We start from the raw sequence: 72,089 nt of genomic DNA on the forward strand, positions 1-72,089 counted from the left end.
GTTTCCAACAAAAAGGCAACTACACACTACTACAAAATGAGTGTTTTTCGACGCTGGTGCCTCGACGCTAGGTAAGGGACGTCAACAGATAATTTAAGTATCCGCGTTTTTTTTACGCTTTTAGGCGTCGAAAGCAATTTTTTTCAGTGGAAAGCGTCGAGAAGACAAGCACACGTCAAACACGTGAATGGTTAGTATAACAATACAACTAAGCCCACGTTTCAATTGTAAGGGGAAAAATAAACAAAAAAAAATCAGACTACTCATCAGTTCTCTCGTTATCTCAACTCTAACTTTTCCGCCCTCCTTCGTGAGATTCATGGATTCTAAATCCATATCTAAACTCTCCCTACAATTCTTCTATTTATGCTTGGTGAAATTTCTCTACTTACTTTCGAACTATAATCAATTTATTCACTCTCGCTCTATGCCGCCGTTAATTCTAAGGTACATCTTTGATTTTAGATCGAATTAGAATTTCGCTTTTGATTGAAGCCTATTAAATTGTTTTTTTTTTTTGAACATTATCACCAATTATGATTAGATATTGTTTGATTTATGAATAGCAGAGATTTTAGGGTTTTATTATATATTGTTATGCTTCATTTTGCGATTTACTTTGTATCTGGGTAAATATTTGGTTATAAGAAATAATATAGTCAGATTTCATGTGTGAATTTAAAAGAAGTTTATACTCAATCGATTGAATTGGAAATTTTGAAGTAAATTCCTACAGAAAAGTTGAGATTTTGAGAAGGGTTCCTTTTTACTGTATTTAATTGGTTGTTTACTAGATTTTTGTTTATTTTTTTAGTTACTTTTAATCAAATTCAATTCATATTTGGTTGTTGCTTTTACCTAGCAAATGTTATAATTTTGTCAAATTTGATATGAGTTTTCAATTTATTAATTAGTTCCTCCTCTAGATCTATGTATAAAATACAGTGTTAAATTTCTTTTGGTTTGCTTTCTTCCATTATTTTTTATTCAGGGTGTATTGGGGGACTGTGATTAAGAGGTTTTAAAGAAGTTTATTCTCCACTTGATTCTTTTGTGCTAAATTGGTGCCTACTTGATCTTCTTGTTGCTCTTGAATTGCTGACATAGCCACGTTGGCAGCCTTATGCCAGGTGGCTTGGAAACGAACAGGTTGGGTGTTGTAGGAATGTATGTGTTGTTGCTTTTGTTATTAATTGTTGCTTTGTTTGGTTCTGGTTTGATGTTGCTGCTGTTATTGTTTGGTGTTGCGTCTGCATGCATTGAGGTGTTGTTACAAACTTGCTACTGCCTTCCTTTGTTGAGTGAGCTACTCCAGCTATCTTCATGGCTGTGTTTGTGTCCTATCTTGTGTGTGTTAGTGGTTGTGATTGTGTCCATCTTGTGTTACTAGACTTGAATCAATAAAAGAAACCTTTTTTGTGAATTTATAAATTACCTATACAGCTAGGATTTTACTTTGACAAAGCAAAGCTTACCTATGGCCCAACCTCACTTATATGTAGGACCTTTTTTAGTCCCATCTTGTAATAAAATTTGACTTAAATCAATAAATGAAACACTATTTGTATACTAATAGCTTACCTATATATAGGAATCTAGGACTCGTGTTTAATAAATCTAAGCTTAGATTTTTTTTCCAAGAAGGTCAGCAATTGCTTCAAAGACTACTGGGAACGAAATTCATGAGCTTGCCTAGAGATATGTCTATTTATTTAAGAACTTTTTCAAACTTATTTATAGGTAAGAGCCATTTTATGTCCTAGGTTTTTGTATACATCTTTAGACCTTTTTTTGGTAAACTTTTGTTCATGTTTCAATATTTTATAAATATAAGAGAGAAATCATTTTATTAAAGAAATTATACTCTGAAATTACGAGTTAGCAAAAGATGAACTTTAATTAAAATCTTCTCTCTTCAACTAAATTGAAACATGTTTTGTTTGAGTTGTATGCTAAAACAATTTTGGTGTGGGCCTTGTCTTGGAGTGCCTCTATATATATGGAATGTCAAAGTTGTAAGTCCTGCTTTTTATGCCTCAGAGTCCGATTTCACGGAAAAGCATAAGAGTTCATTAGAATTATACTTGGAGAAACTTCATAGCCAAGCCAAATAGGATTAACAGGATTATATATGCAAATGATGAATCTGATGCGAATGATCAAGCCAGTCAACTGTTAGCAAGGAAGGAACTCTGATTATTACTAGAGAAGTTTTTCGAGTCTGTTAAAGAAGGTAATTAGATGCATAGGCATGTTTGTTATAGTATAGTTGTGACTTGTTTGTTTGTGACTTTTCTAAATAAGATTTCAGAAGGGCTTTTGATCAAAATTTGTCTTTAGTAAAAGTTTGCTTGTTATAAATGTGAGTTTTTAGTATATTTGTATTTTGCATGATGTTACAATTTATTTCAGCAACACTATGCAATCTTAATGTCTTCTCCTTCTTGTAGATGGAAAGTCTGAAGATTGTTAGTCATCTTTTCCTAATAGAAATGCATTAGGCAAGTCTGATGACTCCATTAACATGAATTAAATTAAAGGCATGGCAATAATACAAGAATTCGAGACGGCAGTAATATTTCTAGGAAGGTTGCATCATTTCCTATGCACGATGAGAAAGTGAGTGGCAATCTATACCTAATGTAATTATCTACTAATATTCTTATGTAATTTTCTGTTAGTTTGATATTTGCCTTTTGTTGATTTAACAATTTTTCTATACTTTCTTAAATTATATGCAGAAGTATACGTTGTTGCCGATGAATATATATAGCTGTGTTTCTGTTTGAGATAGCTAGTCCAGTCAAAGGTTCAGACTACAACCTCTATTCGCTGCCCCTGATGTATGGTGCCAACAAGGTTAATGATCATGGTTGGCCAACGGTGGAGGCTTGTCTCACCAATGTTTCTGGTACAAGATTAGTGATACATAAAATGTATTTGTACTTTTCTTTTATCATTCTAGCTTAGATGAAAAAAATGTGAGAATATTTTGGTTTTTGGCACTGTATTGTACATACATATACCAAGTTGTACTCTTCATTAATTATGAATAAAATTGAATTTGAGTAAATATTTCTTTTAATTTTTTTAAACTCTGATATGAAGTATCTTTGCTAGCTATATTAATCTCCAATGATTGAATTAAATTTAATTTTTACATTTACAAGGAGTAAGGACTACAAAAAGCGTCGCTAAATTTAGAAATATGGACAGAAAAAAGCGTCAATAAAATAGAGGACATCTATTATATGAATCTAAGGACACAAAAAAGCGTCGCAATTTTGTGATTATTATAGACAAGAAAAAGCGTCGCCAAGCCTAAGAAATTGGGGCGAACTGACACATGTTTCGACGCTTCGTATAAAAATTTGGACAATAAAAAGCGTCGAGAATGGCGACGCTTTTTGGCGTCCAACAAATTTCTCGACTCACGTTTTTCCGACGCTTTTTAGAAGCGTCGAGAAAAAAAATTTCGCCGTTTTTTTGTGTCGAAAATAAGCCTTAAAAGCGTCCAAAAACAACGGAATTTCTAGTAGTGACAGCTTCCTTCCGGTTCATGGGTGAACGTCAAAATTTAAACTCAAGTTGGGTTCCCCTAAATTCAGGACCAATGGGATGTCCCAAGTACGACAGTAAACAAACATAAACTGGCCCCGCCAGTTTTTAACATTTGACTGTTGGTCGAGCACCACTTTGTAGCCAGTGCGGCTGCGAAAGGCCCACCAGCCGGGACCAAAATTTGAATCTTTGGAGGGAGTCAATCTGAACAAGTTTCTCCAAAGCGTTAAAGTTGGAGTTTGCCTTATCATGGTACAAACCACCAAAAAAGAGTACACTTTTAGCCAAGAGTTAGGCGTCAAATTGCAAATGGCTAAGTTGTACTCCCGTAACAAAAGCCTGACAAAAGGGTGAAGGGGAAAGCGCATTCCCTGCCTCAGTAAACACCCATATACGGCGGTACACATCGGAGGTGGAGTCGTGGGAGATTCCCCATCTTCAGGAGCATACCTCACGTATTGGCCGGTTACACCATACTGCTCAATCATTGACCGTGAGATTTGGCCTAGGCGGATTCTTTCTTGAAACACCGCCCTCAACCCATAGGCCTCTAAACCTTTCCCAAGTGGCTGCACGTTGCCCTGGTAATTGTGTTCTTCGTTGCCCTGGTCTTCAGCAGCCTCCATCACTCTAACTACACCATTCACAAGGTGCCTTTTAAATAAACCATCCCCCTCTGAGAAGGCCACAGTCACCTCACCCGGACCATAGTCCTCCTCGTAAGACGAGTACGGAGACCCGCCAGGGAAATCTGGCAACACATCGGCATAGGGGATACTGGAGATAGCAGAACAATCTTGTGCTACTTCCACGGCAGGTTCACCTTGTTCAACCCACCATGGTTGTCTAATGCTAGAGGAACTTGACGATGATGCCATTAAAGAAAGAAAGCGTAAAAGAACAAAGGTGTACCTTAAAGTGTAGTGTCTTACAATTAAATGAAGCTCCTGCTGATGCTAAATCACGATCACCGCCTCGACTACCTCCGAACGAGAGCGCACAAGCTTTCCTTCCACCAAATAGCGTTGCAAACGCTTTCTCTCACTAACTTTCTCTCACTACTTTCCTCACTACTTTCTCTCACTACTTTCCTCACTACTTTCTGTCAGTACTTTCTCTCACTAGAATTCCTTTTGAGAATGAAATTGTGAATGAGAAATGTGTGTTTATATGGCTATATAAAGAGAAACATTTGCCTCGAAAAATGAGCCAAAGGACACTTGTTACTCATGCAAGGGAATGGTGTCACAGACACTTGTTACTCATGCAAGGGAATGGTGCCACACACACTTGGTACCCATGCAGAAGAGTATGTATACTTATCATCGCCCACTCAAGGGGCTCTTGGTAAGCATCAAATATATCATCGCCCATCATAGGGGCTCGTAATAGGGTGGTCCAAGCCCATACCGTTCCAAGGTAGGCCTAAAAATGAGACCGTAATCAGAAAAATGGCATTTTCACCATGCTAGAGGCCTTTTTTCGCAATTCCGGTGGGCCATTTTCACCACGTAGAGCTCGAAAAAATACACAAGTTGAAAAAAAAATATTTCGATTCGGACACCCGGGGACCAAGTTATGGCCTCCCGAAGTATTCGTCAAAATTTACTAAGTAACGGACATCATTGCTTTCCGTGGGTGATGAAATGGGTCATTTTTAAGCATTCTTAAAAATAATATATGGTTCCCAAGTCACTCCATCACCCACATGGCACCCGAGCGCCAAAACGACCTCTATTTATGAGTCGGAAATACGTGCAAACGCAATCAAAAAATTCCGAAGCCATAAAGTGAGAGTTGAATCATCGCCCACAAAGATACCGGGCTACAATGCACGGGAATATTATCGCCCACCATGGTTTATCCTAGGTCAAATCATCGCCCCTCGTGTGTTGGTGCGTGTTGGTGCCCAACAAGCATGCTAGGCATCAGCGCCCAGCAAGCATGCTAGGCCTCAGTGCCCAGCTGCTGGAGCGTGCTGGTGCCCAGCTACGCTCCCAGGCATCAGCGCCTAGCAAGCATGCTAGGCAGCAACGCCCAGCAGCAGGCTTGCCAGGCATCAGCGCCTAGCAAGCATGCTAGGCAGCAACGCCCAGCAGCTAGTTGCCTGCCAGGCAGCATCAGCGCCCAGCAGCAGCTAGCTGCCTGCCAGGCAGCATCAGCTCCCAGCAGCAGCTAGCTGCGTGCCAGACAGCATCAGCGCCCAGCAGCATCAAGCTGCCTGCCACGCAGCATCAGCGCCCAGCAGCAGCAAGCTGCCTGCCACGCAGCATCAGCGCCCAGCAGCAGCAAGCTGCCTGCCAGGCAGCATCAGCGCCCAGCAGGTGTGCTCGACTATAAAAAAAAATTTTTTTTACGAAGACGCGACTCGAACACAGTCCATGTCACCAAACCGGTTGATTTCATCGATTTTTTCCGACAAACTCCCAAACCGCAGGGTGCACTTTACGACTTTGTCGCGGGGATAATGTTTGGACCCCCTGTGGGCCCACGGTCATTTAATACAGAAATTACCAGAATACCCTTAGTCAAACCCTAAACAGGAAAATTCAATCATCATGCACATCACGCATCCCGAGAAACCCTAATATAGCCCAACAGGGCCTGACACGACCCAGAACGGCCAGAAACCCTAATCCTAACCCTAATCAAATTAGCTAATCTTCTCCTATAAATACTAATCTTCACAGATTAGCGAGGTAATTAATTTCTTCCACACATACTCTCTCTCTTTCTAAGAATTCTCTCTCTGAAAACAGTTTACTGACTTGACCGTCGGAGGGGCTTTCTCGGGAACACCCCCTGAGGCAGTTGACTTCCGTTGTTTTGCAGGACTCGGTTGGACCAGACGAACGAGCTCCCCTACAACTCAGATCCGAAATTCTTTTGCAGAAACAAATATAAACAGTGCATCGCACGGGTCCTAACATATTTATATGATAGATAAATAATGCAAAAGTCAAACCGTTGAGATGAATCTAAAAACAAGTAATCCATATCCATATTATTAGAAGACTAGAATCTAACCCCCCGATCCAAATCCAGATTAGCTCAAAAAGTGAACCGGGTAGGAGAAAAAAAACATATCTATACTATATATACAAGCTAAGAGACGCACACAATGCGTGGGTGCGTGTGCAATATAAATAATTTATCAAGCTTGATTCTTTAATTTTTTTTTACCACAATAGTATCTCTTTAATAATCCTATTAAAAAAAATATTAGTAGGTTTAAGAATTGTTGATAAAAAAATAATAAAATAAAAATATGTGATGATGTCATGTAAGCTAAATAATAAAACTTGACTTCCCTTATAAAAAAATTAAAAAAGAAAAGATAGAAGCTTTTTTTTTTTTTTTTAACTAAGATGGTAGTTACAAAATTTTATTATTGAAAAGATAGTTATTTGTTTTTTTTTAAAAAAAATAAAAATAAAAGATGAGAGGGGTTCCCAAAACCCCCTTTCACTTTACATATACAAGTTGTGAGACACACGCAAATTGCGTGTGCAACATAAGAAATTAATATGCATGGCTTGATTCTCTTTTTTTTTTTCCTAAAATATTATCTACCTTATTCTAATAAAAAAAAAATATTAGTGGGTTCATAAATTGATGAAATCATAGAGGTTAAAAGGTAAGATATGAGTACATTATAATGTTCATGCAAAATATGATTTCCCTTAAAAAAAAAATTAAAAGTAAAATAAATTCAAGGGTGGTAGTTTTTTTGTGTTTTTTTTTTTATAAAAAAAAATGGTAGTTATATTTTTTAAATTATGGTAGTTTTCTTTTAAAAATTATAAAAGATGAAAGGGGTATTTTGGGAAAGTGAAATTTATCACCCAAAACCCCCTTTCACTTTATATATTACTACATATATATATATATATATATATATATATATATATATATATATATATATATATATATATATATATATATATATATATATATATATATATATATATATATATATAAACGTGCCAAGTCATCAATATATGCCACCTCCGTCTATAGCAAGACTAAAACTTGAGACCAACAAGTATTACTATGCAAGTCTTACCGCCTTAGCTATCCAACAAAATTATAATTAACTTGGATAAGATGATTAGTTCTTAATTGTACAATTCGTTATATATCATAGGATAATTTAACAACTTTATTAAATTTTGTTACAAATATTAAATATGGTTCTTCTAAGACAAATCTTTTTTCAAAATATTAAATTTTAAAGATGATTTCTAATATATTAAGCAAATATTAATCGAATGTTAATTACAAACTAGCAACTCGGGGCATCGCCCGAGCCAATGCCCCGAGACACACACTAGTATATATATATTAAAAGACGTTACTTTCCTTAACAAAAAACCATAGCACACACATGTACGTAACTTGGATGGGTATAAATAAGAAACCGCAAAATCTCCAACATCAAAACCCCCTCTTTTTCTCCCTCTAAACATCTACACTCACTCAGTCGCACGCTCTCCAAACGGCGGGAAAACGGAAGTTTTTAGGCCGAAAATCTCAAATCTTCATCCCTCCAAAACACCCCCAAAGCCCCAATTTCGAACCCTAAATTAAGATTCTCACTCACAATTTCATCCTCCTTTTCTCTCTCCTCTTCTTCAATGGCGTTTCCTGCGTCGCAAAATTTGATGCAGGAAAACTGCCATGAACAAACTCACGAACAACAGCAGCAGCAGCAGGAACAGGAACAGGAACAGTTGCCAGATTCGCAGAAATTGAGGTGTGCTGAAGATATTGATAATCATTACGCCGGTACTCCCATTAGGTTTCTTCCTCTTCGCCATGTTTACTCCGCTACTTCGCCTTGTGTTAGTGCTAGTGGTTCCTCCAATGTTGTTTCGAAGAAAGTTCGAGCTCGAAAGCTAACCCTAATTGACGACTGCTTGGGCGATCATATTTGTCATCAGTTAGAGGAAGGGGAGGAGAAGGAGGGGATGAAGGAAGGGGTTAGTAAGGAAGTTAAGGGTGAATTGTTATCGGATTCGTCGCAGGTGATCCGGGTTTATTCTCGCCGGGGAAAGAAGAATTCGTCGTTGCGGCGTTGTGATTCCAAGGTGGAGAAATTGGACGGTGAGGGAGAGGGAATTGTGGTCAAAGAGGAGCCGGTTGAGGATGAGGGTTTTGTTGGGGATGTGTTTGTGGGGTTTCCGAATAAGAAAAGGCGGGTCGGGAATGCGGAGCTTGTGAAATTAGGGGTGGATTCGAGTGTTTTGTGTAGGTTGAATGGTCCCAGATTAAGGGAATCGCGGTTTCAATACAATGTAAATTCTAATAAATCTGCTGTAAAGAAAGGGAAGCAAAATTCTTCAGCTAATCAAAAGAATAACAATGATTCTCGGGCGAAAAAATGGTTCCTGTAAGTTGTTTCTTCTCTAATTTGAGACTTTTGAGACCATAATCTATTTGTGTGTTTGTTTATGAGGATTTTTACATTAGTTTGATTTGAACTGTATTATGCACCAGGTTAACTTTTGATGGTGTTGATCCTATGGTATTTGATGGCTTGAAATGCCAGGCAAGTTGATTGTTTTATTCCTTTTGTGATTTGATGAATTAGTAGGGTTGAATGAAAATGGAAAAGAATCTTAATTTTGTGCTCAATGTAGGTGTATTGGCCATTGGATGATGTTTGGTATAAAGGGTCTGTATCTGGCTATGATGCTGTATCGAAAAAGCACAATGTATGTTCTTTTCACTGTTATTTGTTTGTTTTTCGGTTGAGGTGTTTTTCATATTGGTTGTAGCTTTCTGTAATGCATGTATACAAATTTAATTGCAGATTAAGTATGAGGATGGTGATGAAGAAGAGCTGATTTTATCACAAGAACAGATAAAATTTTATATGTCAAGAGAGGAAATGCAGAACAAAAACCTTAAAGGGAAAGAATATACCGCTGACGATGATCCTGATTACAGTCAGTTGATGGGTTTGGCTGCTAGTGTTGATGAGAGTCGAGATCTTGAGCCTGGGGATATAATTTGGGCAAAGCTTACTGGTGAGTCAGCTACTAAGTTATGTATGAAATGGTATGAGCTAACTGGAAAGTAAGGAGCTGTATTGACTTATGTTATGTCCTTCTGGACTTCGTAGCTTTGATGGGTCTGTTTTCAACGACTAAAAGGTAGTACCTTGTGTTGAAGTTACAGAGAAGAAGCTTGCATTTGAATTGCACTGTCACCATTTTGTATTATGTTGCTGTAGATCATCTCGTGTATACAGTTTTATACTTACAGTATTATAGAAAACACAAGTTTGCACAGCGTTACAGCTGCTGCTGACCCTTCATGTGCAAATTTGCATTCTTGTTATTCGATTCTATCTTGTTGCTAATTTATCTTCTTTCAGGTCATGCAATGTGGCCTGCTGTCATTAGTGATGAATCACTTGTTCGTGACCGCAAAGGATTGAACAACAGCTCTGGAAAAAGATCAATTCCTGTGCAATTCTTTGGAACTCATGATTTTGCAAGGTTGGCTTTTGCTCTTTTTCTAATGATTACTTCCTTCGTTTTTAAAAAATTGTAACACTTTGACTAATTATGTGAGAGATTTTGGGCAATATGTTGCAATTTTTTTTTCACAGAGGAACTAGAATTTAGTTTGCAGGAATTTTTGTTGTTACTGAGTTAATATTTTCTTGTTGACAATCAGAATACAGGTGAAACAGATAGTATCATTTGTAAAAGGACTGCTTTCTTGTTTTCATTTGAAGTGCAAGTCCACACGCTTTCTTCGAAGCTTGAAAGAAGCAAAATCGTAAGTTCTTGCTAGATCTCTCCTCTCTCTCTCTCTCTCTCTCTCTCTCTCTCTCTCTCTCTCTCTCTCTCTCTCCAAGGGCAGTGATTAAATTCTCTTCTCTCTATCTGCTACTGTACCTTTAGAGCCACAATATTTTTTCTTAGTAACATAGTTCATCATCATTTACTGCCTATGTCTCGCTAACATGGCCTCTTTTTTTATTTATTTATTTATTTTTTTTAGTACAAATGTATTAGGCTGTTGCACAATTTATGTTCGATTACGTTATGCCTATCTGTATTGTAGCTTGATTACTTGGTGTTTTGATGGTAAATTCATGGAATCCAGAAACAATTGGTTTTAAAATAAATACACGATGAGATAAAATTGTCTAAAAGAAAACATGACAAGATAAATTTGTCCAAAAGAAAAAGAGAGTTGGTTTTAAAATAAATTTCTTGCCAATGTCTACGGTGTTGGATGCACCAAAATTAATTGGTAACTGTTGATTTATATAAGCTAAATAAACTGGTTTGGTTAAATTACCATATAAAATGTAGTCTGGCTTTGCAATAAATGAGTGACTAGAACTTTTAAGGTAACAATTTATCTTTTTTCTATGTATAGCTAGAAATTGTATATATAATAATTAAAAATTTAATGTACATAACTCTAAAGTGTATGTCAACTAGGTCAATTGGTTAATATTTTGGAGGATGCTACCCAAGACTTGTGATTAAAGAAAGTGCTAGAATAACTTAAACCCCAAAATTAATTTATAAAGTTATAATGAGTCTTTAGAGGATTAAGCATCTAAATAATTTCATGAAATGTTTTTTTTTTTTCCTTCCCAAAGATTAAGTCAATTGGGAAACTGAAATAGTGTTTGTGAAGGAAAAAAAAATCTACAAAAAGAGAAGGTTGACTAAAAGTACCACACCAAAAGAGGGAAATGAGGTAAAGTAGTAAAACGCTGCTAGAAAATTCCACCAGATAATTTAGAGATTATATGATACACAAAGTATTTATAAAGTAGTGGGTTCCTAATTATAAGGGGCAATCTGGCAGAGAATATTGAAAATGGAGCTAAAAAGGTTTGAGCAACAAACCTTGGATGCTGTCACGGAGCTCATGCATTGATGTTCGATTCTCTTACCAGCATGGAAACTGAAAAATGCCTAGTGATTAAAATCATATGATTGTTCTTTCTGAAAATTTATAGGGGTACAGCTGTACCTTTGCATATCCCTTGGATCTGTGGTGTATTGTTTTTTTTTTTTTTATTTATTTTTAATTTTTTTAATTTTTAATTTTTATTATTTATTTATTTATGTTTTTGTGAGGTGCGGTTTATTGATTTAGAAAGTATTAAGGGACCTTGCAATTTGAGTAACAAGTCAATTTAATTTAAATTTATACGTTCTATATGGAAGTTTATGTATCATTCCTTTTCTTTTTCATCCTATTAATTTATTTGGAGTAGGATATGTGTTTCTGGCATATATAATTATTACTTTTGTTGGTTTGCAAAGCCTTTATTGTTCGTTCTTGGGTAAGGTGGATAATGGGTGGGGTGAGTGCCGGGGAAAAGAAACCTTCAGTTACTCTAGCTATAATAATTTTGTTTTCTCCTGAGTAGCTTTGTAAATTGTTTAATTGTGCTTCATGATCTCATTAGGTGGCTTTATTTTTAGAAGTTCTAATTCCACAGTTGTAATGTTTTAACTAAGTTTATACATTCTGGGATTAATGTATCTGTAGATATGGCATTCATCTGCTTGGAATGTGTGTTTATTGTGTTGTGAAGCTGTCTGTGTCTCTTAGCATAGGTCGTTTCTGGTAGATTCTTGTAATCTTAAGATTTAGTTAGTTGATTTGAATTTCGCTTTCTCCATTATGTGTTTTAACCTCCGGTTATTTGGTCAATTTTGTTGTCAAAATGTTTTGCAATAGTTGCTTTATTTATTTGTTTTGCTTGCATTTGCTGGTTCACTTAGCTATCCTATTCTCGTGGGTGTGACTTTATGTTAATTCATACTCCTGTTTATCGATTTGTTGTCCACCCTTTTAGATATAGACTCATGTTTTTCCTATTTTTCCTAGTCTTGAGAATCACCTATGATGAGAAATCTCCGTTTATGATAAATAATTATACAGCTGTAATTACATATATTTTCTTTGCTGTTATTGGAGATTCATTTGTAGGACTACTAAGAAAACTGGTCCTGTCTTTTGACAATGAGAGTGGGGAAATGCATATCCATGCAATCCTCTTTTAATTTTGTTTAGATAGGCGTATCTGGAGCATCTTTCTTGTCTATTTAATTGGGAACCCTTAATTGAGTTTAGAAGCATTTAAAAAGTCTAGTGTAGAAGGAAGACATTTGCATCATTGCTTATTATCTCTTGCTGGGAGTGGATGTATTCCTTAAAAATAATGCAATATCATTACCTTGCTGCTGCATATTCTTCATGCCAAATTCCCATGGTCTAATTTTTGACCTTTTGTTGTGCTACATCTGAATCATATGGCAAACCTTCAATGTAATTATATTTTCTTAAAAAAGTAACTGATTGCATTATTGTTTCTTGTATCACTATGTAGAAGCCTTCTTGGGCTGTATAATGTTGCAGTTCTCTCTGTATTCTGCATCTTTACCTAGCTTACTCATTGATTTTCTTGATCCTATTAGGGGTAATAGCTGTATTTTAACTGCATTTTTGATGGTTTGAACTGTGAAACCTGTTTGGTACTATGTGTTATGTTTCAAATTCTGTAAATCATATCGTTTTGGATACTGTCTGATTATACGGAGTAACTCTGGCTGTGTGATTTAATGTTGTTCACTTGTATTTTATTGTACTTTTTTTTTTTTTTTTTTTGAATTTCCTCGTTTAAGGTATAGCTCAAGTATGATTTAGCTAAATAAATGTCCTGTCTTAGACTAAACCTAAATTTTATGCTGAAAATACTGGCTTGTGATCGTTCCCTCTGTCTTGTTTAGATCTTCTCATAGCACCAAAGTACCGATACTTAAGATCTCCTTGTCTACTGATGATCCTTTTGCTTTTTATCATTAGTTAGTTTCCATATATAGTCTTTTGGTCCTAGTTAATGAGACATTTAGTATTCATACTAAGCTTGCAGACATACTGTTCTATCAGGTACTTGAATGTGCAGAAACTTCCTAAAGGCATGTTGAACATGCGTGTATCCATGGATGTTCAAACTGTTGATTCAGATGAAGCTTCAATGAAGGATGAGGTAACTACTGATCCTTATAAATTAATTCTGTTGGTTTACTTGGCATCATGTCAGTTGGTTTATTTCTTTTTTAAAGCTTTTGAAATTTGGAATTGTTAATCTTAATTTTGATGATGAAAAGTATCGTATAGTATAGGTGATGTATTATTGAGAATACACTCTGCAGAAGTTGTACACAGCAAAACAATATGTGAATGTCTTGCGTCACACTTATCTTTTATGGTTTTTGTTATAAGGTTTTTGAAGAAATCAGTTGTATTTAAATGTTAATTTTTGGTTTTGTCTTCTTTAATATCTAAATGCAACATGTGAATGACTTAAGATTGATGTATGGTATTGGCAGGTTTTTTCATTTTCAAAAGGGCCAATCAAACTCCCTTCACGTAAACTATTGCCTGAAAGATATCAGAACATGCCCAGTGGTTATTGTCCTATTCGTATTAATTGGAAAGATCTTGATAGATGCAATGTGTGCCACATGGATGAGGTGAGGAACTAAATCAGTAAATTTTTAATCTATCCTCCCTCTTTTATTATCTTCCTCAATGTGGTAATACGCTGTTCTATTCTATATAGGAGTACGAGAACAACTTGTTCCTGCAGTGTGATAAATGCAGAATGATGGTGAGCATCCATTAGATTATCGCTTATGCCTTTGACCATCTTTATTTCTGGCCTGATACTACTAATATGCATGTAATTTGCACATATTCATTGGCATATGTCCATTTGCTTGTTCCGTTTGATGGTATGCCTGAACTATTTTGTAAGATTAAGAAGCTTGTTTGACTCATGGGGAGCGAGGTTGAAGGTGGTGTTGATAGGAGCATAGTGGATAGGGGAGGTAGAAATTTTTATGTTTGAAGTGTTTTTTTTTTTTTTTTTTTTTTTTTTTTGGGGGGGGGGGGGGGGGGTTTGGCGTATAGGTCCCCTGTTACGGGGGTATGTATTAACCCTTACAGAATATTAATATTAATTCTAATCCCAAAAAGCTACATGATATACCCCCAAATTTGTTGTATCAATTATATCTCATTCCAAGCATACCTTGAGGCCTGAACGTCTCTAGTTGTCATGGAAACTCTTTTGAATTGAAAAATTTATGATAGCATGCTTCTTTCTCAGGTTCATGCCAGGTGCTATGGGGAGGAGTCTGTTGATGGTAGACTGTGGTTGTGTAATCTGTGTCGAGTTGGTGCACCTGAGTCTACTCCACCTTGTCGTCTCTGCCCTGTTGTAGGTACATATAGCTGCTTTGAAGATTGTTAAATAAACACATGACTGTCACATATTAATTTCGTAATTGATATTCTATGTAGGTGGAGCTATGAAGCCCACAACTGATGGTCATTGGGCTCATCTAGCTTGTGCTATCTGGATTCCTGGTTCGTTTGTGCACTATGTGCCTTGCTCTTTCAGCTTCTCCCTTTTTTTTTTAATTTATTTTTTATTTTTTATTTTATTACTCTTATTTGACCATATTATGCCTTACAGAAACGTGCTTATCTGATATCAAGAAGATGGAGCCCATCGATGGCGTTAGTAGGATTAATAAGGTAGTTAGCGTTTGTATGTATTTGCTCTATAGTATTGATGCTCATGCATGGATGCAATTATGCTTTTCTATTGCTAACTTTCTTTGAGGCCTTTTCCTTTTAGGACCGCTGGAAGCTCATTTGTAGTATTTGTCATATCCCTTATGGAGCTTGCATCCAGGTAAAGGTGGTTTATGCTGTATTTTACAATTATTATTGGTCATATAAGTATGGCTTCAACTTTTTTATCATTTCTAAGTACTGAGTAGGATGTATTTCATGATGCTGAAAAGGAGTTGGGATTATATTATATTACTCCCTTATTACTTCCTTCATTTTTCATTTTGGGCTGTCACAATTTGCTTGCCTCATTTCCTCTTTAGAAATTTTTTCTCTACTTTTCTCTTGGGTTGGGTTCCATGCTCAAGCTATTTGTTTTCCTCTCTTTTTCTCACCTGAATGAACTCTGCAAATGGCTATAGGCAAGTAAATTGGGATGGAAGGAGCATTCCTTTTTTTTTTTTTTTAAATACACTATCTGAGAATGTGAGAATTGAGTCAGCTTCAAGACAGCAGGCTCATGTGTTAAGTTGTTATGCGTTTTTAAGGAATCAATAGGGGTGTTTTGTTTTTTTATTCTTTCTGATTTTGACCTTGGAAACTTAAAATTTTTGTGCAACCTTCAAAATAAGTATGGGTAATATATTGGTAAAGTATCAGCTATAGCTATAATCTTGTGTGGATCCTGCATTAATTGGATCTGTGGAGTGCTGACTTCCCGTAGGAAGCCATTATGCTAACAGGGTAGTTGATCACTTATCTTTCATTTGATTTTCTTATGGATTGGTGTAAACTACTAATTAGTAGTAGAAGAACGAGTGGCAGAGATAGGAATAATGGCTCAGTTAGGTGCTTTGTTACTCGAACATGGGTATGGGTGCTGGGATAATAGTATATATCCTATTGTCTGACCCAACAAATCTAGAAATTTACTTAACCCTGTCGGCCTGCCCTTATCTAAGACACAGGCACTGAGATATGGTGATTGTTTAATATAAAAAAGGTGCCATTGAATTGTTAAAAAAAAGGTGGACGATTCAGGAAATTTTGACTGTTGTACTATTTGCAAGGTTGATAGAGAATTGGTGGCAGATGCTCATAACCAGGCTTAGCTAGCAATCCGTCTTGCGTTTACTTTTGAGAATGATTTGTACTCCCTCCGTTTTCTAAGGGCCCCATTGGAAGTTTTGGCACTATTCATTGGAACTACTTTGACCAATGTTTGTGAATTATAGATAGGGAAAAATATAGTCTTGTGGGTACTTGTTGGAATTTTCTTAATGAGTAGATTATTAATATTCAATTGTTATAATTTATGATTATTCATAATTAAAGATATTATTGGTCAAATTATTGCTTCGGCATCTGTGTCATGTTATCGGCATGTATCTCATGTCACTATGGGGAACATATTAAGAAAACAGAGCGAGTAGTTAGTTTATTTTGTTTGTTTTTCCAAATGTCATAATTAAATAGTATTAGAAATTTAAAAACAATTATCATGATTACATGAGACCTTTTCTCTTCGAATAGGTTACCAATGACTTGAATAGTTTATTTAAATAAGAAAAGAAAGGGAAAGTGCAGGTGTAAATACTAAATATTATGAAAACAGAAGAAAAAAGTATAACAGTAGAAGTTTCATTTGGGTTTCTAGTCTTTGCACTTTCACAGACTTTATCTCTATTCTACTAGAAAGAGAAAGTTAAACAGACTTATTGTGGAGTCTGCAATAAGTGTGTCAGTTCCTATGGTTCACCTAGCCTTATGACTCTGAAAAGACCATTGGTGTAATTTATCCCTACTTTATAAAAATGTATAACTAGAATGAATAGTGTGTTTCCAATTATACCCCTATAAATGTTATTTTACATATTTGCCCCCATAAAAAATTTTGAAACCTCTTCCCTCTCAACTTGTCTTAATCACTTATCTTCAATTTGTTTTCTCTTCCTCCAACTCCTCCATGGCACACCCTCTCATCTTTCATCATCTAATTCATCTTCTCCTTGATGGTCACTCTCTAGATGGTTTCTATAACAGCCTACAACCATAATAGGTAGCTTTTCTCCCTCTTATTGTTTTAAATCTTCCTGATTTATACAGAAGCGTTAATTTTGAATGGAGAAGCATCATTGTTGTTCGTTGTTGAAATTAATTGGGATTTAATTTTTAGGGTTTGTGGGAGGGGGTTGTGAAGGTGAGTAGTGGGGTGGGGCGTTGTCAACAATCCCTAACAACCTGAAAAAGACGATTACTGGAAATCAGTGTGATGATGAGATTTATGTAATGCGTAAGGAATGTTATATGGATCCCAAGTCCTAACCACTCAAACACCCACTATTGGCTATCTCCTTTAGTCCTGTAAATCAGTGTGATGAAGATAATTATGCAATGCGTCGTCAACTCGTCACTACCTCTTTGTTTTTCTAGTAAGTGCCCAATTTTCCCTTTTACTCCGATTCCTCTCCCTTATACGCTCTAATTCTTCAATATCATCAGTATTTGTTAAGCTAGATGACTACGAATCACACGCGATATCAGTGATAAAAATTTTAAGGTGTCTTTTGAGTGCATATATAAACTCTCCACCAAGATTAATTTAAATTTAAGGGAGATGTGAAGAGACGGGCCGATATCAAAACAATAGAAAGGAAACTATATCCTAATGTTGGCTTAGTGAAAGATAAGTAGTCACCAATGTTGCAAGAAATGATAAGTAGGAGGAAAGTTTGATTTATTGTGAGATATCAGGTAAAGTTGAGCACAATTTTCTTATATACGGATATATATTTTGTTAATGTGTTAATTTCTTTTCTAGCTTTGTTCAATACATTCCATTTGCCAGGACTTAGCAAAAAGGTTGGATAACAATACAAATTATGAGGGAATGACAATTGTTGGCTTGAGTTTGCCTTAGACATCATTTGGTGATTGGAAGAATAATTGTATACTTAAAGTCTCAAAACATCATCTTATGGAAAATGATAAAGATATGTTTGAGTAACATCAATTTTGTATTTAATTTGTGTTAGTGGCTACATGTATTCCATATTCCTTCCAAGTTGTGTTTAAAAAAGTGCGCCTAGGCGCAAGGCGATAGGGGTTAAGCGCTTTTTTTAGCCTGGCGAGGTGATTTGAGGCACCCTAGGTGCACATGAGGCGCATCTGAAGCAAATTTCTGCCAATTTTTTTTCAACTGTTTATATTTTGCGCCTCACTTTAAAGAGGCGCACTAGGCGGTGCATAACCCTTATCGCTTTAGCGCACCTTGAGCTTTTTTATACATTGCTTCCAAGGAAGTTTCATTTTTACCTTTGGTATTTCTCACCTTTTAAATTTTGTTTTTGAGTAGTTTATGGTATATACGTACAAGCACTCAACATTAGTACGAGTCCTATATAAAATGCAAATGTTTGTAAAATTTCCTATATATCAATTATGGTATGTGTACAACGAGCAATGCATAGCAAACAAGAATCAACATTACAGTCTAGCTATATAAATAGTTACAACAAAATACCATGCAAAGGGCCATATAACATAACGCCAACTACGTAAACTCTTCTAAAAGATCTAGCTGTATTGCGTGCATCGTGCGCGTTGGAACCCCTAGTATTGTAAAAATCACATTGGTCTGTTTGGATTATACGCCCCAAAATATGCAGACCTAGGGCTAATAAACTAAATCAAAGTACTTGAATTGAGTCCTTCCTCTTGCAATCTCTCTTTCTTTTGTTATACCGTGTCTGATTGATCTTTGGATCCGGATGGATTCCATACTTAAAATAGGTGTTGGGTCATGCCTACTTGTGTGTGAATCCTAACTTGTGTCGAAGCAACCTAACATAAGTTAGGTGAGAAAATAAATATTGAGAGGAAGGAGGGGGGGGGGTGGGAGGGGGATGTTCATTGCCTGTATCCATGTTTGAAATACGGAGTATAATGTAAGGAATGGTGAAATACCCAATTTTTTTGTAAGACTGTTCCAAAGTGTCCACCTTATAGGGTTTAACTGGGACGAGACAATTTTCCTTCTGATTTTTGCTGAACAACTCTGATTAAGCTCTTTGACTGAGGTGAATGTTGGGAATCCATCATTATAAATGTAGTAGGGGAATATTGTACGTGCAGTATAACAGATAAAATTAACTAAATAAGGCTACAATATGGAACATTTTTTAGCTTAATTATGGTATGGCTGTAACATTCACCGGCGATTTTTGCTCTACTCGTTTCTGACGTCTCACCTGTCATCTATGAGTGTCAAATTTTACAATTTTAGCATAAGGAGAAATTTTGTGACTGTTTTGATTGCTTTAGAGAAGCCATCTTGTTCACTGTTTTTGTAGTTGGACTTCAAAGTGTATCCTTATTTCCCTTTTTAAAGCACAGGCAAGAGAAACAAGCTATGGGCTACCATTTTTGTCGTTCTTTTTGTGTTTTTCCCCTTGTGTCCCGATTCTTATCTCTGCCAATTGACTTAGTATTGCATTTTGCTTATAGACTTAATATTGACTCTTATATGGAGGACATCTGTCATTTTTTTTTTGGCGTTTAGTATTCTATTTTCTTACTATGAAATTTACAAAACTTTGGCCATTTGATTTCAGTGCTCTAACAACACCTGCCGTGTTGCATATCATCCACTTTGTGCACGTGTTTCTGGCTATTGTGCTGAGGTATAGCTTACTTTGTTAGTTTTAGTGGTTACTTTGTGAGGATGCTATTAGAAGCCTCTTCTGGAATGCTCTTTAATTTTTTTCAACATAAGAAATAAAGCTCATGTAATTTTACTTTTGCAACCTCTGTTGGGTATCATTTTGCTTAGCTTGAAGATGAAGACAAACTTCATCTCATTTCTGTAGATGAAGATGAGGAGGAACAGTGTATTCGCCTACTTTCTTTCTGCAAAAGACATAAGCAGCCATCTAATGACCGTCCAATCATAGATGAGGCAAATGGGAAGAAGTCTTGTCAACAATTGAGCTACATCCCCCCATCTAATGAATCTGGCTGTGCGCGCTGTGGTAATTTACTTCATATCTGGTATCTGGAAATTATGATTTTTTTTGACAGTTACTATTCAGAATTCTAAAGTCACCTTTTTTTTTCTTTTACTTTTTACGCTGTACTTAAGTTTTGGATAAATGGGAGTTCTTCGTTTCTGACTTTCTTTTGAGAGATTTTTATAGACAAAATAACAGTATCAATGATATGTATGCTCTCTGTTGCATTATGATGCAATTCCTAGGCATTAATATCATCATTTTATTATTTTTATTTATTTTTGTGAGTCTTCTATTAATCATGAGGTTTAGTGGCGTCAATTCAAGAGTTACGCATGATTAATCGAATTAGGGTTGTAGTAGAATTAGTAAGATTGATGAGATATTATTTTCTAATATTATTAGAAGATATATATTTTGTTATTTGCGAGTATTTATATTTTATATTTTTTATTTTATCTTTTGGTTATCCTAATAGCATGGGATGTTTGCCTATAAATAGTCTTTATTTTCATTAATGAAGTTAGAGAAGTTTTGAGTTTTATTTGATCAATTCGTATGAATTGTTTTTGCAAGAGAATTACATATGATATTTGTTGAGAAAGCTACCAATTTATTCTTTGAGTCTTGGTTAGATTAAATAGCTTCAAATCCCCAAATTTCTTGAAATTTTTTGAAGAGCCCAATAAATTACACATCACATAACCTTAGAGAGTTAGAGTTTAGACCTTAGTCTCAAAAAGTGGCCTAGGCTCAAGGCACAATAAGGCTCAAGATTTGGCGCCTTAGCTTTGTGAGGCTCAACGACCTACAATAGGCGAGCGCCTTTTTTTTTTTTCTAGGCTGCTTCTTGCGCCTTTACGCCTTATGTTGTAAAGCATTGATAGCTGTTTTGTAAGTTATTCTTTTCTATAAAACACTATGGGACTCTGTGACGGGCAGGTTAATTCATTTCTAGAGGAGAGAGAAATCCATATCCCCAATTCGATTTGAAGAAGTGAAGAACCCTATTTATTGATCACATGGCCCTTTCACCTTATCACATAATTCCAATCTTACACTTATTTAATAGAAACTATTATTTATTTTCTAAAAAGTGCGCCTTACCTACAAAAGGCGCGTGCCTTGCGCCCTTTAAAATTAGGTTTAGACAACTGTATAAGTCAAATGTGTTGTAAATTTTTGGACCTTTCTAATGTGTTTTAATGTGTTGGCGTGTTGCTCAACATCATATCTTTTTTGTGGTGCTCATGTATTGGGTTATTTAAGTTTTTTGTTTCTATGTTAAGGTTGTTATTATCAATTGTTCTCTGATTTTCTTTTGCAATCATGAACAGAGCCTTATGATTATTCTGCCAGAAGAGGACGTAAAGAACCAGAAATCCTTGCTGCAAAACGTTCATTTTTGCTTAATATGCCGCACCTGGTTGGTTGTTACTACGTACATGAGATTTTGGCTCGCATGGCAGTGGAGGATAATGTGGATAATGGCTCTAAGTCAACTTCAGTGATTCAAAATGTATCTTCAAATCAGGAAGCTCTGCCTAGCATACTTTCGATGGCTGATAAATATAGATACATGAGGGAGACTTCTAGGAAGCGATTATCATTTGGTAAGTTTAAATGTTTCATGAGTCACTTAGTAATTTAGTAAACTTCATTGATGTGTTGATACCATGCTCATTCACTGCTAAAATTCTGGATTTCTTATAATATTGTATTCTAAAAAGCTCTAGGTATCTCATTTTCAATGATTTCTGGCAAGGAAAATTTATGTAGCGAACGGTAGAACTTGGTTTTTTTTTTTTCTTAGAGGAGGTGGTATAAGTTTTAAACTTTAAATATCCAAGGGTTTGAAATGATAAAAAAAGGGCATCAAAGAAGCTTGCCATGAGTTTCAAACCTAGGAATTGGATTAATTTATAGAGTAGCTGCTTTTGCTTGTAGGTCAGCTTGTTCTACCTATTAGTGATACTTTTTTGGCATATATAATACTACCTTTTTTTTTTTTTTTTGCAACACTTTGACATTTACACTACTAGCTTCACTTTGACTAGCTTTGATGATTTATATCTTAGTAAAAATATAGTCATGTGGGATTTTATTAGATTTGTTTCGATTTATACTATATTGATATCCAATGTTTATAATTTATACATATTGGTAATTAAAGATATTAACGATTGAAATAATGCATCGGCAAGCGTGAAGAGTGAAGTTTTGCAAGTTAAAAAAACAGAGGAAGTAAGAAGCAAGCATTCAAATATTAAGAAATTCAAGGGGAAAAAAGAAAACGGAAAGACATTGTTTTTTAGAAACCCCAGGCCATTTGTCTTTTTACTGTTAGTACATGTCATTAATAATGTTAGTATAAACTGAATTCTTAAAGGCCCTTTTTTTTTCGCCTTAATTTCACTTATTACAGGTGTGATTGCTGTTTGTGATTGAATATAGCTGTGATTGCTTCTCTCCTAACTTTAGCTTTTTAATTTTGAATTTTTTTTTTTTTTTGAAACATTTTAATTTTGAAAATACGACTGTAGGTTTTTTTTTTTTTCTATCTCTCACCTTTGAAAATAGATCATGGCATCATAATAACAACTCAAACTCCCATAAAAGTAAGTCTGCATAGTGAAATGGAAATTGAGGGAGATATAGAGAGAAGCAATTCAGAGATTGCTGGATCAAAAGTTGCAAGTTCTCTCCCAACAGGAAAGCTTTAGGAAGTGCAACTCTTTTTCGCAATTGAAACATTTCACTTTGAATGGTTTATATAGGCAGCTTTAGCAAAGACAATTTTAAGAACTTGTATTTATTACCTAAAAATCAAATTTTTTTAACATATGATACTTTTTGGCATTTATTCGGTCAAATTTACGATTTTTTCGCCTTTGTGGTTTTCTAACATTTCACTCATTGACATGATTACATCAAGATTACTATAACTATTGCCACATATTTTGGTCTTGTCATTTGGTTTATCACAAAAAATTAATTAATATGATTTTTAGGTTTGGGTTTGTTTGGTTCAGGCCAAGTAGAAGTAGGGTGATCTAGTTTCGGGTATAATTTTGATTTGGGTTAGGTTATCTTAGGTTGGGTTAGTTTGGCGAGGTTGGACATTTGGCCTACACTTTGTTAATGCTTAAATTGTACTGTCAGTATTTTCTATTTAACCATATTGATTTAAATCATTACTCATATCCTCATTTTGACCATCTTTAATTATCAATAAGGGAAAGGGATCTTGTTAGATTTGTCATAATATGAATTCGTAATGGTCAAAGTTGTGCATAGACAAATGTGCCAAGTCAATGAGTACAACAAGGAAAACGGAGAAATTATTCATCTAATCAGTGTGTAGTTATTTTATACTAGAGTAGCTCTTGGTATTTGGTATTGTTGTATTATTGATATGTTTGTTGGGGCCAAATGTTTTAATGGCTTCATGTTCATGTGAAGTTCTCTGATGCCTCATGGATATTCAGCGCTAAGCATGTATATGATGTTTGAATACTAAAGTGTGTGAGCTTACTATTTCCAAATACAATTTGTATGTTAATCTGTTTAAACAAGCTTTTGAATAAATTTCCCTGGACTTTTTACCTTAATTTATTTTTCTTCATTTTTCTTTGTGATTTATATCAAGACTACCTGGTCTTCGTGACATGAAATTCTTGAGGTTTTAATTTGTGTGCTAATTTATAAAGTTTGGATTTGTGTAGTTTGTGTTAGGACACTGACAGTATTTATTTTATTGAGAATATGTATTGTTGAACTATATATGTTTTTTGTATTGATTGCTAGTATTTTATTTTATTTTTGTAGGAAAATCTAGAATACATGGATTTGGGATCTTTGCGAAGCAGCCACATAAAGCCGGAGACATGGTAATTCCACACACATTGTTGTAGCCTCTCCGCTTTTATAAAAGTTTAGCTGGATATTTAAGTCATTTGTGTTTTTTGATTTAGGTGATCGAATATACCGGTGAACTTGTAAGGCCGCCAGTGGCTGATCGAAGAGAACACTTAATATATAATTCATTAGTAGTAAGTCAAATTGAATCTTTTTACTTTTACGCTTGGATTTATTCAAATTGGCAGTTATTTGTTTGTATGATGCTGATCATCTTGGAAACAAGATTGACTCTATCATGGCCACATGTTACCATTTGTGTGGAATTAGCTATGATTCTGAGCTATCACTGATGTATTATACTATCTTCTCTTTTCAAGTTTCCATTGTCTTAATCTATTATTTGTAACTAGTTTTCTTGAGCTTTGCGCCTTTATAGCCATTTTCAATTGTTAATTACTGTGAGATTAGCATTCATTTGACTGATTTACTTTGCAGGGTGCTGGGACTTATATGTTTAGGATTGATGATGAGCGTGTCATTGATGCTACGCGCGCTGGAAGTATTGCTCATTTAATAAACCATTCTTGTGAAGTAATTATTTTGTCCTTTCTTTTTTGCAATGCCGTCCAGCTCATGGGAAATATCTTATTTTTTCTTGGTGCTCTTTGCTTCTATCTTATAATTTTCAAAATTATCACATGAAACACCAAGGGCAATAGAATGGAAATGTTTTATAAGTCTAGTTTGCAACTTGCTCAATTGCTATTTGTGTTGCATCATTCATAGTTTGATAAGATTTTATTCTTTATATCCATTCTATTTATTTTTGAAATTGTCACTAATTGCTCAGTTATCCACCTTTCTGTTTTATGTGAGATGATCTGCGAACACATTAATTGTTACTTTTACAAAAGCTGGTTTAAGAAATATAATAAACGGACCTTGGAAAAAAGGAGGCTTATTAAAAAATTCTTGATATATATGTTTTGAGGTTTTGAACTTTGTAAAGGGCTATGTGTTTGTTCTGTAAGCATGGTGAAATGTTGATATTGCCTTTTTTTTGGATTCATTAATGCCAAGAATGTTTGAGATTTGTAATTGTGCTTTGTATTTTTTGCAGCCCAATTGTTACTCTAGAGTTATAACTGTTAGTGGTGATGAACATATAATAATTTTTGCGAAAAGAGATATTGAGCAATGGGAGGAACTGACTTATGACTACAGGTTTGACTTGTGAACTCATTTCTTTTCTATTCATCCTGTTTATAAGGCAGCCTGTAAGCTTGAGTTTTTATGATACAGGTTCTTTTCTATCGATGAGCAACTTAAATGTTATTGTGGTGCTGAAAGATGTCGAGGAGTAGTTAATGATATTGAAGCTGAGCAGCAGGCTGCTAAGCTATATGTTCCTCGCAGTGAGCTGATAGATTGGAAGGGAGAATAGGAGCTGTAAGTGAATGCACATACCAACTTTCTTTCTTCTCTTGTGAATTTTGTTCTTTGAAATGCTCTGGGTGGTGATCTTTGTTTTTTAAACTGAAGATAAAGTTTTGGAAGATGTTGTGACTTATCCTTTTTTCCTACTTATTTACTGTGGTGTGGGTAGGGTAGTTGGGTAGTTGTGGAGGGGGAAGAAGACTTACATTATGATTTGCATGAGATGTCCTGTTCAATTATCCTCACTGTATTTTCCCAGCTGCTAAATGTTTATATGTGTGCAAGTGTATGTTTATTACCTTGAATAAGGAGAGTACTGGTACTAGTGTTTTTTGGAAGTGATGTAAGGGTATCTGTTACAAGCTTTCAAAAGTATAGTTGAAGTTCTTAATAGAGATCTATGGTCAAATGAAGAAGTTCTTATGATATGTACTGGATCAATCAAAGAATGTAATTGATCTGATTTAGGTACAACATTGTGACTTAATGATTTGCTAAGAGACTCCATTGGTATTCCCTGGTGAGATGGAAGAATGCATATTGTGGGTAATGTTTGTGACTTCTATTACTTTGAAGAATAATTAGTGTTTAGCTGACAGAATTCTTTATGTCTTGAGTAGCCTTTTCTTATGATCATGGGATTGCTTTGTATATGTATGTGAACCTCCATTGAATTTTGGAAGAGAAGTTGGACATGTTATGGAGTAAGATAGTAGGATAGGTAGGAGAAAATAAACAAAGATCATAGATGTTCTGCTGTTTGTTGGGTGATGATGTTGCTGACTGGAGCCTACTGAGATGTCTGAGATGTTGAAGTTTAAAAGACATAAATGTATGTGGCTTGAGTATCTTCAAATTTTACTTATTTATTTACTTATTTATTTTTTTGAGTTTTTATTTCATTGAGCCAGTGAACATTTCTTGGTCTGCATGTGGTGAGGCATCTTTAATTATCAGAAGAAGACCATCAATTTAGCGAAGCAAAAAAATTTAAAAAGATTTAGAAGTTACCCTTATTTTTGCGGTTGTGTAATTATTGGCTTGCTGTGTGCCTGTGTTGTTAGATATCTTGAATGTCAGCCTTCTGAATGGTTGTTAATTGTTATTTTAGGAATGGGAATGCTGAACATGCTTGAATGATTGTGTCGAATATCTATGTGGTCCAATATCTGAAGATGACAACAATCCTAAAATTCTTAGATAAAGAACAACTTTATTGAGTGGAAACAAGGATTGTACTACTTATCAGACCAGTTTTACTTTATGTATTATCTATAGAATTGAGCTTACTGGCTGCTAATTAAGCTGTAGGATTTGAATGAACAAGGTTAGAAATATTTTTTTTATCTGTCATTGAGAAAATTTAAGACTTTAGTAGGTGGGGCCCGTACCAGTGGCAGTTCCAGTAAACCCATACTGAATTTGTGAAATTCTGACCAGTTTATTCTAATTACAAGAACTGCTTATATAAATTACTACGTGCATGAGTATCATATTATTTCCTGCAGCCCAGTGGTAATTGCTTTATATTTACCTCCGTATTAGCATTGGTCGTGGTTTTGAACCTATAAGACCTTTTTTTACGCCCTTTTCTTCCTTTTTTTTTTTTTTTTTTTTTTTTTTTTTGCACTTGCTTTTACTAACTTGATGGTTGATAAGATGATAACCCCAATACCTAAAATCATTTTCTTTCTTCAAACACTAAAATATGAAGACTCAAGCTCAATTGTATTTAAAATTTTAATTAATTTGTTAAATTAATATGTGTACACCCAAATTATTAATTTTAATTTGTATTTTGGATTATATTACTTGATTTCATTTTATGTGTTTGGACACTCCGAACCCATAAGGAAAATTCCTGGAACCACCACTAGCCCGTACTATACTGTGAAAGGCTGTTTAGGATTCTAGGGTGTGGATCTATCAAAATTAATGTGGAGACATGAGTTTTTATTTTATCTAGCCAGTGAGCTAATTGGTAATCTGTTGCATTCTTGTCAAGTGAAATTGCTTCATTTGGTAGGGTTCGTCAAATAAAATATACGAGTAAATTGATATTTATTTAGGACATACTACCCAAACAACATTGTTGTTGGCTAGAAATCATGCTTGTGAAGGGAAGAGTGGGCAAAACAACTAGTGGATACAAATTCTGGAAAATCTAATAAAATAGCAGGCCGTCTCATATTAATTAATCAGGTTTCTTGTTTTTAGTCTATATTCTTTAAAAGCGTCCATTGCATTCTTTGTTGGCTCAGCAAAAAGAACAAAGTGAGATTGAATGATATGTTTGACTTGTAAAGAAAAAGCTATAAACACTTTAAATAAAGGGTACTTTGTTAATAGAGCTTATAGGCCATTTACCAGTATGCCATGGGAAATTTTCGGTAATAACACGATCTTTGTCCGATCTTTTGAAAACAGACCTTTTGATTATCCCAAAATAATGACTTTTGATGGGTATCTGCTCAGAATAGAATGTGACTTGATGTAATCTGTTTAATAGTTTAATTGTGACTCGTGCTGCATTGTGATTGGTAGAAATTTTTTAAAATAATATTACAAGTTTTTATTCAATAAAATTTGATAAAGAACAAAAAATAAAAAATCAACCACCACCAACCCACAATCCCCACCATACCCCCACCTGCACGGAATCCTGACCTACCCATCCTCTAGCCTGAAATCCCAACTTCTAACCCACCAGACTCCACCCTCCAGCAGCCCTGAAACCACCACCCTAGCCCTCACCAGACCAAAAACTCCATACCCACCCCTTCACGAGCCCAAAACCCTATGCCTCCACTAATTATGGCTTTTTTCGCTGCGGCAAGGTCAATCCCCTGATCCTCTTCCACAGCCCCCTGTTCTCTGCCGCTGCCAAACCAAAATCCCACCCATTTTCTCTCCCTTCATTCAACCTTGTGAAGCAAATCTCTCTGCCCCTTGCAATTTCAGTTAACACCTCATTCGTTTAATCGCATTCGACGATTTTGTGGTGGTAGTAAGGATGGAGGAATGACAGAAAATGGTGGTGGGGATGTGGTGGTTAAATTGTGTGACCAAAGGGGTAGGGGTCAAGTGGAGTTGGCTGTCGGGGAGAGAAGGGATTTTTTTATTTTTTTAATTTTTTTTTCTCTCTTAAATAATTGTTTTTAGAAAAATCAAATTTTTAAAAGTTAGATGCAAAATATAAAATCTTAATAAATCAAAATGCGAAACGTGTCTGGCTGAACCTATAAAACAGGTTTCTTGTTTTTAGTCTATATTCCCCCAAAGGTCATATTATACTAGGATAAGTAAGAGATTGTTTTATATTTGGAAGACTGGCCAAAAGTCATATCATTCTTGACAATTTTTCCTTTGCCACAGAAAACATGTGTTCTATGTAAGGTTAATGAGCATGTCACTCTAGTTTCATCTGCACCTGTATGGTTGCAAAATTGCGCATCTAAACCATCTTCTTCTTTCTAAATTGACTCCTACTTTTTTCAGATTTTGTTGTTACAAACTTGTTCCCTTGTAAATGACATCGTACCTGATACATCTTCTACTTCCCTTGTGCAGAAGATCTCTCCTATCAATTGCAGCCTCTCTGAGTTTCTTACTGTTGGCGAGAGCATGTTTCTTTTCTACAATCTTCTCCGATTTGAGATTGCCTTGCCTTTTTTTGGCCAAGAAGAGCTATGGTTCTTTTTCAGTTTCTCACTGCTATACACAGATAGTGTTTCAGCTTCTCATGCTTTTCTCTATTTTCTTGCCCTCTCGGATTATGAAAATCGAATGGAAGCCTTGTGTCCCTTCCTTTTGTCTTTTAGTAATCACAATTAGATCCATGACCGTGAGTGGCTTTGTATGTACATAGACCTACATGTTTTTAATATTTCAATCATGAGTACTAGGCTTACCATAGTTTGATGTGCTGCAACATATTGAGTACTATCACTATTATGTGGCACTTGCTCACCTATAATGTGGCTTATGCCATTTAGCTTCTCATTTGATCACGGTGGATTGATTTTCACTTGCTTTGTGTTGGTAGCTACATGTGCTTCTAACTTCTGTGCTGAATATGAAATAAAATTAAGCTGTATCAGAGTTTATGGATTGCAGATTTATTCAACTATATTTCAAGATTAGTTCTAAGGATGCCTCACACCACTATTGTCTATGTTTAGTCCCTATACCTTCTCAGCTGTATCACTTTAGTTACTAAGGGGCAACTATGTGCTTTACATAGTTTAGCAGTAATGTCCTAAGTTGGTTCAGGTGGCAAGCCATTTGATCGTTGCATCAGTGGAATTGTTGTGTTTCGATTTATGTGCCGTCAATGGTAATAAAATTTAGAGAACCAAAGCTCTTTCTAAAGCATGTCTTTTTTGGCATGGCAAATTGATAACAATCAAAGAGATCTAATGTGGAGAATGAGATCACTAATTATACATTTTTTTATCTGGACTCTTGTTCTTGGCATTTGTATGGAATGTGTTGGGTGTGACCTCATTGTACCATATGTTTTTTGTGACAATGGAAATTTTGGATGAACAAAGATTGAATTGTTGTAGTCTAAATGCTATCATCCAACAACTAGTTGCCTATGTTACTTGTACAATGTACACCGAGGATGTTTTTGGATACAAAATTATTTTTTGAAAATTTGGTTTGACTTCTTGATTGGTTTGGTGTGGTACAATGTTTACTGTTTAGTAAGAAAAAAGCACAATGAAAGAGTAACACTGACCCTTTACTCTATATTTTAGAAGTATAATTGATTACATTTATAAATACATTTATTTCAAAAGTTTTACAACCTAATTTTTACTTGTATTTCACAACTAATTGCTATTTCCTTGTTTCATGGTCCTCTTCCAGTTTTAAAATTAATTTTATTTATTATTTTTTTTTATTTGACAAAAATTCAATCATACATATTTATATCTCATACATACTCTTTATTAATCATGCCTTCTCGAATTATAGTTATTTTTATATCAATCCCCTCCAACAAAAATAAACTAATGTAAATCTGGAAATTTTGTTAGAAAATTCCTTTTAAATCAACTAATTTGTTAGGTTAAACCTTAAAAAAAAATTTGGCAACTGAAAACTGATTGTAATTATTTTATTTTTATTTTTTTTGTACTTCCTCCGTTCTTTTTTACTTGACCTCTTTCTTTTATCACGCTTGTCAATGCAAAACTTTAACTACCAATAACTTTAATTCCTCATAAGTAAAAATTACTGAAATTATATATTATTATAGTATTTATTGAAATGTATTTAACAAGATCTCACATGAATATGTTTTTACTTACATGTAATTCATAAAAGATGGTCAATGGAAGGATGGTGAATAGTGTAAAAGTCAAAGCGGGTCAAGTTTAAAAGAACAGAGGAAGTAGAAGACAACCAAGGACCTCTCTAATTCACTTAATTTATCTCTAATTTTTTCTAATTACCCTATAACTTCCACTTATCTAATTTAATAATTTTCCCTCAAAAATAAAACTATCTAATAAATAATTAAAAAAAAAAATCAAAAACCACCACCAGCCAGCCACCTCCTCCCTTTCCCTCCCCCGTGGCGGCAGACCCCCTTCCCCTTCCGAGCTGTCGCTCCTCCACTGGCCAGCCCCTCTCCCTTTACCCCTTACTCCTGCTTTAACCACCCACCTCCAATTTCAAATTACAAACCCAAAATCGACTACTAAAATATTTTCCCCTAATCTAATTTTAATTTTTATTGAAGAAAATCATTTAACATGAGAATCGAGGAAGAAGAAGACATGGTGATATCATGTATGAGAGCTCGGGAAATTTTCATGTTTTTAAAAATAGTAGGTGGTAAAATACAAAAAAAAAAAAAAAAAAAAAAAAAAAAAAAAAAAAAAAAAAAAACTAAAGGTTAATTTTAAAAAATCCTTGTTTTGTGATGATATTTATATTTTTCATCACATAAAAGGTAGAAGAAATGTTATGGTGGTTATGGTAGTTTAAACTTTTGAAGGTTATCTTAATTTCTCTATAGAGTTTTGAAGAATAAGACATTGATGAAGTTTTAGTTTCTCCATAAAAGTTGGGAGCAAATACATTAAAGGTTGGCACCACATGATTGATAAACAACGGGGTGTAAGATGAGAGCAAATGTTTTGTGTTTGAAGGGTTTTTGTTTTTTTTTTTTGTTTTTGGGTGTGTGTGTGTGTGGCTTCTTTGGTGACATTACCTCATTAATCGCAATAGTTTAACTTTTCTCACTATTTGTATATATACTTGGTATTTTTTGGATCAATATTTATGTATATTTTCATCATATCAACTTTTAATATTTCTTACTAATATATATTTGCTAATATTAATGGTTAAAGTTTTGCTTTGATACATGTAACCACCAAATTATTGCCATTATAAGGACTAGCAATTTTACAATAGTGCTATCAATAGAGAAGATATTAAGTGAGAGTTGGTTAGCGGAATATTGGTGGGAAATGATTATTAGATTTATGCTAAAGATTGTAGAATTGAATGGAGAAGGCTTTATCAAATTAGTGAGTTTCATTGAATATTATGGTACTTAAGGAAGCACCACGGTTTATTAAAGGTACTTTCCCTAGATATACGGGTGATTACAATGCAATTACCCTATTGATATCAATCTTGACTAAGGTATATTTTCTACATGAATTGCAGATGGACAACCAAAGGTAAAGTCCACTCTTGGAATTGAGTTGCAAGATGAATACTCTTTGATTGCTTGATTGGTTGTTTACGATTATATTGTTTTGAGTTGATTCTAGTTTTTGAGAGAGGAGATGCATGATTGAAGAAAGGAAGGAGGTTTATTTAATTAATAAAATTATATATTATGTTTTACCAATAGCTAGTGTTGTGTTTCGCTTGAATGATGTCTTGAGTCAATGTAACATGAAATCAAAATCGTCATTAAGTATTTGAATTATGAATGAGTTAGCGATAAAATGGTTAGATATTATAACCACTATGAATTTTACACGATAGTATGAACCAAACTTTAAAAGAGGGATGTAACAAATGAAGCATTTTGTACAATAATAGAAATTAAAAATTGTGTTAAGCCCCATTTCACCTTATTTTTGCTGAATTGAAATTTCTATTGAATAGAAATTATTTTTGCTGTATTTAAATTATTTTTATTGAACTAAAATTATTTTTACCGAAGTGAAATTATTTTATTACTGATTTTTAACTATATTTCTTCTTTACAGATTTTACTGAATTGAAATTATTTTTACTAAATTGGACCTATTTTTAATGTAATGCTCAACTAAAATTAATTCTATTGAACATAAATTATTTTTGCTGAACTGAAATTATTTTCATGATTTTTAAATATATTTTTCTTTTAAGATACTAAATTTTACCGAATTGATATAATATTTACTAAACTAGACTTATTTTTACTAAATTGAAGTTATGTTTGCTTAATATTATTTTCTGGAAATTTTGTCAAGAATTACCAATTAAAGAACGTATTTTGAAAATAACTACCTTTTAAATATTTTTTTTGAAAGAACTTGCACAAAATTGTAAAAGTTTAAGTAGCACTATCACTTTAATGTTTTCATCTAGAATATTCGTCATGTAGATCCACTTTTGACCTTTACCTCATAATCAACATTTAAATCGACTAAATTACATTTCATTAAGGTAAAAAGTGATAAAAAGTGAGACCCAAATGCCGGAGATTCTAGCCAAAATTGTTAGAGTGGTAGTATTACTTAAACTTTTTACAACTTTGTGGTAATTCTTTTGAAAAAAAAATTAAATAGGTAGTTGTTTACAAAACACGTGCTTTAATTGATAGTTGTTGACAAAATTTCCTTATTTTCTTAAGGTAAACTGAACAGGGCCTTAGTGCACATAGTTGATTTTCATTTAGAAAAAAAAGACAATAATTATTTGGTTGATAGTATGGAAAGGAAACAAATATAAAATGCAGCAGCGTAGTGTAATTTTTTTTTTTAAAAATTTTTTTTTTAAAATTTTTTTTTTTTGTAAGAGAATGAAGCAATTATTGCAAGTTGAAAGGGAATACCAGACTTGCATGCCATATCATTGCTCATGTGGCATTAAGTCATGTTGAGGGAAGGATGACATAGGTTACGATGTTGTTTCTCTTATAATATTATAGATTGTAGATCTGAATATATAATTGTAGATCTGAATATATATAAACTTTAAGGTTTTATAGAATGGAGACAAATGTGTGGTTGACAAAACACTTAGGTTCTTCTCTTTCCTAGAATTTCTTCTATCCTAATTTATTTTTTTAGTAGTCTATCTCTAAAACATATTAGCCGTTATTACCATTATCTTATCTTATCTTATAGGATCTTATATGAATTTATTAGACCGGTAGGTAAGGCCAGTAGGCCTTAACTACAGTGTGTTGAATTGGACTTGAGAGGAAATTTTGAGTTTGAAGCTCTCCTGATTTTGGCTTGTTTGGTGGTCACAAGTGTGTCACTACCACGCTCATTAGCTTGGCTAGTTTGATAGTGAAAATTTCACGACTGCCATTGATGGAGAAAGATGATGAAGGGGTTAGCAGCTGAATAATGGGGGGGATAGGGAAAAATTGAGAAAGATTAAGGTTGTGATGTCATAATAGATTTATGAGTAAGATTAATCATACTAGTGAGATGGTACAAGTCTATAAATATAATTTGTGTTACAAGAGATTTAAACTCAGTACAAATTTTACGATTCACTAGAAGATACATTAATAATCTATAAAAGATATTTGTATAAGATATTGGCATTATAATATCTGATGATACCAAGAGATATATATGATCTCTAACTGTATAATCCACTATCTGAGACATTGATATGCCTTCATGACATGGGTTAACTACATTTTGAACTGTGCTTGTGCAGGCAGTTGGTTCATTGCATTAGTCTGTTGGCTGCTAGAATTAGGAAGTCAGTAGTTAGTTCATATTTCCTTATATTGATTATGTATTTTAAGGAATTATGGTATTGTTTTTTAAGATATTATTGGAATTATGGAATTTAATCATGTATCTTTATCCCAGTTTTCGTTTAACATATGCACAGAAATTATCATCTGGTTTCTGTTAAATGAATATCTGCTGACTGGTTCTGCATTTCTGTATGTCTCTTGCAGCAACTTGTATCAGATATATGTAGTTGGGAGCACCCCAATTTTCGCTGATGGACAGGAGTAATCTGTTGCAGATTTTGTAAGTTCTATTACTCATATTGTTGCAAGTCTTGTGGCTTTAGTATTCATTTGGGGTTTCTTCCCTGCTTTTCTTTATTTGGTGCCCGACTTTAGACTCTAACAGCCTTTTCTCTGCTGCATATACATGTTTGGCGCTCTTGTGCTCTCCTTATCAGGTTTACGCTTACTCTTTGCTAGTATGTTTAGAAGGGAGATTTTAACAATATAAGCGGCTATGAGTTTTATTTTTAGCTGTATTATTATTGTTTTGAATATGCATATTAAATTTAAGAGGGAATTAGGAAGAGAGTTTTTGTCCATGGGAACTCCAATTGCTACTAGAACTAATTAGTTTGCACTTGTGTTAAGTAACCACACTACCAGGTACAGTTGTAATTTATAATAACAACTATTAGAGTGTTTCTTATTTATTTAGTCATGGTTACCTATCTTGCTATCGTTCCTTTAATTTACCAACCTACATTTTGCTCCCATAATTTTACTGTAACATGAAGCAAAAAATAAATATTCCGCATTTACGTGTAGTTATTTGTTTATATAGTTATTAATATTCTTTTTTTAAAGGACAATTTATCATGTCACCTTTTTTTTTTTTTTTTTTTTCTTTGTTTTTGAAAGAAGTCCTAAAGGACATTAAATTTGATTTATAATAGCCATACGACATCTACAATTGACAATTAACGATAATGAAAACGAATTTAGCAAAATCAAACAAGAATTAATCGGGGAAGGGCTAAGAATCCAAATACATAAATATAACAATTCGGCACATTCTCGGTTCATTGTCTCATACCACTTTTTGAGTGGATTCGTCGCCGCTTCGTAATTTTGGGAGAAAGAAAATTCTTGTGTTGATTCCGCAACCCGAATCCGGGCCATAATCAATAGTAGCCCCGTACAACCAGAGACCAAATTAAGCACAAATAAAACCTTGTCTTTCGAAGGAGATCGAAAAAACCTTGTCTTTCGAGGGAGATAAACCCTTTCTTTCGAGGGAGATATTATTGTAATCTAGGAATCAAATTTAAAAACTTAAAAGAAAATAAAGATTGGGGCTTTCCACCGGTGAAATCCGATGGAAGCCCCTTTAAAATTGACAATGGACGCTAAAGTTTAGGAGAGAGAAGAGAGAGAGGAGGCTAGGGTTTTTTTTAGGGGTTAATTTATCATGTCACCTTAAAGAAGAAGAAAGAAAAAAAAATTAAATTAAATTAATAAATAAAAACTGCAAGACCTAATGTAATATTGTAGAGGGAGACTGAAAGGTGTGTGTTAAAGATCAATTTTAATTAAATTTAGATTTTTTGATTCACAATTTTCAACACTGACTGCTCTTTTAACCCTCCATTTTTTCATTGCCATGGTTACTCCATTGTCGTTACTTCTCTTCACTTAGCCACCACTGCATCCCTCCTCCCCCCTCCTAATTCCACCATGCCTTGGGGCTGTTTGGATTTTTTTGTAGAGGTAATGTTAATGATGAAGGTGTTAGGGTGTCTAATGGTGGTGGTGGGTAAATGGTTTCGAAAATATCTACCCATTTATCTAATCTATATTTTTTAAAATTCCATACTAACTTACATATTATTTTAATAAATTCAAATCAAACTTTTACAAATTTGTGCAGTCAAATTATTGTACTTAAAAAATCGAAGCGAATATTGAAATTGATATTATTATAATGAATTAAACTCTCACAATAGTTTTGAATAATTAGAATTCATATATGATTAGAGTTTTATTAAAATTTCAATTGTTAAGTTATAAGTTATATTCATAAATTAAGATTACATATTAGTTTAGGAAAATTTGCTTTCATCCCTTTTGCGGGGTTTTACGAAATCCCTTGGGATATTGGTCATGCTCTGGCGGCCATGAAACTGCAAAAACACGAATCTGCGGTGGTTCGAGATCATCCTTCGACAATCAAGTTAGTGACCGGAAACAGAATAAATGTAGAGAGAGAGAGTAGAGAGAAGTTGGAGCTTTTAGTGCTCATTGAATGTTGTCACAATCCACCCCTCCCGTTATCAATGATTGGGGTATTAATAGGGGTGGAGATTTATGCCCTTTAGGGTAAGTGACCTAGAATTTAGTGCCCTGATTAGCTGCACAATTAATGAAGGACACGTGCCTCTCTGTGGGCGCTGTTTTTGCGGTATTCCTAGGACTTTGGGCCTCCTGATGTAAGGAGGTCTTATGTCATTCTCCCTTTTTTAGGTACTTCATTCCTCTTGGTACGTGTCATCTTTCTATAGTGACACGTGGCCCAATCAAAGGCGATACGTGTCACCATGGGATTAGACCACGTGCTTGGGGTATTTTTTACCCTAAACAGCCACCCCCATAAAAAAAGTTGTATTTTATCACCACATATGAAAAATGAAAGTTTGCTTTTACCAGCAACCACCGCCAACTAACGGATTCCGTTCATAAATCCGTTAGTGGGGTCTATCTTGTCCACATGTCACCATATTATTGGGTTTTTTTTTAAAAAAAAATTACCCAATAATATGGTGACAAGTGGACATGGTAGGCCCTATTAATGGATTTATGGACAGAAATTGATAATTGACGGTGATTGGTGGTAAAATCCAACTTTCATTTTTATATGTGGTAGTAAAATAAAACTTTTTTTTTTAATTTTTTTTTTATGGAGGTGGGAAATTTTTTTTTTCGCTTTTTTGCAGGTGGTAAAAGTTAAAATAACCATTAGTTTATTATGACGTTAATCATTGTAAAATGACGCTTAAGTTGAGGAATTTGTCAGAAACCACATTTTAAAACACATTTTTTTAGGTCGTTTAAGGACATTAACCTTGTTCTCGGTGTTGACCTTCACATGAGTATCACGTGCTCAACTCCTCCCTTTTTCCCCTTTTACCTCCAATTACAATCTCTCCTCAAAATCACCAAAACCATAGCCTAGCCAACCCCATTTGCCGACCCCATCGCCTAGCCGCCACTAGAACCACCTCTCAGTTTGATACCAACACCCATCAACCTAGCCGCCATCATCGCCCACCCAAATTCCTCTAAACCCACCCGAAAAAATCCAATTTATTATTTTTTTTAACCCTCCAATTAGACTTTCTCTCTCCTTTGTTCTTCCTAGAAACCCTCGAAATCGATTAATTAAAGGAGAAAACTCCATTGTTTTGCTCGAATTACTGCAAAGAACTACCTCAATTAACCTTATTTTGAGGTAGGCAAGTTGTTAGAATTAGTGAAATTGATTCGTCGTTAATTTCATTAATTTTTGATTTACCACAGATTTAGGTATTCTAAAAGCCGCTACCAACCATCTTCTCTCCTCTTTATTGGTTGTTTTAAAGTATTAAGCGTTGTTTTTTGGACGTTTTGGGTTGTTGTTAAGGTGGTTGGTGGTGTTTATGGAGATGCTTAAGGTTTTTTAGGTGATTTTCATGATGGGTTGAGTGGTTTTTTAGGGTGATGATGGATGATGTACGTGAGGAGTGTGGGGTTAATTTCGAGTGAGATTGGGTATTTTTTTTTTTTGGGGGGGGGGGGGGGAGGGTGCGGGTTTTCTAGGTGGATTTGGGTGGTTTCGAGTGGGACGTGGGTGGGGATTTTTTCGAGAGGGTTTAGAGTGATTTGGGTGGATGGTGACGTCTAGGTTTATGGGTGATGGTGTTGGCGGAGAGAAGGTTCTAGTGACAGCTAGGAGGACGTGGGTGGTTTTGAATGTGGGTAGGGATTTTTTCGAGTGGGTTTAGAGTGATTTTGGTGGATGGTGATGGAGGCTAGGTTTGTTGGTGATGGTGTCGGCGGCTAAGAGGTGGTTTTAGTGGCAGCTTGGAAGTGGGGAGTCAACGTTTGACTAGGCTATAGTTTTGGTGGTTTTGAGGAGAGAGAGTAATTGGATAAAAAGGAAAAATTAAAAAAAGAAAGGTAGGCGTTGAACACGTGAGGGTCAACGCCTGGAAACAAGTCAACGCCTGGAAACAAGTCAATGCCTTAGAAACTAACCCAAGGTGTTATGTATCGCAAAAAAATTGTTGATTTAGATCTATGTTTTTTTAAATAAAAAAAAATTAAAAAAGGTGGTGGTTTCTCACAAAAATAAAAATTAAAAAAATGGAAATTCTCACTGGTGAACTCCAATTACTTAATTTTACAAGTGGTAAACATTCTTAAAATTTATTATCAATGGTAAACCTAAATTATTGGTTACCATTGATAAGTGTTATTTTACTAAAAATTCTTAACTATAGTTAGATTTTATTTATTAATTTTATTTTTTTTTTAAAAAAAAACAAACCCTCCCCCACCCAACCTAGCCACCACTTCACCAGCAACCCTTCCCCCTTGTCGGCGACAAGGCCACTGACGGCTACACACGTCCTCCCCGGCCCACTGCCGGCGAACGGCAACACACGACCTTCCCCCCTGCCGGCGACAAGGCCGCGACGTCAAGCCTCCCCCACCCCACCTTCTCTCTTTACCCCATCTCAATACCTCCCGACGTCAAGCCTTACCGCCATTCGTTCCCCTTTTCCGACGACTCCTAATTCCCCCATCTGGACGCTCTTCCCTGAAGACTCCCCTCCCCTCCCCTCCCCTTTTTGCGCGGCCCTTAAACCCCACCCACAATCAGTTGAAAACCCAAACCCGTTTTCTGGGTTTAGTTTCAAAACCTACCCTCAACTTGTTTGGGTGTTTTTGGTGTTTTGATTCAGCAGGAGATTCGTCGAGGTAGGGCGTCGGCGGCTGAGGTGGGGTGTTGGGTGCCGGTCGGTCAGGGGGAAGGGGTCAGGTGGCTAGGTGGGTGCAGAAAAGGGGTTGATTTTTTTTTTTAAAAAGTAATTAATTCTAGCCGCTGGTAGGGTCGGTGCCGGCGTGGGTCATGTGGCTAGGTAGGTGGTTCTGGTGGCTAGGTGGGTGGGCCAAGTGGCTAGGCGAGTGGGTCAAGTGGCTAAGCGGGTGGGTCAGGTGGTTAGGCGGTTGGATTAGGTGGCTAGGTGGGTGGGTCAGGTGGCTAGTTGGTTGGGTCACGTGGCTAGGGCTTGGGTCACGTGGCTAGGTGGGTGGGGTAATAAATTAGGGCAAAATAGGAATTTCAGGTTTGTTTTTTTTTTAAAAAAAAATTTAAAAAAAGCATTTTTAAATGTTAACCATAGTTAAATAATTAGATTAAATCATTATTAAGTTTACCAATTGATTAGTCATTCTATTTGGGGCTTACCATTGATAATTAATTTTAAGAATGTTTACCACTTGTAAAATTAAGTAATTGGATTTCACTAGTGAGAATTTCCCTTAAAAAAAATAAGGAAAAATTGCTCCCATTAATCTGAACTTTGCCACGTCCGCCCAAATTAATCCCTATTTTGGATTATTCCCCATCACTCCCAACTTTGCCCCCCATTAATTTCTATTGAACCCACTTTCCTGCAACCGGTTAATCCAGTCAACATTTGTGTGTTAGATCTTTTTACACACGTGTCACTACGTGAATGGTCAAATAAAAAAATATTTTTTAAAAAAACAAAATTACAAAAAAAAACCATCCAACCCAAAACGACAACCATTCGTTAACGGCAGCCGGATTAGGGAGGATAAATGAGGGGAGACCGGATTCGGGGTGGAAACGAAGGGGAACAGGGCGGAAACGGCGGGGAGGGGGAAACGGCGGAAACGGAAACGACGAGGAGGGCGGAACATAAACTATCTTTTAGGACTTTAAACGACAGGGGAGAGGGGAGCGGCGGAGGAAACGGGGGTGGGGAAGGGGTTTTCGTCGGTTGGGTAGGGGAAGGGGTGAGTTTCGAGGGAAAGGGGAGGGTTGAGCGGCGATTTTCGGGAGTGGGGGACAGTTTTTCGGGGGTGAGGGAAGGGAAGGAGTGGGTTTCGAGGGAGGGGGAGGGCTGGGCGGTTGTTTTCGGCAGCATGAGAGGGGTTTTCGGGGATGGGGCTGATTTTCCGGCGGGGTGGAGGTTGGGGTGTGGTGTTTTCCGGCGGGTTAGGGGTGGGGGTGTGGTGTTTTCCGGCGGGTTGGGGGTGTGGTGGCAGCTGCTGGGCATGGGTGCTACATTAGGTTGCATGCCCGGTTTGGTCTAATATAAATTAATATCTCCTAAAGTTGGGAGTGATGGGGAATAACCCAATGTAGGAATTAATTTTTTTCAAAGTACAAATTTTTCAATTTTACAATGGATGCATGTTTAGTGACTTGATACGTCGTCGTTGTTTTTAGACAAGTGACCTTAGGATGAATGCTTTAAAAATTTATAAGGTGTTTTCTCAAAAAAAAAAAAAAAAAAGTGTTTTATAAGCTTGTTTCCGATGAATTTTCCAATTTTATAATGGATACATATTTAGTGACTTGATATTTTTTCAGAGACAAGTGAACTTAAGATTAAATGCTAGTAAATGGTTTTTCTTAAGCTAATTAATTTTTTATTAGTGAAATATCTCTCTCCCTTGCTCTCTTTCTCTCCATTAAAGAAGATTCAACAACATATCCTAAACTGAATTGAATGTCAAAAATCAACCCCTTCATCTTGACAAGAAGGTATTGCTAATTAATCTTTTTACAGATAAGAAGGTACAGTTTTTTTTTTCCTAATTTAGTAGATAAATATCGAATTTAAATATGATGGATTGAATTATGAATTTTGAGTGATTTTCGTCCATTTATTGTCAATTTGAAGTGTTTTATGATGCATTTTAATTGGTGTAGGTGTTGAAGTGTGAATTTTGCCTATTTCAAAGCAATTGCAAGTAAACTAAATTGTGGTCTTAATATTAGAGTTAGGGTTAATTGGTGACTTGAGAAAACTGATGACTTGTTGCTGATGTAAATGTGATAATAATATTAATAGACTTTAGATAAAATTGAAATATCTAAGATGTCTAAGACTAATTTTTTTTTTTCATGGAGGCGGATGCACTATGCTCCATGCATCATGTTTTCTTTAAAAAAAACCGAAATGAACATATAGTTCTTTAGTAAGAACTAGGGTTGTGCACCGGTCCAAAACCGGACCGGGTCAAGATCGGAACCCGGAATCTAGAATTTTCTAGGACCGGAGACCGGACCGGAATCAACCGGTCCGGTTCCGCTCTGGACCCTGAAATTCCGGATTGGTCCGGTTTTAGACCTTTTGGCCCGAAAGGATTGTTTTTCGAAATAAAAAAAAATTAAATTCTAAAAAAATAAATAAATAATAGAGCTTTACATATTATAACCCATCTTTCCAAATAAAGTAGTTATGTGATGAACATATAACTGTTTTGTAAAGATCATATAACTATTTTGTAAAAAAGATCCAACTTTATGTTCTTTTTATATATATTTAAAGAACATACGTAATATTAATAAAGAACATGATAGTATAATGTAAAAAAACATAATATATATTTTTTTAAAAAAACATTTAGCTTTTCATTCTTTAAATGAATTATTTGTTCCATTATTTGAGGAGTTTTGGTAATTATTTCCCAATCTCAATTTAATATCAATTTAGAAATTTGTATATTTCTTCATATTTTAATTTCACTTGTTTGAATTCTTTAGAGAGAGGAATAAAAATCTTAGAGAGAGAAAAATAGAAAATTTATAGAGAAAAAGAAATACTACTGATAGAAGATGATGGCTACACATTTAGATCTAGTTTCGTGGTGCTTTTGCTCATTGTTTTGCTAGTGGAGTGATTGTTAATGAAGGTGAATATGTGGATTTGTTAATCAAAGATCGAAGGTAATTTTGAATGAAATTTTGTATTTATTTTTCATTAATCGTGTTATTTAGATTTGATTTAGATTATTTTGTAACCATAAAATTCATTGTTTTATTTCCCTTTTTAAAATTTGATGAATCTAGATGTTATATTTGAGAATAATGTGACAAAGGTTGAACATGATGTTCTTTATAAGATAGTGTTATGTTCATTGTTATTAATAGCTCTATGTTCCATTTTTTTCTTCTCTTTTTTCTCTTTTTCTTTTTTATTATTATATTCTTCATGTTCGTTTAATTTTAGCTAAATGTTCTTTACATCTCTATACAATGTTCTTTCCGCTTTTTATTTGAAACGGATGTACCATGCACATGGTACCAATCCGCCTCTACGAACCACTAATTGGTCTAAGACACAAGATGCATTTTGTAGCCATTTTTTAACGGAATATATAGCAACTATTTGGAATTGTGATGAAATTCATTACTAAAACGTGAAAACTATTTTCTAAACCATGTTTTTTTTTTTCATAATGATGGTTGTGTACTAATTACGTTTTCATTTCATTTGAAAAAGTTTTTCTAAGGATGGTTATGTATCGAATAAAGTTGTTTTAATTGATGCTGAAAATGGAAAGAAGCCACACATGATACAAAACTTCCTGCCCAAATTCAGTTTTGATGTTTAGGATGTGGCATGGCCTCTCTATTAGCATTGTCCGGCCTTACCACATGGAGCAGCTCTCCAGGTGAGTGAAAAGGTCTTTCCACCTTGATGCAATACTTCCTTCCCCCTCGATCAGAATTGGTGAAATTTTGAGGCGTGGCCTCGCTACCTATTTGGAAAGCCTTCTTTTCCCTAGAGCCGGAGTGACTTATACTAGACTCAGAGTGGTAAATGTGAACTTTATTTTTAGCAAAGACTACTATGTAATTTTGGGGGATATAAATACTTCTTTGGCTTAAATTTCTCATAACTTTTTCTCATAGTTAGCAATTATACGTAGTTCATCGAAAACTCTCAAATTATTGGTTAGATCTTAGTTCTTACTGTTAGAAATTTCAATTTCAATCATTGTAGAAGACAAGCAAGTTCCACCATTGTTATTCAAGTTTATAGCTTCTATCTTTAAAAAAAAAAAAAAAAGTTTGAAGCATCTAGTAATACTTTCTTCCCTTACTTTTCTATTTTCCTTGTACTTTAATTGCTACTTATTGCTTAGATTTGCATGCTTAGATTGTTAAATTCCTTAGCATTAATCTTAATCTTGTTCATGATTTACCCTAGCTTGTTAATTGCTTTTTGCACCATGGATAGTGAGTAGTCTAATTTCTAGGGTCTGGGTAAAACCCTTAATGTAGTTATAAATAACTTGTTGCATGTGCTAATTTGGTTATTGTTGGGTGTTAATTAGTTGAGCTTAAGTGGTTTCGTTGTTATTTCTTGTGTATGGTCATTGTTAGTATTAATAATAAAAGCTTTCTCAATAAAGATCGAGGGACGAAGTTGAATTACCTCCCTTATGCTTAATTGACATAAAATGCCACGAGAATAGGAATTTTTGGGTGGGCCCTTTTTCAAGGGGCATTGAAATGCATTTTTATGTGGCTTTAGTTGATCAATTTTTGTTCGGTCCGAAAATGACCCAAAAAGTTCATATAACCAAGTCATTTTGGATGGTTTGGGCAAGTAATTTCCAGCCCAAAGCTTGGCCCAGTTTGAGAAATTGTTTTTCTTTTTAAATTTTTTAATTAATTTTTTTTCTCTTTTTTTGCCTTGACTTGGCCTGCCTAATGATCACCTCTATAATAGATGACTTCCCCTAATCGATCGCCCAATTTACCTTGTTATGCATGCTAACTGTGGTTTGTGATGAGGTTGAGTGGTGTAGCCGGATCCATAGACCTTTCTTAATATTGTTAATCTCATCCTAGCCTTTAGTTGATTTGAACTGGTAAGTAATAAAAAATCCAAACAAAACATAACTTGATTTAGCTTATTCAGACAATAACATATCGGGGGATGATCCAATGCCTCTATTGTGTTAAATTCTTTTCTTACTGACGGGCGTTAGAACGGTCGCACATTCCACACTCAATTAAACACATTTATTAACAAACACCCTACAAACCAAACATAATGATAAGTAAGAGTTCAGTCCACAAGGAATGGGATATGGTTGCTAAGGATCTTTACACTTAAGCTAATTCGAAGTCTATGGTCAATTGGGGTTCATCCACTCAACCAAGGCAATTACGCAAACGAGGAGTAAAATAGACAAGGTATAGCAATGACTATATGTAAATAAATCACACTACTAAACTTAGATTCCTCATTAGACTAACAATAGATGATACCTAATCAAATTGCAATAGGTAATGACATACTCATTTTACATTCCCATGTCAAACTAAGCATAACATGCTATCAAACTCCTAAGTTAAGGGTAGCTAATCCTATCATGAAGAACTAACAAGAAATCTCATATAATCAATTTAATTGCAATACAAACATTAATGCTTCTCCCACATTTGTATAGTTAACCCAAAAGGTTGAGCTTCACCCAACCCCTAGCAAGAAGACTACTCACAACTCATGTTTATCAACATGCAAACGAGCATTAGGGTTTGTACGGAACATTTCAAGCACTACCCCAAACTTGAACCCCACTGTGATCATAGACTTAAGCATGGTGGCGTCCAAAGGAAAGGAAACAAGAGCAAAAGAGTCGCCAACAAGTTTTAGGAACTTGTAAATCGTTCACAGGGTGAAGGTTACACCCCTTAATGATCCATGAGAGCGCTAACTCTAATAGGTTTGGAAGCAAGACTGTATGTTCGGGGATGAGGGTACGAATCTAATCTAAAAGAGATTGAACCTGTCCTAAAAAATAGGCCTCTACTTTATTCTACTCGTACATGTTCGCTTTCTGACTAACATGAAATAATTATGTTAACCCTAAACCTAATTAATCTATGTTAGTTGAATATTAATGCACAAACAAAACTATTATTGGCGATCACTTGATTTAAAATCATATTAGCCTAAACCAAATTATTAATATCTTATTAGGCGTGATTTCAAATACAAATTCCCTTTAAACCTGCATAAAAGACGTGATCAAGAAATAACAATTATAGATATGTATACATATACATATACACATATACATATACATATTTACATATAATATACAATTATACATATACATATACATATACATATACATATACATATACATATACATATATATATATATATATATATATATATATATATATATATATATATATATATATATATATATATATATATATATATATATATATATATATATCAAGCAACATGATATCAATTATAACAATCATAACAAGCATCATAATCATCAAAGCATAATAATTATATTAGCAAGATCCTAGGTATGATACTAACAAGATTAATAACAAACCCTATCATGTCACTGAACATTAAAGATCAAACCTTTAACCCTAATATGATAAGATATTGATATGATATTAGAAAGCATAGGAAGCACCCTAAACATGATACTAGAAAGCAATAATAACATCCTAACATGGTACTATGAATTAATAAAATCTAAGCATGCTTTCTACAAGAATAGAGTAATGAAATTACTCACTTTTCTGCCTCGTACCTCTTTCTAATATCAAAATACACGCGTTAGCAAACTTCAACAAAATAATAAATCAAAGAATTAAATCAAATAATTGAAAGAAAGAGTTAAAAAAAGTTTAGACTGGATTTGGGACTAAACCATCAAAACGTCTAGGGCGAAGTCAACTTCGAACTTGGCTAGGTGTGTCTAGAACTAATGAGTGCAGTATGGTGTCTTTTGAAAAAGCTAGTTTAGAAAGACTGGAGAGAGAAAGAATAAGCTATATTGCTTAAGAGAGAGAAGAGAAGAATTAAAGACTTCTGGGTGATTGAAAATGGAGGTCTGGGACCCTATTTATAAGAAAAATAGTTCAAAAATGATTGGAAAAGCCGTCCAGTTCCATTCGGAATAAAACACATCCTGTCGCCAGACGACAGGACCAGCGCCAGGCGAGTGGCTTGTCGTTTGGCGCTAAGACAGTTTTTTGCGGATTTTGTTTTTATCACATCTTTTGATCCAGAAGTTGAAATAAGGCATATAATATGTCGTTGGAAAGCTCTTGAAGTCTAATTTCCTTCCCAATCATAATAAGATTAAATTATTTTGTAGATAAATATATATGACCGAAATAGTGAAGGGGTATCAGTTTTGGATAGAGTTTCGTATTTCTTTTATATCTTGTTCGTTATAGCTCAGAATTAATATTGTAATATATCATTGGAGAGATAATTTTAAGATCTATCTAACCATATAAAATTTGGATAAATACTATGAGGCACAAAAATAATATCTGACTGTCTTTGAACATGTTTAAATTCAAATAGAATTAGGATTTAAAAAAGGAAAATTTGAATTTTGGTACCTCGAATATAGGGGTAATTGAATTTTAGTACCCATCTAAAATTTTATTTTAAATTGATACCTCGAAAAGTGTAACTTTATAGGTTTTGGTACCTCCGTCCATGTTCCGTTAAGTTTTCCGTTAGTGGGGTCCATTATCTAATAATTTAATAATTTAAATTATTAAAAAAAAAGAAAAAATATTTTTAAAATTAAAAAACAAAAAAAAAACTAATAAAATAAAATAAAAAAATCAGTTTTCAAAAAAAAAAATAAAAAATAAAAAAAAACCACCAGCCACGGCAGTTGCGGCCGCGGCCAGGCACGAAGCCCAGCCACGGCAGCTGCGGCCGCGGCCAGGCACGAAGCCCAGCCACAGCTGCTGCCGCCGCGGCCAGGCACGAAGCCCAGCCACGGCAGCTGCGGCCGCGGCCAGGCACAACCCCGAACCCAGAAAACCCCACGAACCCCAAAACCCACCACACCCCACCACCCACGAACCCCCAAAATCCACAACCCGACCACCCAAGAACCCCTAAATCCACCACCCACAACCCACAAACCCAGAAACCCACCACCCTACCACCCACGAACCCCGAAACCTACCACCCACAAACCAGAAATTTAAACCTAAAAATTGATTTGGGGGAAAGGGGGAAGGGGTGATGTCGAGGCAGCCTGGGTGGGGAAATGGCGTCGGCGCAGGGCAGGAACGAGGAAGGGAGGGGGTTGCGCCGGTGCCGGGGAAGGGGAAAAAAGGGAGGGAAAGGGAAAGGGAGGGTTGGGGTGTCGCGGCCAGGAACGAGGAAGGTAGGGAAGATGGTGGTGGTTGCGCTGGTGCCGGGGAAGGGGAAAACAGGGAGGGAAAGGGAAGGGGTGGCCGGCACCGGTGCCAGAGGAATTCGGCCACCAACAGCCGGCGCCGACGCTGGTGGCAGTGGCTGATTTTATTATTATTTTTTCTTCAAGTTTTTTTTTTTTTTTTTTTTTATAAAATGTTTTTTCCTTTTTTTTTTAATAAATTAAATTATTAAATAATTAAAAATGGGCCCCCACTAACGGAAAATTTAACGGAACTGGACGGAGGTACTGAAACCTATAGTTTTGTCATTTTGGAGGTACTAATTTAAATTAAAATTTTAGATGGGTACTAAAATTCAATTACCCCCATTTTTGAGGTACTAAAATTCAAATTTTCCTTTAAAAAAGGAAAGTTTAAAAAAGGAAAGTTTTATTCAATTTAGATTCTTTAATCTTTTCAAAAAGGATAATTAAGATATTTTAAAATCTTATAAAAACTTTTAGTCAATCCTAATTAGTTTAGGAATAGGATTAAACCTTTGGACCCTCCACATGATCATTAGGTCGTAGGTAAAATCCAGTTTGGGCCCAGTTTAGTATTTTGGCCATAACTTCCTTATTATTCATCGGAATTAGGCTTATAATATATCGTTGGAAAGGTCATTTAAAACCCCATCCAACTAAACTATTATTGGACCCTTATCATGGACTAAACTAAACTAGACTGGACGTTTTTATAAATAAAGTAGATTTTCAAAAACAGAAAGAAGGTATTTTTTTAAAAAAATAACCGCATCACTAGACTTTTCACTTCAGTCGATAATCATACGACGTGACACATTTGGTTTGGGGGAGACACATTTGGGTGTCTTCGGTTCCAACTTCTTCAATAATTGGGGAAAAGTGATTAACAAAAATAATTATAATCTAATAACAAATTATCAAGAACTACAAAGATTTAAATAACATGCAAGAACAAATAAAATCAAAAATTGAATGGAGAAAAGTAGAAGGAAGTTACTAATTGAAGCTTGAAAATGTTGAATACAAAGTGCTAAATATTGAGGATGAATCTTGAAACCAACTATTACAATGATTAATTTGATGAAAACTAAGCTAAATTAATGTTTCGAACTAAGTGGAGTTTCTAAAAACTAGGCTATTTCTGTCTAGCTTACAAATGAACTAAAGGGGAAGTATTTATACTCCCCGAAACACATAGGGAAATCCGTCAAAAGAAAACGGATTCCCAGCAAGGAGCACCCGCTCCACAGCCAAAAGTGCCCTCTCCAGCTTGCTGCACGCCCTCTCCAGCTGACTTCACAATATAGGCAGTTTTGAAAGGTTGGGGAGGAGCGCCCGGTCCTCACAAGTGCACGCCCGCTCCTCATAGGGTGCACTTGGCGCAGAAAGTTCGTGGAAAGTTTAGAGCGCCCGCTCATGAGAGGTGCATGCCCGCTCCACCTGGAGCGGGCTCTCCTTTCTCTAATTTCCTTACCTTGAACACAATCCATGCGTCGAATGCTTGCCAAATTGAGTCAATAAACCTGCAAAACATGGGCAAACACAAAGCAAAAGGGGGCAAGGCCGAGATAAAACATTTTCAGTCAAAAACGGGGTAGAAATAGGGGAAATGAATGCAAAATCGGGTTTAAATTAACACAATAAGTGGTCAAATAAACCATTTATCAAATCCCCCCAAGCTAGCCAAATGCTTGTCCTCAAGAAATTCACATTGCCCAAAAACAAACCCAAAGATCAATTTGATCAAAGAAAAGCACATGAATAGTTACAAGAATCCTTAAGCTATAAAACTCGAGCATGAGATATTTGCCTAAGATCAACCACGATCATGACTAGCCAAGGCCTAACTAACCTTCCCGAAAATACTCAACTCAAGCCTATTCAACACATCTTACCGCGTCCCCATCGAAAAGTTCAAATCCCCCCTAATGGTAGTGTCTTGTGACTCCTAAAAGGAGTCGGAAAAACATAGATAAAGTGGGTTTCAAAACACTCAACATCTCAATGAACAAGTACCCTCTCCACATGCTTGTGAATCAACTCCCTCCACCGGCAAAGGCTTCCACTACTCTCCTAATCATTACAAAATTCAAGGACTACGACACAAAGTTAAGGCATAAATAGAACTAGAAGTATTTTGCAATTTGAGCCAAACTAAGATGTACATCATTAAGAACAAACCTTAAGAGGTTCCTAACCTTGACCCAAGTTACAACAATGAATGAATTTTTAAAAATACACCCCAAGCTTGTTTAGTTGCTAGGGTGGTAACATTACATCACTTCTTTTCTTTCTTTCTTTCTTTATTTATTTATTTTTTTTCTCCCCTTCCTTTTCTTTTTCTTATTTTTTTTTATTTTTATTTTTTTATTTTTTTTAAAGTAGAATACAATACTTGGGTATTTATATTACTAACAACTAAATACAATAAACTAAAAATTAAACTATGTAAATGGTAATAATAAAAAAAATAAATAATATGCCTCAACCTTTTGTGAATAAACAATACATGACACCCTTCATCAATACTCGGAGTAGTTTAGGCCACGGTCTTGGGAGTTGAGACTCAAGTTTTCTATCTAGGTACTAAATCAAAGAGGATCCTTGCCACTCATTCAAATTGTAGTAGGCTTGAAAAACCTCACTTTTTAGAACAATGTGGGATCAAATACTACCTTTCGGGGATCAAATTCTTTTGAGATAGGCGAAACCATCTTACCACAAACCTAGACTTTAAGTCTCGTACATTCGGGAAAATTATTCTCACACTGGCCTATGTTCAACCAAGGGCATCTAAACCATGCTCGAATTTTTATTACAAAAAGAAAACAAGCATACACCACATACAATCTAGTATCATCATTGCAAACCGATCAAAGGCAAACAAACTCATTTTTTTTGTTTTTCAAAGCTCATTTTTCCATTTTTTTTTAAAAAGCTGAAAAAGGGGGAAAGGAGAACTAATTAAAGAATTTGGATATTAGGGAATTTGGATGTTAGAGGGGTTAGTGGATAAGAAAAAGAAATTTGAAAATTAGGGAAAACCATCATCATTAATCCATACTAATCATTATCAAGAGAGACCAAGAGAAATACCAACCATACCATGATACCAACCATCATACAAACCAACCAAAACATGAACATATCAAAGCCATTCATAAGGATAAGATGCTCCAATAGCACACATATAAGAAGAAGGGAGACAAAAACATTAATATGCAATAATTCTAGCCTAGGCATGCCATATAATCGTGAAAAGAGCAACAACCAACCTAAAATAGGCATGCTATCTAGAACATAATACCATATGAATCCTACCACAAGTCCCAAAGGCTAAACTAAGCCTTTCATGCCAAACGTTCTGCATACAAACTCAAACTTCTCCAAACATAGCACTAAAAGTATTACAAGAAAGCACATATACTATCAAAACCAAAACCTACTCTAGACACAAAGATCCCCTACACCTCCCCCAAGCTAGACATTTGAATACCGTTTCCACGAAAGATAGACACAATGAGGACAACTTTCCCCCCAAGCTAGAACTCGACACCGCCCTTGGTATTACAAATGACGGGAAAGAAGAGAAGGGAACGGTAAAAACCAATGTCTAAGGTTACTCCCGATCATCCTCCCTACTCGGCGATGGCAAGAAATTGTAGTTAGGATCTACATCGCCATAGTAGGAAGGTTGATCCACGTATGGACGAAGATCATAGTTGGGGCTACTACGATAATGACCATAATCCGGTGCATTACTAGTGCCCCAACCACCATCATACCTGGGTGGAAACCCAAAGTATCCCCTACGGGGGTGGTTATCGATCTCCTTGGGAGTCAATCTACCACATGTTTCGGGAACATGGTAGTAAGAAGGGTCCCCCCTAAAATACAACCCCCGGGTTGTTTATAATCGTAGGGAGGGAAGGAGCGTAGCTCTGAAGTGGAGCTACGGAGTCCTTGCCAATAGGGGTAGGTGGGTTGGTTGTTGTTCCAACCCGCAACCGACCCTTCTTGAACGGGCCGGTTAGGATAGTTGACATAGGGGAGAAAGTCTCCCCTTTCAACTTGGTTTTGGTAGGACATTTGGGAAAAATAACTTTGATATTCATTTTCTTGTAAAATTCTTTGGTTGGTTAGGTTGAGGTGGTGAAAAGCCGATTCTAGGTTGAAGGTGGAAGAAGAGGAGGAAGGGCCGCTCATATAGCCAAGAATGGTGGATATGCTATGGCGGCGGGGTTGAGATTATTGCTTTAGGGAATATTTCAAGTATCATAACCCCAAGCTTGAACCCCACTGCGATCATACACTAAAGTATGGTAGCGTCTAAAGGGAAAAAAAAAGAGCAAAAGAGTCGCCAACAAGTTTTAGGAACTTGTAAACCGTTCACAGGGTGAAGGTTACACCCCTTAACGATCCATGAGATCGTCAACTCCATATGTTCTTGAACCAAATAGGGTTCGGGGATGAGGGTACGAATCCAATCTACAAAAGAAAGGACTCGCCCTATAAAATAGGCCTCTACTTTATTCTACTCGTATTCATGTGCGCTTTTTGACTGATATGCAAACATTATATTAACCCTAAACCTGTTTAATCTATGTTGGTGGAATATTAATGCACAAATAAAACTATTATTGGTGATCACTTGAACTAAAATCATATTAGCCTAAACCAAATTATTAATTATCTTATTAATGATTTCAAGTATAAATTCCCTTTTAACATGCATAAAGGGCGTGATCAAGCAATAACACTAATAAAAATCAAGCAACATAATAACAATTATCATAATAATAATAAAGTTTAACTATAATAGCAAGATCCTAGGAATGATACTAACAAGATTAATAACAAACCCTAGCATGTCACTTAACAATTAAAGATCAAAGCTTTAAACCTAACATGATGCTAACATGCTATTAGAAAGAGTAAAAGGCACCCTAAACATGATTCTAGAAAGCAATAAATAACATCCTAACATGATACTAGGAATATTAAAACAATACAAGCATGCTTTCTACATTGAAATTAAAATAGGGAGTAAACAAATTACTTACTTTGAAGCCTCGTACCTCTTTCTAATAACAAAATACGCGTTAGTAAACTTCAATGAAAATAATAAATCAAAATATTAAATTAAATAAATTGAAAGAAAGAGTTATAAAGTTTAGACTGGATTTGAGACCAAACCCTCAGAAAAGTATAAATTTTTCACGTTTAGGGTGAAGACAACTTCGAACTTGGCTAGGTGTGTCTAGATCTTGTGAATGCGGAATTGTGTTTATAAAAAGCTAGTTTAGAAAACAAGAGGGAAAGAATATCAAGTAAGCCTCGATGAGAGTTGATGATTGTTGATTACTGTAGATGAGAGTTGATGATTGAAAAAGGGGAGATATGACCTCTATTTATAGGAAAAAAGAGGATCGAAGAATAAGAAAAGAATCCGAATTCGAATCGAAATAAAACTCGTAGACAGCAGTTTTTGCGAACTTTGTTTTTATCATATCTTTTAAACCAGAAGTCCAAATAAGGCATATAATATGCCGTTGGAAAACTCTTGAAGTCTACTTTTCAACCCAAGTAAAATAATATTAAAATATTTTTTATATAAAAAGATATGGCTGAAATATTAGGACGGTGTCAGTTTTGGATAGAGTTTCGTATTTCTTTCATATCTTTTTCGTTATAGCTCGGAATTAATATTATTATATATCATTGGAAAGATAATTTAAAGATGTATCCAACCATATAAAATTTAGATAAAAAATATGAGGCAAGAAAATAAAATCTGACTGTCTTTGAACATGTTTAAAATAAAATAGAATTAGGAGTTTAAAAAAGGAAAGTTCTTATTTAATTTCAAATTCCTTAATCTTATTGATATGGATTTTGATGGATATAACCTTCAATCGCAGTCGAAATGTTTGGAATCTTGAGTCTCGGTCAAGAAACGCTAAGCAACACGAGTTTAAAACCTAAACTAGGCCAAGAATACACAAGTACGAGCTTACGTAAAACTTTATAAATTTCAAATTGACAAAACCTGATTTATTAAGAGCCTAAATGCCATTATATAGGCTACAAATAAGTACTAAGATTTCTAATTACATTAGAAGTCCTAGATAAAATCAACTAGCCAAATTCCTAAACACACTTCTAATAAAGATAGAACTATTTAAAAGATAAAATTTCCTAAACTTAATCTTAAACATAAAAACTAATCAAAATAAAAGATTAAAATAAAGAAATAAATCCTAACCGCTTAAAACAAGAAAAACCCTTTCATGTGAAAGGTAAAAACTTGTAATTCGTTTGGCATCGCTATGGTTTTCTGTTTTTTGGTTTTTTATTTTTCAAAATCATATGATATATCACTACAAGAAAATTTATCTATAGAGGCAAAGCTTTGAGGCAAATAATTTTTCATAGCCTCTAAAAGATATATTTAGCATCAATTAAACTATGATTGTCTCTAAATGTTAGTTTTTGCAACAGTGGATTATACGATGCCTCTAAATGTTCTTTTTTGCATCAATGAAGTTATAGTTGCCTCTAAAAGTTAGTTTTAGCATTACTGAATTTATAATTGCCTCTGAAAGTTCATTTTTTAGCATTAGTGAAACTTTGGCTGCCTCTAAAAGTTATTTATAGCAATAGTGAATTTTATGTTGCCTCTAAAAGTTTTTTTATTTTTTTTTTTTTATATAGAAATAGAGAAATTATGGTTGCCTCTAAAAGTTTTTAAGTGGCCTTTAAAAAAACCGGAAATTGTATGTATAGTGATGCACTGAGAGAAATAATTAAATGGCTATTCTTCTTGTGCAAGCCTTGTACAAGAGCTTTTCATTTGGCAACCTTTTAAGCTTTTTAATTCCAATTTGCAATAATTACTTGATTATTTTTCTCTCTATAGATATTATCTTTTGGTTAGTTTTCTCTCTATATCACCCTCCATAGCTCAGATTAAAGTAGCTTACTAATTTTCAATTTTTCGGAGTAAATTTGTATGTATAGACTATAGATATCACAGAATTCATATGCAAAAATTTTAGAATTATATCGGATAATTATACTATAATTCAAGTAAACTTATTTAATTTCAGAATTTTTAGTTATTATTTTTATTCTAATTAATCGGCTTGATAATTCAATAAGCTATGATCATCAAGGAATTGAAGAAGAATCTGGATATTTAAATCAATTCAATGAGTTCGAAGGTTGTTGAGGTAGAGTCAATTATTACGCTCTTCTTCATATCACACTTTTCGTGTAACAATTGTTCAAGTATTTTTTATTTTTATTTTATTTTATTTATTATTTTTTTTGGTGCAAATAAATAGTAAATTATCTGTGAATAAAGGAGGTACACCAAGTCAGACACTACTTCTAATGTCATCCGTGTCCCCAAAACTATACCCCTGTATCTATATCTGCCACTATGTTTTATTTTTTCAATGTATTTACAATATACTTTTGGTATTTTTGTAATGAATTTAAAATGTATCTAAATAAATATTACGAGTAGAAAAATAAGGCAAGACTATCAACTACTCCATAGCTACTAGCACATACAATAAGAAAGCAGCGAAAGTTCTATAAATTACTACTCATACTCATATAAAATTGAGAGGGAATTTTTTTATTAAATTGATTTAACCCCAAAAATTGAGAGGGAATTTTTTTTATTTTCATCTGTTATTCCCTCCTAAAATTTTCACAATTAAAATACAAGTATGTGGTAAATAATCCCCTTGTCTATCCTTTTTTTATTAAATTTTCCTCCTATAAATTTACACTAAGCAATCTCAAAATTTAGATTTAAAATAAATCTTACTACTCGAACTCAGAGAAATCAGACGAAGAAAATAGCGATTGGAAGCAGTCGAATTTGATTTGTTGGAGTACTTATCACCGTCCAAGGTAATTAATATGTTTAATTCATCAATAGAAGTAATTTTTTTTTGTTGTTTTTTAATTATTTTGAATATGATATTTTTAATTATTTTGAATATGATAGTATTCTAAATTTTTAGATTGAACTACGAATTTATTGTTATTTATAGTTTTTAAATTAAACTACTTTGAATGTGAATTTTAATTGAATGATAAAATGTATCAACTTTTAAGTTTGCGGTCTACTATTATACTATAACGAATGTTTTGATTATTGGTTGAATTTTGGTGCAAATATGTGTAGATTAATGATTTTTGTGAGATTTGTCGTAAGACCATACCCATACCGGATTACCGAACCGCCCTTTCGACTATGATTGAGAGTCCATATATATTTCTCATATTACCCATCATTTTTATTTTATGTATAATTAAAACACTAATAATTATTCAAACAAGTATGTGTATTCGAGTGATAATTAAAGAAAACAGAAAGATTGTGGGAGTAGAGAGAAAAGAAAGAAAAGGGTGAGTGTTTAGTCAGGGTGATGCTATTTTGGGTGGGAAGCGTAAGTTCAATGTAGGTACTCTGTTTGGCTATTAACTTTTTTTTTTTTTTTTTTGAGAGACTGTTTGGCTATTAACTTTGATTAAGGTATGAAATTTTGTTTGTTTGGTTGAATAGTTGACAAACTACTTTTATATGTAGGTTCAAATACATAAAAGACAATTTTATGACATTTAAGGTTTCTTAATGTGTCAAATCGACAAATTAATCCAGTAATTAAAATATTATTTGGTTTAAATAATTTTACAAGGTTTTGATTTATTGTAATGATTTTATTCATGCACATACTTACCGTAGTTTATCACTTTGATTTCTAATAGTTTTTCTTCTTTAGCTCCAATATGTCAAGATCAGGAGGAAAGGCTCATTCAAAAGAAAACTACATAGCTCAAAATGAGTACGAAATACAAAGACTCAGGACAATTGAAGAGAACAAGACGAGGATGAAGACTTTGGGCATAAAGCGCATTGCCGCTTCTTTGACAAGTTTAGTAGATAGCTCAAAAGTTAAGAAAAGTAAACAACAGTGTAATGCATCTCTTGAGAAAGATAGTGATTATGTACCCGATGAGAATGAGGAAGTTGGGTATGAGAAGGAAACTCACAATGTGACTTCAAATAAGAAGGTATTGACTTATTTTTTGTAAAGTTTTTCTTGGATACTATCTAAAAATCATGAATTATCTTATATTTGGTTACCTACTCTTTATTAAAATAAAAATTCAGGTTAAAATTAATGAGAACAAAGAAAGGGATCGAAGGAGCAATCTCATTCCACCAATGTCAATTGCTAGGTTATTAAGATCAAATAAAAAAAAGACAGGCAAGACAAGGAAATAAAAACGCAGATAAAACCGGAAGAGGTATACAAGGTTTCTTTTTATACACTTACATTTATAATTTCGTATACGATCAGAATATGCATTAATATTTCATGAATTTTTAAATTTTAATACTTGCTGGGATTTGTAAGAAGAAATGATAATGAAAGTAGTTGTCAATCTCAAGGTAAATTTATTGTTTATGTTATTATTTTCACTATACAATCATCCATTTTAAAATATTCATGCGATTTCTCAATTTTGGCATATTCTACTAACTTGCCCCAAAATGTACTTGATATAGGACGAGATGAAGCGCAACACTCTGAAAACAATAATGATAATGATTTGCAAGGTCGAGAAGGTGATAACAGTTTAGATCAAACAAGAGATGACATTACTTTAAATGGACAAGAAGATTTCAACAATGCAGACATGATTAGAAGTTATGATGATGAAATACCTATAAATGAAGGAGAAGACAACAATGGTATTATTTGTTATTTATTCATGGTTTTTATTTACAATGCACGAATTAATACATTTCATAATGTTTTTATATTATAGGAACTAAAAAAAAGAGAAAAACTTATAAGACTAACAATCCTAGAGGCCCTACAAGAAATCTTCAAATGGCAAAAATGAGACCCGGTGAGAAAAAAAAAGAGGATTTTAACATAAAAGGTCAGCCGATTGGTGTGAATAGGACTTGTTTGGCAAATTATTGTGGTGCTCTTGTACGAGATCCTCTTAACGCTCCACTTTATGAGGTGAAAGTATTTTCACAGATTTCGAAAGAAAATAAGGAGAAGATGTGGCAACTTGTTCTGGTATTTTTTTATTTTATTTTATACCTTGATACAAATAGATTATGTTTTTCTTGCAATTATTTTTTTTTAGTCACTAATAACTACATTTCTATGTATTGTAAAGGAAAAATTTGATATAGGACTTGAGGATGACGAGGATGAAGAGGGACGTGAAAAGAAGTTAAAAGAAAGAAAAAAGTTTATCATGGAATCTTTGAATAAGAAGTATAGGAATTATCGCGCAAGATTGAAGAATACTTATTATGATACAGTTGGTACAGATGAAGATCGACTTAAAGAGGAAAATATGCCTCCAAATGTTGATGAAAATGACTGGAAATGGTTTGTTGAATATTTTGGGTCAACAGAATTTAAGGTATAGTATAATGTTATCATATATTTGTTTTTTTCTTTTTTAGTTCTCGACATTAATTATATATTACTTTTCATATTTTAAAGGCCATAAGTAAAAGAAATGCTGACAATCGATCTTACCAAGATGCTGGACACATTGCTGGGACAAAGAGTTTTGCTCAAAAAGCCGAAGACATGGTAAACTCTTTCCCTTTTATTTTATTTTTTTGCAAAAAAAAGTAATTTTATGATGTAACTTTTTATGATATCAGTTCAATCGTGACAAAGTAGTGCCAAGCATGTTGGATTTATACGAGGAAACTCATTCTAAAAGTGATAAAGCACCTATCACTGAAGTGGCAAAAGAAACCATGGTAAGAATTTACGTAGTAGTAAGAGTAATATTGAATAATAATACTATATCTATAATGTATTACAAAAGCTAATGAACAAATCCTATCAATAACTTAATTCATCGTATTTTCATTTTTTATTCCTATATTATTAAAGGTATTCTGAAAGTTAATTGTGGAGGTGGTATATGTGTTGTGATTAAAATGATGTTGGAGTTGTTTTATGTTTATTGTGTGACAGCAGGTTGAAATGATTATACTAAAGTTGGGTTTCAGTCATATTATAAGGGAAATGCTGTCCAAATTTATGTAGAAGTAAAGATACATTTTATTTGTTATTAGTTAAAAAGACTTGTGGCCTTTATTTTCTCTATAGGATCAATCTAGTATATAATTAATTGATTTCATTTGTAATTATTAGCGTTTTTAGTTTTTCCCCTTTTTGTATAATCTTACATCAAATTTTTTTTTTATACAGTCAAAAATTAAAGATCTCCTTATGCAACGTGAGGCAGGAGAAATAGACATGACCGATGAAGAAATCTATGCAAAAGTTAAGCCCATTGGTAAACGTGGTCGTTATCGTGGCAAGGGAGTCAGTCCTTCTATTACATCATTATATGGGACATTTAGTGAAGGAGAAAAGTTACGCAAAGAAGCCGATGAAGCAAAGAATGAGGCAATAGAGGCTAAACAAGAGGCAAAAGAAGCTAATGTGAAAAATAAAGCCCTAACTAAAAAGATGAGAGGCCTTCAGAATGAAATGGAGGTCATGAAAGATTTCATGGGGAATATTTTGAACCATCTAGGCTATGATTTGTCTGAAATAAATATGGATGAGGTAAATTTCATTATTTAATACTATTATATGATTATTGGATTAAATTTAAAAAATAGTTTTTGTTTGTCATTGCATACTAATTATGAAAATATAGGTTAATGATAACGAGGATGACGATGAGGAAGATAATGAGAATGACGATGAAGAGGATGATGAAATTCAAGTAGATGAAGTTTAGTAGTAACATTTATTTTCATTCATTGTAAGTTCTAGTGAACTAAATTTTTTAATCTTTCTTTGGATGTGATAACATTTAATTATGATCATATATAGCTTTGTTCTATTATTTTTTTATTTTATGAATTAGTGATCTATACTTATTTAAATCTAATTTTTCATCATTGTAACAAATATTTAATTTCATACTTTTCAATGACAGGAAACTATATAATGAAGATGGCTAGAGATGGAATTGGAAGAAATTGAAGAAAATAATGTTGTTTTCAAGCTTATAGTTTTAGATTGAAAACTCTTTTGTATTCACATTATCCAATTTTTTTTTAAAATTATTTTGAAGTTAAGTAGTTTAGTAACTTAAATAAATATTTTTGGATCAATAATGTAATGACTATTAAATTATTAATAATGTCATTTTTCTTTGATTTAATGAAGTCAACTTGCTTTACATATGTTATATTGACATGATGATAAATCTTTTAAAATGATTTTGCCTATAAATGTACAACAAAAATAATATCCTGACATAAGAAATTCTTGTAATATAAATTTCTATACATTTCGAATTAATATATTAGAGGCATATATAATGTTTTTTGCCTCTAAAAACCTTTTATGTCAAATTTCTAATTTGCATCTAAATATCATTAGCATTAATATACAAAATTGCATCTAATTATATTTTGAGACAAAACTATATGATTGCTTCTAAATGTATATGGTATTTAGAAGCAAATAGATATAATGACTCTGAATATATTTTGAGGCAAAATTATAAGGTTGCCTCTAAATATATATGGTATTTAGAAGCAAATTTTCATAATGCCTCTAAATATATTTGGGGGTAAGATTATACGATTGCCTCCAAATATATTTAGGGGCAGGATTATATAGTTGCCTCTATATATACGGGTTTTTAGAAGCAATGCATTTATTGCCTCTAAAAGAGGCTTTAGAGGCAACCATCAATTAGCGACAGAATTTTTAGAGGCACTTGATTAATTATCTCTAAAAGTTATTAGAGGCAACATCATTATTATTAGAGGCATTTTTTACTTGCTTCTATAAGTAATTTTTTTTGTAGTGTATGTCATACAATGATTTAAAAATTAGTCAACTTATCAAAATCATGATAATTTTGAAAACTGACAACAAAAAAGTGAAAACACCTTTTTCTTGTTTCCTGTTTTTGGTTTTAAAAAATAACAGAAACTAAAAACAAAAAATAATGCCAAATAAGCCCTAAAATAACAATTAAGCTACTAAATATCGAAGGTTCCAAGAGAGGTAGGATTGTCCACTATTAATCCATATCATACTCCCCCTCTTGTAAAGAAAATTGACCTCAAGTTTCATCCTCAAAGCAAGGTACCAAATCTAACGAAGGAAGAGTAGCACAAACTCCATTCCCTAGAAGAACCTTGAATGTTTCATAGCCAACCTTCTCAACAATGTCAAACAGTCCCTCATCCATTGGTTCACCATTCTTGTGATCAATATGCATACGTTGAGCATTTAAGGACAACCACACTTTCGATCCCTCTTGCAAATTAGTTCCTTTGCACATTTGGAGCAATTTGTCCCTTTGTTCTCTCTTATCTTTTGAACAATCAAGCACCTCATGATGGCACGAGCTAAAACACACATGAGCAACGCCTCCTTTTTGTTCTTAAGGCATAGGTGGACGTATAGGAGGTAAGGGATGCAAGGCTAAACGTTTCTCTCCAATAAGAACCGAATAGACATTAGTCTTGCCATTGTGAAAAACGTGTCTATCACTTTGCCAAGGTCGTCCAAGAAGCAAAGAACATGTGGTCATTGGCACGGCATCGCACAAAATTTGATCCACATAGTCACCTACTTTAAAACCAATCAAAGCTTGTTTTTTAACCCACACACCATTGTCATCATTAAACCAACTCAATTTGTATGACTGAGGGTGCTTTCTTGTAGGTAATTGAAGCGAATCCACCATAGACAAAGCACAAGCATTTGTACAAGAGACACTATCAATTATAAAAGAACAAACTTTACCATTAATTATGCACTTAGAATGGTAAAGATTAGACCTTTGCTCATCTTCTTTCTCATCATGCGTGGCTAATAAAGACCTCCTTATAATCAAGCTCTTAGGCTCATTTTCTGCATAGCAAACTTGTTGATTTTCCCAAAATTAAGAATATGTCATATCTTGCGATTTGTCTTTAACTAAGGCTTGTTGGTGTTGTTGTTCAAGCACATCCGATTCATCCACGTTTTGAGATAAAAACGCGTAGTACTCCTCCTTAGTAATAAGTGCCTTGTTTGGACATTGCTTAGCAAGATGCCCCATGCCCTGACACTTAAAACAAACAGTTTGTTTCATCTTTTTGTTGACTTTGAGGCAAAGAAGATTGCCCTTGCTTTAAGTTAGACACAAGTTTGTCATGCTTAGATGTGGCATCTAATGAACTAGGAGCAATATCATAATTTTCGGTTTGCGGCTTAATAGAAGGGTATGGCTTCTTTTGTTGTGTGATTGATTCAATATAGTTATGCCTTATTATTAGGAATAGTAGTTACGGGTACTTGGTCATGCCTAAAGGCTTTAGGAGTATATTAGTGGGTCAATTTGTTTATTAGTCAATTGCATGTTTATTGTTGTTGAGAAATATTAGGAGATAGTGGGTTCATTAGTGGAGTCATGCTCCTATTATTAAGTAATTAGTTGGCATATTTTTCAGCTTTGTTTTGTACGTGATATTGGCCTATATAAGACAAGGTAGTGATGTTTTGTTTACGTGTGTAAAATGCAATCAGATTAATCAAATATGTATTTCTCATTTCTCTCTTTATAGTTTTTACATGGTATCAGAGCTTCAGCTTAGATACGGGAAGGGAAAGAAATTATGATGAAAAAAAAGTCGTGAGTGTAACTAAAAAATCAGTCGTGTTTGTACTTTGTTGTGAGTAAAAGAGTCGTGAGGTTTGAGTGTAAAACACAGTGAGTTTTTTCTTTTCAGAATTTTTTTTTTGTGTGTTTAGTCATTGTAGATATGGGTGCGTTTAATGTGTCGATGGGTTCTTTTCGTATTAGTTGTCATGGTCGTGGGTATGCAAGTGGTCATAGTTATCGTTGAGGCGGTCATGGTTATGAAAAAGGTGGAGGTCGTGGTGGCAACGGAAGTAGAAGCGGTGGTCATGATGTAAACCATCTTCAAATCCAAGTATTGTGTTCTTGTTTGTGTTCATGTTTGGTCGTGGTTGCTTAGTATTGGCAATAATGAAGTCCATGGAAATATGGAAAAGTTGAGTGTATGTAGTTGTGTGGTTGTGGACGGAATTCAAGTCGAATTCCGTCATTGCAATATAGTCGTTGAAGTGTCGAGGTCCATATCACAAGTTGTTGAAGTTAGTTTTGTACAATTTTGAATCAAGGGGGAGTGTTGTGTGATTGATTCAAAATAGTTATGCCTTATTATTAGCAGTAGTAGTTACGGGTACTTGGTCATGCCTAAAGGCTTTAGGAGTATATTAGTGGGTCAATTTGTTTATTAGTTAATTGCATGTTATTGTTGCTGAGAAATATTAGGAGATAATGGGTTTGTTAGTGGAGTCATGCTCCTATTATTAAGTAATTAGTTGGCATATTTTTCAGCTTTGTTTTGTACGTGATATTGGCCTATATAAGGCAAGGCAGTGATGTTTTGTTTAAGTGTGTAAAATGCAATCAGATTAATCAAATATGTATTTCTCATTTCTCTCTTTATAGTTTCTACATCTTTTGCTTCTCTAACTTGCAAGCAATCATACAAACATCATCAAAAGTAGTCAAGGGTAGTACTTCGACTTGATTACGTAGAGTCACTAGTAGAAAAATTGAATTTGGCACCGCCAAATGGCCACCGGTTTTTAAAAGTCGGTGGCAAAAAAATAAGGGAAAATGGGCGGGATTTTTTGGGAAGGGTATTGCCACCGGTTTGAACCGAACCGGTGGTCAAAATATTAATTCCACCGGTTCAAAACCGGTGGCTTTGTTTAAAAAAAAAAACCGCCCCCTCCCCTATATAAACCCCTAACCCTAACTAAATCCTCTCTCAGCCTCTCTCTTCCCTCCCCTCTCCTCCTGCTCTCTCTGTCTCGTCTCACTCTCTCCTGCTCTCTCTCTCGTCTCACTCTCTCTCCTGCTCACTCTCTCTCGTCTCACTCTCTCATGCTCTCTCTGTCGTCTCACCCCTCTCTCGTCTCACTTCTCTTTCCTCCTTTCTCATCTCAAAGCTCTCTCGTCGCCGGCGGTGGTGTTAGAAGCTTTTGTGGTTGGTGGTGTTAACAAATTAATGGTTTTTAAGCTTAAATTCGACCATGAAATTTCTAGATCTAGACTTTTCATGGTCGAATTTGACCTTATTAAACCAAATTCAAACCAATTTCGGTTATAAAGGTATGTTTTTTGGTTTTTTTTTTTTTTTTTTTAAATTTTCGCGTTTTTTGGTTACTGTCGTGGTGGTTCTGGCGGTGGGTAGGGTTTTAGTTGCGGCTGTTGTTGTTGTTGTCGTGGTGGGTGTGGCGTTGGGTAGGGTTTTGGTTTGGTTGTGGGTTCGGTTACGTGTTGTGGTGGGTTTGGGTGATGGGTCGTGGTGGGTTTGGGTGATGGGTCGTGGTGGGTTTCGGTGATGGGTCTTGGTGGCTTGGATGCGGTTTGGGTGGGTCTGGGGTTGGAGCTGGTGGTGTTGGGGTGGTGTTGGAGGAGAGAGAAAGTTGAAAGAGAGCTGGTGGTGTTGGGGTGGTGGGTTTCGGTGATGGGTCGTGGTGGGTTTTCGGTGATGGGTACTTGCTTTTTCTTATTATAATTTAATCTTCAATTCATTTTTTGAGAATTTTAATTTTGTTTTTCTGGATTGTTTTTGAGATTTTTTTAATTTTTATTTTTAATAATTAGTGTTAATTTTGTTTTGTGGAAAAAATTAGGGATTTGGTGATTTTCTGGAATCGATCTGAGATTTGGTGGTGAAAAAGTACGTGGAGGAAGAATTTTTTTATTTATTTTTAATTAGATTGCACATAAGCTGGGAGGATTATTGTGCTGAAATTCTCAAATGAATCCTTCCTAATTAAATGGTTGTTTGTTGATCTATGCATCAAAGATAAAGTAATACTTCCGTCTAAATTGTGAGATGATTGAATAATATTACTTTTTTTTAAGTTTTTTGGACCAAAATTGTAATATTACAGCCTTTTTTAATGAAAATATGTAAGTATATATATGTGTTAGTGTTTATATATTAATTTATGTGGAAAAAATGCAAAAAAAAAAAAAAAAAATTATTTTTTTGGGCCATTTTTGCCACCGGTTTTGAACAGAACCGGTGCCAAAAACCCCTTTAAAAAAAGCGGGAAATGGGTTTTTGCCACCGGTTAACCGGTGGCCATAATAAATATTACCACCGGTTAACCGGTGGCAATAATCATTTTTGCCACCGGTTTTGAACCGGTGGCCTTTCTTGGGGTTATTGCCACCCCCCAAATGACCACCGGTTCAAAACCGGTGGCTTAGGGGGGTTTTGAACCGGTGGCTAAGTGGTTTTTTCGCCTAGTGAGTAGTATTCAAACCAATCACTAATTTTGCAATCTTTTGTTCCTCTTCATCCTTGCAATCACAAGCAATATAAAGTCTTTCGAATTCTTTGATATAATTAGCAACCGACATATATCCTTGTGTCAAAGAATTTAATTTCAAATATAAGTCTTGCTTATAAGATCGTGGAACAAATAGTTTTTTCATCTTAGCCTTTAAATCTGCCCAAGTAGAGAGTTGTGGCATACCTTCTCTTTCACGGTTAATTTTGCATGGAATCAAACCAAAGGGAAGCATACCTTGTGATCTTGAGGATAGCGTGATTGAAACGTTTGTGATCGTCTAGATTTTTGTGTGCAAAGATACGCTCCATTCTCCTCTCCCAATCCAAGTAAAAGTATAAGTCTGGATCACCATCACCGTCAAAGCTAGGCAAATTAGCAAGCTTTATCTCCTCAACTGTGTGATTGCGTATGAGCGGAGTTGGTTCACGGTTATGTAGTTCTTGCTGGAGTAAAGCAGTAACTTCTTCCGACTTATCCAACCAAGCATTAATCTTCTTGAGCTCATCCAACAATGCCGCAAATTCAGCTTGATTCACCATGTTTAAGTTAATGATTAAACACACAATACCAGTCCAGATATTGATCGAAGTACGAGGACCAAAACCCAATGAAAAAAACTCGAAAAATCTTGAAATTTTGTATACTGATAGCCCTATCTGTCCAAAAGACTCTACCAAAAATTAAAAAAAACATTCCCAGCCAAGTGGTCGCAATTTATTTTTTTCTCAACAATGACAGATTAATTTGATTTTCGACCAGTTGTAAAGAACAAACCCATTTTAATGGCTATGCTTCTCGAAAAATTCTCAAATTTTGCTGGTAAAAATTAGACAAAAAAGTAACCAATTTGAAAAAAGAATCACCTCAAAATCTTTAGAAACAAAGGAGAACCAAGTCGATCAATATGACCTTCGAAACTGAGTTTTTTTGACACAAATTGTCAAATTCGTCCCTTGTCAAACAACAGCCACACCAACTTGATATGGATTTTGATGGATATAACCTTCAATCGCAGTTGAAAGATTTGGAATCTTGAGTCTCGGTCAAGAATCGCTAAGCAACACGAGCTTAAAACCTAAACTAGGCCAAGAATACACAAGCACGAGCTTACGTAAAACTTTATAAATTTCAAATTGACAAAAACTGATTTATTAAGATCCTAAATGCCATTATATAGGCTACAAATAAGTACTAAGATTTCTAATTACATTAGAAGTCCTAGATAAAATAAACTAGCCAAATTTTTAAACACACTTCTAATAAAGATAGAACTATTTAAAAGATAGAATTTCCTAAACTTAATCTTAAACTTAAAAACTAATCAAAATCTAATATATATAAATAAAGTAGGCATTTTTGGAGAGCATTCAACGCGCCACATAAGAAAAGGTATTATTTTGACCAATGAAAAATTAGAGAAATAATTTATTTTAGAATTAAAAAAATTCACTCGCCACCTAAGAAAAAGTGACGAATAAAATTCAAGAATTTTGCCACCCAGGTAAAAATAATGAATAGTGAAAAATTACAATTTAAATTATAAAAGTAATAATTATCTTTTTTTACATATATGGATGTAAATCTTTGATCGTAAAAATCTTTAATCTCTCCCTAGAAAATATTATAATTAGATATTAATAATATACTCATCGAAATCAAATTTCATGTTTTTGTGCTTTGCTAGCTACTGTAATGTGTATGAGTTACCCAGAAGTTTTAGTTATGTTATTGTCTATCTATGAACTTTAATATAATCTTTTGGATGTATTAAAGAATATTTGAAGTTGAATTTTAAATCTCATATCACTATGTTTTTCATATATATAGAGAGAAATTTAAAAGATTCCCCTTTATTTTTTAATAGTTAAAAGATTCTAGATGAGACTAACATTTTGAAACAGAACAAATATATAAAAAAACGCATTTGCTAAGGACTTATTTTAGCCAATAAATAAAATGATTTGTCATTTAATTTCTATTAAAAAATTAAATTGTCACCTAAGTAGAATTAAAGAATAAGGTTTGAGATTTTAAATTCAAGCGCCACTTAAAATAAATAAACCTACGAAAGATAACTTTGGTGTTAAAAATAAAATAAAAAAAATTATCTTATGATATTAGGAATATTATCCAAATATCTAATGAATGATCATCATATAAAAAATCTTAAATTAATAAAAATATTTACTGAAACCGTGCATCGCACGGGCTTATATCTAGTAAAAGATTAAAAATAAGGAAATAAATCCTAACCGCTTAAAACAAGAAAAACCCTCTCAAGAGAAAGGTAAAAACTTGTAAGCAAAATCTAAAATAACAATTAAGCTACTAAATATCGAAGGTTCCAAGAGAGGTAGGATTGTCTACTATTAATCCATATCACTTATCTTTTCAAAAAAGGATAATTAAGATCTTTTAGAATCTTATAGAAGATTCTAATCAATTCTAATTAGTTTAGGAATAGGATAAAACCTTTGGACCCTCCACATGATCATTAAGCCGTAGGTAAAATCCGGTTTGAGCCCAATTTAGTATTTTGGCCATAACATTCTCATTATTCATCGAAATTGGGCTTATAATATATCGTTGGAAAGGTCTTTTCGAGCCCCATCCAAATACACAATTATTGGACTCTTATCATGGACCAAAATAAACTAGATAGGCTATTTTCATAAAATAGAGTTGGTTTTCGAAAACAGAAAGAAAGATTTTTAATAAAAACTAACCGCAACACTTGACTTTTCACACTTTACTTTATTCGATTATGGTTCGATATGAAATGTATTCATCACTGGGTTTGGTTTTGGGAAGACACATTTGGGTGTGTACAGAAGCCCCCACTTTGACTGAGTTTGGAGAAACGCATGTTTCGAAAACAAAAGTCAAAGTATTGATAGGGACGAAGAATGATTCAGAACGTTCTGCGATCCCAAATCATTCTTGTAACGCCGATACCTGCAAACTAGCATTAGTTAAACAGATAAAAGAGTTAAGAAACGCGTATCTTGCACCGTCGAGCACACGTCTCTGAAGTAACCGTTTTTTTGTTGCTGTATTTTGTTTTGACGACCTTCCACAAGCTAGAGAATACCATCCCGCTTGAAGACTGCTAGGCTTGTAACTGCCTCCAATTTCCACTGTGATAATCTTCCGCAAGGTAGGGAACACTATCGAAGATTGCTTCGCTTGAAACGATCCTCTTCCGCTTTGTGACCATCTTCCACATCTTAGGGAACACGATCGAAGATAACTCCGCTTGAAATCACCTTCAGTTGTTTGTGACAACTCTCCACATCATAGGGAATGCCGTCTATCATTGCTGCTACATCTCGAGCTTTTTCTTAAATCATGGTGACAACCTTCCCAATCATAGCGAATGTCGTCGAAGACCGCCCATCTCGTGCTATCTTTTCAAATCTGAATGACAACCTCCACAATCTTAGCGAATGTTGTCGAAGATCGCCCATCTCGTGCTATCTTCTCAAATCTTGGTGACAACCTCCACAATCTCAGCGAACGTCGTCGAAGACCGCCCATCTCGTGCTATCTTCTCAAATCTTGGCGACAACAAGGCCTCCCATCTCGTGCTATCTTCTCAAATCATGGCGACAACTTCCACAATCTTAGCGAATGTTGTAGAAGATCGCTCATCTCGTGCCATCTTCTTAAATCAAGTGATAACTTCCTCAATCATAGCGAAAGCTATCAAAGACCGTTTCATCTTGAATCGTTCAACTCAAATCTAATAATAACCTCCCCAATCATAGTGAAAGCTATTGAAGGTCGCTTCATCTCAAACCGTCCTTCTCAAATCCAAGTGAGAGACTCTTTTAAATTTTAAAGCCCCCCTGTTGAAAGCTTCGTCGTCTTGAATCTTCAAGTCTTCTTGTCTTTACCCCGTAGGAATAATCGACCTTTCCATCTTTGGAAAATTCTTCTTTAAGAACCATATCTAAGATTCTCAAAGTCTTCAAATTGATTTGCGGAAGTCTTCCATCCTAGGAATTCTTTGTGAACCGTTGTTTCGGTGCTTGCGATGAGCCAATGCTTAAGCGCTTTAAGCTAAGTGAGACGATCTTTTGTCAGGTCGATCAGTTATTGCGATTGTAATCGACCCGACTACTTAATCATGTCAAATTGCTTAGAGGGGCTAGCTGGCGTACCAAGGAACCCAAATTGCTGAACAAGGTCTATATGACCACATCATGAAGCCACATGACCTGTCGCCGCACCAGCGCAAGCAAGAAGTGCTTGTCTCCGCGAATTCTGATTGTCGCCAGACGACAGGCTTTGTCGCCATGTGACAGCCTTGTTATTTGGCAACAGAGTTGGGTTTTTTTAGTACCCCTCCTTCTTCCTTATTTCGCCGCTGCTGCTGTTCTGTTTTGCGTTTTGTTCCAAAAAACTTCAATCTGCTCGTTCTTGCTCGTTTCTCAACCAAATTCGCTCAAATCTTTTGCAAATTAAAGCTCTTCATCTTTAATTTTTGCTCTAACTCCTCTCATCTTGGAAGAATCTCATGCAGTCATATTCACGATTTTTTTTCGAAAAAATCCGGGAATGTTCTTGCTTTCTGGGATGTACCTGCATTTATATTTTGGACTACAGAACTTTGCTCATCTTTTTAATTATCTTAGGGTTGACCTAAGTCTTATTGACTAACTTGAGGTCGACTCAAGGTGATTTGATACATGCGTGACTCTCGTGTGACTTAATGTGTTTTGACACATGTGTTAGACTCAACTCGATGTGACATGACACGACATGACTCAATATACATAACTCGTGTGTGCTGTGTGATTCAAAAATGCAAAAAAGCAAAAAAAAAATCGTCATTTTTATGGAGGGTACCGACTTTCTCCCGAACAAGAAAGACGCGAAAAAGAATCGAAGTGTTTAATGGTGCATGTTGTTAGAGATTAATGCGTTCTCATAGTACAAGGATTGTAACATCCTAGACTATCCTGGGTGACTTGATGATGAAAGTATTTAGATAACTTAGGCGCGGAGGCTAAGTACTTCATAATTTGTGATGCAATGATGATGATTATGATTGATGAGTGATGATTGATTTTGATATGACAAGGCATACTTTAACGTTGTGTTAAGATTTCATGACAAAGGGTTCCTAAAGGAAGGACTATTTGGTCATGTATATGTGCTGTGTGTGAAAGTGTCACTAAGGTTAAGCTGCAAAGGCTAAGTGTATGGAAAAGTATTATTTGATAAGAGTCAAATAATGATGACTCTTAGGCTATGTAGGCTAATGATGTAGGGATCAAGCCCCCAGTTTAGTTCTAAGCGAATAGGGATGAGCATAGGATATCCCTTGACATGATCATAGCATAATTGTGTGAATGTGAATATGAATGCATTTTATTACGGCCGCACCTCTTTGTGAGGTTGCCTACGTATTTATTAGAAATCAGGCCGAACGTAGCTCTAGCCGAACCTCGCACAAGTGTGTGTATACCTCAAAAATGTCTTTTTAAGGGTTGTAATGTGGTTAGGCTAAAGGTTAGAGAAGAAAGGGATAAAGGCTCAAGGTGTGCAACCTTGCTTTTGAATCGTTGTATTTTCATGCTTGAGGTTTTCTCACTTTTGAGCTCCTTTTCTTTTTTCTTTTTTTTTGTTTATTTTTTGCTCTCTTTTGCTTTTGCATTTTTTTATTTGAAAATTTTCAATAAGTGTGGGCAATCCCGATCATGTGGTATATCACTCACTTGGCGTTCATGTTTCTCAGGCACGGTACCGAGCACTTGATAAGAGACGCAACCCGAGACGTGTTCATATCAAAGATATCTTCATATCAAAGACATTGGTATTGAACACTTTCCCTTTTGCACACTTTTATTATTTTTGCTTTATTTTTGCTATTTTAATTTTTTGAATCACTCAAGCTTTTGTTCTCTGAAAATTGCATAAGTTACACACCATCCCATCCCAAGGTTAGGTAGACGTGGGTTGAAGAAAAAGAAAGGTTAATCGTTAGATGAGGCTCAAAGTGGTTTATAAAGAAAGAGGTTATATATATTTGAAGGGTAAAGATGATATGACAGGCTATAAAGGGTGCCTCAAATCATTGGTATACCTTGTGCTTAGTTCGGCGATTTTTTATTTTATTTTTATTTTTTATTTATTTATTTATTTATTTTTTTGCGCAATGCAATGCAACGATCATATGCAAGAAAAGAAATGCTCATTTTATTAAAGGAAAAAAAAACCTATGGAATAAATCTAAGGAAGACAAAGGGTGCCTATGCTAGACTTATTGGGGAAGGGTTTGAAAAAAGAAGAAGAAAGCATGAAATCTTGCCGAGAAGCTTGCCTCGGGTTTTGTCTCATCATTACTCTTTTTTTTTTCTTGTCAATCACATGACTCAAACTCGATTCAACATGCAATAGATGGGAAAAGATCATGGAAGAATGAGGAAAATGATATGTGTGGAGAAAGTATGTGGAGAGTGGGAAGAAGATGTAAATGGAAGAATTAGGAATAGAGTGGACCCCCAACTCAAATGACGGAAAAATCGACTCATGCATGAACCTAAGACATGCTCATGGTGACATATACAAAGTGTGTGCTAAGACTAGTGAGCGTAGGTGACATTTTAAGACTTATGTCATGACCATGTGGCCAGACTATGTGACTAGACTCAAGCAAAGACTAAGTTAAGAAATCACGTATATGCATTAAACTGGACAGGCTGTAGTATTTTAGTCATACCTTTTAATCTGTGACTCTGATAGGGACGAAATCAACGCCAAATTAAAGATAAAACTCAGGGCTAGAACTCGTAACTTTTCCTAGAACTCCGGCTATGACCAAAACAAGTTGACGCTTGTGCAGTATACGGGAATAAAAATCCGGGTTGACTAAAAGGAACTATGACTCGATTTAAGGCAAATTCATTA

The 72,089-nt window shown here is 34.7% G+C and overlaps 2 protein-coding genes across 6 annotated transcripts; both read left to right on the forward strand.

Moving 5' to 3' along the window:
- Positions 1–8,020: 8,020 nt before the first annotated feature.
- On the forward strand, positions 8,021–35,173 carry LOC145596623 (histone-lysine N-methyltransferase ATX2-like). Of its 3 annotated transcripts, XR_014103270.1 has the most exons (23): positions 8,021–8,953; positions 9,061–9,112; positions 9,204–9,278; positions 9,377–9,593; positions 9,944–10,067; positions 10,249–10,353; positions 13,501–13,600; positions 13,944–14,087; positions 14,177–14,224; positions 14,726–14,840; positions 14,920–14,985; positions 15,095–15,156; positions 15,260–15,316; positions 19,809–19,877; positions 20,027–20,225; positions 21,542–21,817; positions 24,033–24,094; positions 24,179–24,256; positions 24,561–24,656; positions 25,186–25,289; positions 25,368–25,514; positions 34,672–34,747; positions 34,905–35,173. XR_014103270.1 is itself a non-coding variant. In XM_081652826.1 (22 exons), the coding sequence occupies exons 1-21, from the start codon at positions 8,199–8,201 to the stop codon at positions 25,507–25,509; spliced, it is 2,946 nt and encodes a 981-aa protein (XP_081508952.1). In that variant the 5' UTR covers positions 8,021–8,198; the 3' UTR covers positions 25,510–25,514; positions 34,672–35,173. The 3 variants fall into 3 exon arrangements, 2 of the variants coding, with proteins under 2 accessions (XP_081508952.1, XP_081508951.1); XM_081652826.1 differs by having other exon boundaries at positions 34,672–35,173; XM_081652825.1 differs by lacking the exons at positions 34,672–34,747; positions 34,905–35,173 and adding an exon at positions 29,073–29,765.
- A 22,131-nt stretch (positions 35,174–57,304) lies between these two features.
- On the forward strand, positions 57,305–59,591 carry LOC145599265 (uncharacterized). Of its 3 annotated transcripts, none has more exons than XM_081655665.1 (6): positions 57,305–57,511; positions 57,955–58,206; positions 58,290–58,382; positions 58,457–58,558; positions 59,016–59,378; positions 59,473–59,591. In XM_081655665.1, exons 1-6 carry the CDS (start codon positions 57,491–57,493, stop codon positions 59,554–59,556), a joined length of 915 nt encoding a protein of 304 aa, XP_081511791.1. In that variant the 5' UTR covers positions 57,305–57,490; the 3' UTR covers positions 59,557–59,591. The 3 variants fall into 3 exon arrangements, with proteins under 3 accessions (XP_081511791.1, XP_081511789.1, XP_081511790.1); XM_081655663.1 differs by lacking the exon at positions 57,305–57,511 and adding an exon at positions 57,641–57,851; XM_081655664.1 differs by lacking the exon at positions 57,305–57,511 and adding an exon at positions 57,641–57,851 and having other exon boundaries at positions 59,049–59,378.
- Positions 59,592–72,089: the final 12,498 nt, after the last annotated feature.

Source organism: Chenopodium album, chromosome 20 (assembly GCF_948465745.1).
Source record: "Chenopodium album chromosome 20, dcCheAlbu1.1, whole genome shotgun sequence".
Taxonomy (NCBI): domain Eukaryota; kingdom Viridiplantae; phylum Streptophyta; class Magnoliopsida; order Caryophyllales; family Amaranthaceae; genus Chenopodium; species Chenopodium album.

Excerpts from the sequence above, each read along its gene's own strand:
- LOC145599265 (XM_081655663.1), top strand. The coding sequence starts at position 57,654 with ATGGCAAAAATGAGACCCGGTGAGAAAAAAAAAGAGGATTTTAACATA. Across the intron at positions 57,852-57,954 it reads AGATGTGGCAACTTGTTCTG|GAAAAATTTGATATAGGACT; the intron begins GTATTTTTTTAT and ends TGTATTGTAAAG. Across the intron at positions 58,559-59,015 it reads AAGTGGCAAAAGAAACCATG|TCAAAAATTAAAGATCTCCT; the intron begins GTAAGAATTTAC and ends TTTTTTATACAG.
- LOC145596623 (XM_081652826.1), top strand. The coding sequence starts at position 8,199 with ATGGCGTTTCCTGCGTCGCAAAATTTGATGCAGGAAAACTGCCATGAA. Across the intron at positions 10,068-10,248 it reads GGAACTCATGATTTTGCAAG|AATACAGGTGAAACAGATAG; the intron begins GTTGGCTTTTGC and ends GTTGACAATCAG. Across the intron at positions 14,088-14,176 it reads ATGTGTGCCACATGGATGAG|GAGTACGAGAACAACTTGTT; the intron begins GTGAGGAACTAA and ends TATTCTATATAG.